The sequence below is a fragment of the Meriones unguiculatus genome, chromosome 17, assembly GCF_030254825.1.
Source record: "Meriones unguiculatus strain TT.TT164.6M chromosome 17, Bangor_MerUng_6.1, whole genome shotgun sequence".
NCBI lineage: Eukaryota > Metazoa > Chordata > Mammalia > Rodentia > Muridae > Meriones > Meriones unguiculatus.
Genome location: NC_083364.1, coordinates 67276483 through 67348571, shown reverse-complemented (window position 1 = coordinate 67348571; position 72089 = coordinate 67276483). Strand labels below are relative to the sequence as shown.

The 72089-nt window shown below is 38.0% G+C and overlaps 1 protein-coding gene across 2 annotated transcripts; it reads right to left on the bottom strand.

Moving 5' to 3' along the window:
• Positions 1 to 12769: 12769 nt before the first annotated feature.
• Vgll3 (vestigial like family member 3) lies at positions 12770 to 61613 on the bottom strand. 2 transcript variants are annotated; one of them, XM_021658048.2, is made up of 4 exons: positions 60988 to 61613; positions 48865 to 49147; positions 39504 to 40031; positions 12770 to 18640 (listed from the first exon to the last, which is right to left on the bottom strand). In XM_021658048.2, the coding sequence occupies exons 1-4, from the start codon at positions 61111 to 61113 to the stop codon at positions 18597 to 18599; spliced, it is 981 nt and encodes a 326-aa protein (XP_021513723.1). In that variant the 5' UTR covers positions 61114 to 61613; the 3' UTR covers positions 12770 to 18596. The 2 variants fall into 2 exon arrangements, with proteins under 2 accessions (XP_021513723.1, XP_060226604.1); XM_060370621.1 differs by having other exon boundaries at positions 48865 to 48982.
• Positions 61614 to 72089: the final 10476 nt, after the last annotated feature.

Here is a 72089-nt window from a genome sequence, read left to right as displayed (position 1 = left end):
TTAATCTTTATAATTATGACCTCAGATGGCCAGGTGCCTTATCTTCTGAGATAAGCTAACCAAAATTTCTGAGTGATATGTTCTTAGTTCTTTGTTAGATTTATATAGTTTCCCATTGGTCTTTCTTGTGAGATATCGAGGTAACAAAATGCATTCTTAGAAATACCATGGATCCTGTACATATTTCTTCCCTCTTTCATTAGCAGCAGTGTATGTTCCCCTTGAATCTGTAATCTCCTCCAGCCCTGCAGACTCTGATACAAGCTCAAAATGAACAGGTGAAAGCTTCTATCCCCAATTGTTAGTGTAAGAATTTTTAGATCTGCTAGGGAACCCACTCTGTTTTGAAGAAATGAAGACCATTAACAAAGCAGTACTCTGTTTTACACAGAGATGAAGCGAAAACTCAAAAATTGGGCTAATGAAAAAAGTCACAAACACATCATGAGCACGTGTTCATAGTAGATATAGAAGAGTTTATAGGAAAAGCATGCATTATTTAACTTATGGGAAAACTTTCTAACTAGAGAAGTAGTAGGTTATATACCCACTCAGAAGCCCATTATTTTCTTGTGTAGGCAGCAGTCTTAATGTGCCCTCACCATAGGGTTACCAGAACCAGAGGCTGGAAGAAAGACTGAGAACATGGCAAGATATCAAATGACCTCTGAGACACCAGAGGTGTCTAGCTTGTGAAACACTAGGAGACACCAGGTTTTCCTAAGAAATGAGAAGCATGTCAAGATATCTCTCCTAGACCCAGGTATGAACTGGACAGAATGGACAGAAGCTATCCAGGTCTGGAAAGTTTACAGAGTTCAGACATGAGTCAAATGACTTTTTTCTGTGTATAAGTGCTCAGCCCAGCTGTGCCAGCTCTCTTAGAACCTTCCAATAGGAAGAAGAAATTAGCTTTGTCGTACGGTTCAAGGATGTAATAGTAACCTGTGTGTTACTTGTTTTTTCTTCTTCTTCTATTTACATAATCAATTAGCACACAATGGGTCATTTGTTTAAAAAAATTAAATCTTTTATGGTTCTGAAGTCTAGGACCTGTAAGAGATCTGCCCAGCAACTGATGCAGATATTCTTATGTGGTAGATGGTATCACCTAACAATTAATAAAGAGCTTCTTTTTATAACCAAATCTATCCTCCTGTACCTTTTCAACCATTAGTATATGAAAAACTTAGTTCTTCAATGAACTCGATTAACTCTTAAAAATACTTGTATTTTTAAATCTCTCTGTCTCTACCTTTTCCCCCTCTCTGCATGTGTGCATGTGTGTGTGTGTGTGTGTGTGTGTGTGTGTGTGTGTGTGTGTTAGTGGGTAGCATATACTTGCCTGTGGATACTCTTGTGGAGGCCAGTGGTTGATTTTGTATTGCTGTCTACTCTACTTTTTGAGACAAGGTTGGTCCCTGAACCTAGGGCACACCTTACAGGCTACATTAGCTTACCATAATCCTTTATGATATGCCTTTCTCCTTGATCGCTCAGCACTGAAATGTATGGCCTTCAAACCATCCCCACATCAAAACTCAGGTCCTCGTGCTTACACTTTGCCCACATTGCCAACTCCCAAGTCAGAATTGAATGGTGTGAGCATAAGATGCTATGCCACCTCTTATGTGGTAGCTCTGGAGGGAGTAAAATGCACAGAGAAAGGCAGTTTTGAGACATGTACCCAAGTTTTGTAAAAGAGAGGTTTCTGAACCAAATAGTCTCCCCTCTCAGCAGCTTTATATACGAGTCACAGCAACTGATCTTTATCTTACACATCTTTAGAGAGTCCACTGACATGCTAGGAACTTGAACCTTGGGTTTATTTCTTACTTCGTATAGACTTAGGAATTAAGCAATGTTATCTATTCTTGTTATATCCAGTTCCCCAGATTCAATCTGCATGAATGTTCCAGAATAGTGGAATGTGCTACAAAATGCCCAGATGAAGACCCTAAGAACTCTAGCAAGACAGAGCATAGGAAAGTTGAAAGCAGTTTAAGGCATACACATACCTTTTAGAACATGTGTCCATCCACAGTTCTCTAATGCATATAAAGATGGAAAATGTTCCGTCATTTTATTCTTTCAAACAATTATAGGGAAGAGTGAATCATTTTCCTAATAAGCATCTGTGTACCTAGTGTCAAAGACTCCCTTGGTTTATTGAACTCAGGGGACATCTGGAACTGTACTTACAATTGAAATAGCTGCAGAAGTTGAAGACAACCCACAATCATTCTATATGGCCACCTTTTGCCTTTATAGGACATTTGTGGAGTATCTATCAATTTCTATCTCTGTATCATTTAATGCCTAGAGAGACAAGCTTCCATGCACAGATTCTGCTAAGCTGAATTTCTGCTTATTTATTATTTATGCAAGAATGGCATATCCAGGAGCTAACTCTTTGCCTTGGCATGAAGATGAATTTGAGGATTCTGCCACAGAGAAATGACCAAAGCTTACCTCCCTGAAACCCACCGGTGCACCTTCAGAGAGGCTTGTCCCAACGGTGCATTCATCAGCCATCTTCCAAAAGTCATAATGAATTATAATAGTGTTTCAAGTCCCCAGAGAGTAATGTAAACAATAAGTCACTGCCTGAACACTCCTATGTGACGGGAGTTTTGGTTTCTTTGCATGTTATGTAAAAATGCTTTGTTTCAATCCCAATTGTGGGATTTCAGTTGAGCTGTAGTTTGTTCATAACCTGTTAATTATCACGTGTGGGGCATCATCTTTTCAGCTGATAATGGCCTTCCAGATGCCACACAGGGAGGGGCATGGTCTAGTACTCTGAGGGTATAAATACGAGTCTGGGAAAGAGACTGTGAGGTGTTTGATGTGGAGGTTGGGGAGTTTAGTGTGGAGTTAGGTGTTGTGGAGCAATTAGGAGAGACTGGAGACCAGAGAAGGTGTGGCAGTTTGGAGCAGACAGGCGGAGAGAAACACGCTTTGGGGAACAGCAGCATGGAGGAGACTGCTAGCTGTGTCTCCTACTGACAGAGCCCTAAAAGAACCTCTTGGCCCTAACTAGCAGGGAGAAGTAAAGCGGTGTGTTTCCCCTCTCCCAGCTAACCTTTTCTCTCTCCTACTTAAGGTTGGGAGGTTGGTGGAAGGAAGGTAGTAACATAAACACCCCCCAAAAAGTCGAGTTTTAAAAAAGAGTGCCAATACACTCCTATTTCTGTTGTGTAAAATTAGAAGCCAAATGGTCATTCCTTCAGGGTATGGTTGGAGGAAGAGTTACAATTAGGACACAGGACAGTGTTGCAGGACCTTTGTTAGCCGTTAGTGTCTACTTCAGTCAAAGAGACATGCTCTTTCTTTGATCAGAGGAACTTGGTAAGAGACCAGGACACAAATCCCCAGGTTAAGTGATGTTAAGACTCAGTATTTAACTATTGAAGATCCACGTGTCTCTAGGTTAAAATACACTGCATGGCGACATTTTTCACTTCATGTTACAGTAACTGAATCATTTTTGTCTACTAACTGATCTCTGTTACTCTGAGCCCCCAGATTAATATCAAAACTACATAAGGTACTTTGAAGGTGGCAGTTCTTACCAGCATCTCCGGACTTCTAGATATCACCATTTCTTTAAAAGGATGTTAGTTTCCACCTAAAGCATTTATCAATGCCCCATGGAGGGAAGTTTTTTCTATGACTATGCCACATTTTTCAGAGGGAAAGAAAGCAGGTTGTATGTAATATTGTTTTCCTAACATTGCCAAATTTCTAAGCCTGTTGTATTTCTTCTAAATGATTAAAGGGAAATGTTAACATTTTAACTCCATTAACCATAGCTCTTAGAACCAATGCTTTGATCAGCTAACCAAGCAAGCTGTTATGTCTATTTCCAACTCATCCACTTGGTAGATTTAACAATACTGTCAACAGAGAAACCCAGCCTAATGTTATATTCCATTTATTAGCCTAAAATACTTAAGAAGCATCTGTGCAGGTGACCTACAGTTTTCGCTGTGTGTGTGTGTGTGTGTTCCTGCAACCTCTGCAGGATATATGCTGTCTTATGCTGTCTTCTCCGAAGATAACTAGTCACCTTCCCAATGATGTTGCTGAAATGTAACAAGATTTAGGCATATATAGGTGAGGAAATGTGGGAAGGAGACATGGAAGAAACAGATAACAGATACTCCAAAAAGGAAGAATGAATCTTACATTGGAAGTTTGGTTCCTTGTAAGAGTTCAGTAGGGCTGGAGTGGCTCTATGCCTAAGAGAATCATTGTTAACTCACTAACCCTCTAACATTAACAAAAGAAATTTAGCAAAAATAACTGAACGTTTTCTTCAAAATTCTCAAAATTGAACCATAAAACTTTAGGCTTGAGCTGACCTTCAGGCATGCCACCCCATGTCTACAGTCCATTTTAAGGACCACAGCACTGTCATAAAGTTCTTTTGTGTTTTATCGGTGATTTGAACTGAGGGTTAAAAGCCTTGATTTGACTTTTTCCATCTTTGAAATTGTTCAGTGCTGTAGCCAAAGCTTCTCTGACCCTTAGCAAACTTAAAATCATTGTCACTGTTGTATCAGTAGAGTAGAGCAGAATACAGAGCTTGCTCAAGCTTTGATAGCCGAGGTAGTTGCACTGCTACTGGATGCCATGGGTTACTAAAATTACCTCTTTCTTCCTGTAAACGGGGATTCCTACTCATAGTGGGACTTGTGAGCAATTCTATGTCACAATCTTTTCTTGGGACTGTCTGCTGGAGCAAAGCCATGTTAGACAAATATCATGTCTACACACTAAAACATTACAAAAAATACTCAGAGTTTCTAAAACAGTGGTATGATTGCAAGAAATAGTGGCCGAAAATTTTAGATAGTAAAGCCAACCAAAGATTAGCGAGCTGAGAACAGTCTTACCACCCTAGGGGCAAAACCAGGAAGGAGTTTCCAGAGATTTAGAGCCTGGATAGCAGACAGAAGATGGGACCGTGGCTGTGCGACAGACAACCAGGACAGAGGCCTTTGGGCTTTGAGACCCAATCCTAACTCCTACCAAGCATGGTAGCCAAAGCAAGAGAGGAGAAAATGTAATACCATTTGTTACCCATTTAAATTAGCCTCTAATTTTCTACCAGTGTTAAGAACGCCATGTTCTGATACTGCCTGCATCATTTCAGGGTTCAAAAAGAATATACCCTGACAAATAACCCCTAAGCTTGAAAAGAACAAGGCATGTGGTTGTGTTTTTACATAGCCAAGTGATTGATCCAAGGGAAGAAACTATTTCTTCCTCTACTCTAGGTTGGAATTCTTTGGCCACACTGGGTCACCTCCCTTCCTCAGCAATGAGAACATCAAGCCGAATGTGTTATGTGTATATGACAAACACATTAGAAGAATGAAAACAGATTAAGGATATAATTGAACAGTTGACAAAGACTTGGGAGGAAATGGACATCTACTCACAAAAAGTGAAATCAAATATGAATAATTGGTGAATGTATTCACAAATAGGAATGTGATGGAGATTCAAATACACAGAACAGCCAGACCAAGCTGATTAAGGATTCCTTTAGGGTACATTGATCCATTAGTTTTTATCCAGGATACCAGATGGTATCCTAATAATCTTTTTGGATTATTGCAATGAATGGATCTTCCTGATGGCCACAAGAATATGAGATTTGAGGAGCTTAAGCAATTAGAAAATGCAGAGAAAGTATAATAAAATTTGCTTAACTTAGGTTACAAGCAGAAACTAGGGATTCCCATGCCAATACAGATTATTAAAGTTAAGCTAGAAAAATCACAAGGCTTTGACATTCTCAAATGAGGGAAAGTTAGTGAGCTGGAGATGGGGCTGGATAACCTGATATGTCTTTAGTGACAAGTCTGTAATGTCTACTGTGCTGTGCATAATTGGTAGTAGGAATGCTGTAAATATTTTTATCCCCCCATTTCTATTTTCCATTCTGAGTAATTCGGAACAGCATGTGGGACACATGGGATGAGAAAAACTTCTAAATTACACACAGGTTTGCATATTGGCTCCTTGCAGGATAAACTGTGTTAAAAATACAAATTCCAGGATGTCAAATCCCTAAGGGAATCATGTCTCTCTTACTTCTCATTTTTTTCCCCTTTCAGATTACATAAATACCAATGGCATTTGTTGCAGAGATTCTTTGGAATTTTTTTTGTTGTTGTTCCACTCTGCACATTGTCTTTATTGAACTTTTGTAGCCTGGACTCCCATTAGCATCTAAAGAAGTTGTCAATTTTTTTTTCCAATTAGACCATTCTTTCCAAACTCTTCTAGCTCCAGGAAAAAATTAATTCTGGTGTCTAAATAGGCTTTGGTTGTATGTTGAAAAAAAAAATAGAACGTGATCACTGGACTCTCAAAGGGAAAGAAGCCTAGACTGTCTAGTTTTACTTTTCCAATTTAATAGATGAGGAAACACAAGGACTTTCAGTAATTTTTTCCAGGAGTGCTTGGGTCATTAGCAGTACAACTAGGTAAAAACTTTTTTTTTTCAGATGATCTAGAGCACATCCTTTATGTGCTACTTCAATATCAAAAGACATTATTACTTGAAGAGTATTATAATTGTTCTTACTCATGGTCATGCATAGTCACAAAGACCTCATAGTGTGTTGTACTTCATCATAGGACTGTTCCACCCAGACGATAACCCATGCCTCTCTCTGTTCAGCTTTGCAAGGTACTTGCACACAAATTTTTTAATTATTTTCATTTGTTATATTAATTACAGCTTATTCACTTTGTATCAGAGCTGTAGCCCCCTCCCAGTCCCACCCTCCCATGCTCATCTCCTCCCATGCCCCTCTCCAAGTCCACTGATAGGGGAGGTCCTCCTCCCCTTCCATCTGACCCTAGCCTATCAGGTTTCATCTTCCTTTGTGGCCTGGTAAAGCTGTTCTCCCCTCAGGGGAAGGTGATCAAAGAGCGAGCCACTGACAAATTCTTTATTCAGTGTCCCTTCACAAATTTTCTCCTTGTCTATGTAAATTCCTCTCAAAATATTTTAGCTTTCTCTTCTGTCTTCCTTCCAAGTCAAGCCTTTAAAATTTTTTATCCAGACTATAATTACTGCAAAAGATATGAAACCCAAGGATGCAAAGCCACTTTAGTAGTATTGGTTGAGAATTGCTTATGTGTTTGTGTGTCTGTCGGGGGGGGGGAGGTAACTCTGACCAAGCTCATCAAGGCTTGTCCTGCTCTGTCACTGTCTCCTTTATTCCTGTAATTCTTCAGGCACTGGTGTGTTTTTGTGTAGGGTCCTGGCAATCTCTGCTGTATCCTTCATATTTTAGTATATGTACCTCCAAACTGAGGTCATGAATTGCTTTTTGATGGAAGGGATATATTTAAGTGCATTAGACAAGGGAATATTCACTATGAGTCTATCAAGGGCAAGACTTTGGAACTCTGTTTCACCAGGAACCTTCTAGATCTCATGATAATGAATATTTGTGTTGTACATTACATATTTAAAAATTTTTAATCTACATTTAGCCTATCTATATTTAAGAAAAGACCATACTTACTTTATCCAATGGCCATTTAAGAATGTTTGCTTTCTGAGTAAGGATTGATCATCTTACCCAGGGTCCTCCTTGTTGTTTAGCTTCTTTAGGTGTACAGATTTTACTATGTTTATCCTATATTATATATCTAATAGCTACTTTAAGTGAGTATATACTGTATGTGTCTTTCTACTTCTGGGATACCTCACTCAGGATAATCTTTTCTAGATCCTACCATTTGACTGCAAATTTCATGATTTCCTTATTTTTAATTGCTGAGTAATATTCCATTGTGTAAATGTACCACAATTTCTGTATCCATTCTTCAGTTGGGGGACATCTGCATTGTTTCCAGGTTCTTGCTGTTACAAATAAAGCTGCTACACACATGGTTGAACAAATGTCCTTGTTGTGTACTTGAGCATCTCTTGGATATATGCCTATGAGTGGTATAGCTGGATCTTGTGCTTTACTCGGACTTTATTATATATTTTGAAATTGTAGAACATTCCATCAACCTTATGGTGTAAGAAGGATGATGATAAAGAGAAGTCAGTTTAGTGGCTAGTTTAAAGTTGAGGAAATCCTTATGCCATTTTCCAACCACATCCATGTACAAGACACTAAACATCTTACTATTGGAACAGCTTCTGAGGATACTTAAAGACAAATGGAAAGCATACAGAATTAGTTTAGTAAACGAAGAGACAACTTGATATGAGGAAGAGGTGAGCATAGAAATTATCTAACTTAAGGAATTATTCAATGATAACTTTGGGTTATACAAGTTTAAGATTTTTCTACAACACAATTTTCTTGCTAAAAATGGGAATATTATTTCCTAGAATATAAAAATCAGAATTGAAATGCACTTTAAAAGATGTTTCTTTATGTATATAGGTATTTTGCCCGTGCATACGTAGGTCCACCATGTGCTTGCCTGGTGCCAGGAGAGGCCAGAAGTGGGTGTTGGATCCCTTGGAAACAGAGTTACAGACAGTTAAGAGCCATTAGACTGTATCAAGCAGCCAACCCCTCCTCTGCAGAGAATCAAAAAGCTTCTAACTGTTGAGCCATCTCTCCCTAATTTTATTATTTTTTAAACGACAAAATCTTATTCATCAGTTAAAAAGCAAGGGACTGATGATTTCAGATTAAAAATAAGATTTCAATGAAAAAGATGCTGCTCATCTTCTAATCCATTGAATAAGATTTGAGGTTGGCATTGTCAGAAAAACAGGCTTAACCCTTCAGACCAGAATGTTGAAGGAATTTGTTCTGCATTCCCAAACTGCAAATAGTGTTCTACAGTTCCGAAGACAATTATAAATCTAAGTGGCTCACAAAAGCTGGATTGCCCTCTCTCCATGTCCCAAAGCACACTCATCATGACCGTGTTTAGACCCTTTTATTAATGTGTTCTAACAGCAAAGACCTTTGGAAGCATCATGGTTCTCTTTAGGTGTTGGCATGATCACACGCGGGCTGAACCCTGGCTTTGTCACTTGCACTTGAGTGTCCTTGGCAATACTTAACCAGAGATTTCTACAGTTATTAATTTCAGTTCAAAAGAGAGAGAAACTAATATGTACGTGGTGATAACAGAATCGCAGGCTTTAAAAAAAATCTTTATTAATTCTCTCATTGTTGGCTTTTAATACCTTCATTTTCCAGATGACCACATTAAGAACTAAGGAAATATACAACGTCTAAGTAACACTGTCTAAATGCCCATTATATTTTGCTAAATAAATGTGTTTATCTGCATAGTGCTATTTGTGAAGATCTGTTAAGTTTTCAGGTGGTACTCATTGCTTACAGATAAAATTTAGGGATTATTTTATAGCTCTTTTCTTTTTCTATTTGCCAGTGATTTTGGTTTCCTCCAAACAATTTAATTTTTTTTTCTCTTAGTGATAAGCTGAAAAAATACAGTGTTAACTGATAACAATGTCTTGCCATTAACTCTATTTTTATCATCTAGGCTGTCCGTCTTCACATTTTCAGCCCTTTTCTCTACAGCCTTTCAACAGAATACTTTAATAACAGGCTCACGTTTTACAGCTTCTCTGAGATCCCTTCTTTCTCTTTGGGTTCTCTAGAGACAGACACAAGTTTACTCTCATAAACAGTTTAGTGTCTGGTGTCAAGGAATGTGATGACACCCTTAAAACGGTTTTCCTGTGATAGAAAGATTGGACCATCACCTCCTCCCAAAGGCCACTCACAACAGGACTCTCTCACCCACCCCTTGCCATGACAAGCCTTAATGGAATCTGGCCTGCAGAGTGTCTGGGTTCTGTGTGAGGCTGGTGTCAAAGCAAGTCCAAGCAAGTTCCCTGAAGTGCTGTCTTTGCAACATCACTAAACGCACAAACATTCCTCCAAGGCACCGCCCACCTTTTCCAGGAGGAATCCATGGAAATGATCCTCTTGGACACTGCATGTAAGTGGGAAAGGGTGTTAGATTTGTGCATTCAGAAGATTCAGGGGGAAGGGCAAAGCCAAGATGGGAAAATGAATACCATTGCCACCAAAATTTTCTTCTCAGGGAGAGAGAGTACGCCCCGCAGCTGTTTAACACGGCTGCACTGCTCGACATATTTTGCATATTTACATACACCAAGTATTTCCAAACAGGCTTGTGTTTGTTTAAAATCCCCCACAGAGATGTCTGGTAAATCTGTCATTGGAGAAAGCTATTTGCTTAGTGAAGTTTACAAAGCTGTTTTCAAAATTGCAAACACACACGTACACATATGCACACATATATGTGTTCATGTACGTGTGTATGAGCAAAAGAGTCAATGTTATTGATGATATGGAAAAAATCTGGATTAACCTACCTATCACCTCAAGCATAGAAATAAAATTGCATACACCCTAAGACCAAATATATATAAAAAAATACATTAGTTGAAGCTAAATGTTTTAATTAAAATTCTATCCAAACAAAATTAAATTAACATCATCCAATAATCTTTAGTCTGAAACTGTCAAAATGAAATTTCCTTAATTGCTATTATCTTTATTCTTTGACTTAAAAGTTCTTTTACTCCAACTTTACTAAAGTCTAATTGACAAAGTGAAAATTGTATATATCCAGTGTATACAGGATAGTTTGGACACACACACACACACACATATTGTATCATAATTACTACAGTCAAATTCATTAACGCATCCATCATTAAAAGTGATTTGGTTTGTGTAAGAAAACCCAGTGCTAGATAGATTTCTCGTGTAACTGCTTTCATTTGGAAACTTAAAACACCACAAAACCACACATAACTCATTCGAAAAGGGCTGGGGAGCTTTCAACAGAAGAGATTGGGTAGTTTAAAGCTATATTTTCCTTTTAGCAAGATCCACAAGAAAAGGATAGAGTATCATGCTTAAGGGGGAACAGATTTTGTATTTTTGGCAAGATATTAAATCCTCTGTTGCTATATTTGGCTCTCTGTAAATAGTGGCTTTTACAACTGCAAGGCAAGAATCAATGCTGGTGTTCTTCATTCAGCCACAGCCAAACTTGGTATGGAAAGTAAAGCACTTGTGTTTAGATGTTGTTTCCAACATCAGGGAAGCTCATTTATTGATCAGCAGAATTCCACAGTATGAATTCCTACATTGCACATTAAATCTATCAAAGCATGCTTGCATTTCTGTAACAGTTTTCCACTGCTTAACTGATAGCAGATGGTGTGATTCAATCTGGACAGAAGCGTTAAGACTTTACCACATCAGTGTGGTTATCCATCGCTATTTAGTCAAATGAGATGCTTGGAGAATTGGCACATCACGGGGCTGGGCATAATCCCCATCCCCAAGCAAAACACTTAAGTGGTTAGGTGTTTATTGTGTTGTCCTGAAAAAAAAAAAAACAAAAAGACTTCAGCGAGGAAGAAACTACAGTCACTCTAGGACTGTTTACCACCCCTTTGAGTTCTGTCTGTGACCTCTTGGATTCTCCAGATCCCCACAAAGGACCCAAACACTTCATGAAACATTTGAAGAAAAGGCAAAAGTTTTCTTGATGCCCAGTTATCTAACAGGAAGACAACATTCCACACAACCACTGAAGCAAAGATCATGCTCTATTACCTCTAGTGAAGTAGTAAGTCCTCTTTGGTTATGAACTGATTTTAAGAAAACCACTGAAAAGCCATAAAAATTTGTGATCCAGTAATATGTTTTCATCTCCTCCCCCAATTTTGCGAACACACAGTACTTCATACAGAAATAGGGGTCTTGCAGATACAGGTTCTGCAATACAAACACTACCTCGAATTCTACAAGAAGAAACAATTTATAACCACAAAGGGGTATTATCAATTCAAGGAGGAGGTGGAAGAGAATGTGAGTGTCATCAGATGAAGAGATCTGGTTTTGAATATGGGGAAAGGGGCCAGCGCCTGAAGGACTGCAGAAACTGGAAGCAGGAAGCACACAGACACTCTCTTGGAGGGTGGGGACAAGATGGAGTCTGTCTTAGCCCACCAAGACAAAAACCTGTGCTAGGAGCCCAGCAGGTGCTGAACTGTAAAATAATCTGTTTGTATTGTTTAAAGTCATTGTATTTGTAGTAATTTTTTACAGCAGCCATAAACCGTTCACATGCTACCCGAGTCTAATTACTTCAGACTGTAATGAAAGCTGTGCCAAATATTTTCACCTGCATTGCTAGAGGATATATTTTTTTAAGACCGCTTTCCAAAACCATGTTTTCATGTTAAAGAACATTTAGTAAGAAAAAAGAAAAAAAAAAGAAAGAAAGAAAAAGTGGGCCTACATAGTGAGCACTTATCACTTCCCTCATAATACAAAATCTTTGAAACCTTTTTTTCAGGACCACTTCCTTTGTCAGTCAACTACAGAAAAGTTTTGTTGCTGTTGTTGTTCATTTGTCTTTTCATATTGCTTCTAAGGTTCTATGCTGATGAATGTAGAAAAATTACAAGGACATAAAGGGTCAAAAAAAATACCTTAGATGCACCATACTGAAAAACTTCTCAAGACTCTGCTGTTATGTCACTAATCCATTTCCCTTGCTCTTCCATTATAAACATGTGGTTTCATAATCCACTCCAAAGTGTAACAAATAAATGCCACGGCTCCGGAAATTAACCTCATCATTTATAAAAAACCTAAGCTGCGATTTTTGAATGATATCTACAAGTTGTTTAAACATAGAGTAAACAGAGGTTTAGTTACTAGAAGTGCAGACCCGATCATTAAAGTCACATTAAATTATTTATTGAACAAATTAAAGAAAATGACATCAGTTTTCTTACAAAGTCTTCCATGATTTTATATCAGTGACACAGTTAGGAGTCCTTCATTTGAAGAACAGCAACAACACCAACAACAAAAAACATAGGATCTAACAATTATAAATCAAAGGCTTTAAGAATTATCTATTATTCATTAGTTAACAATGACAGTATAACCAGATTACTTGGCTTCTTTTTCTGACACTGGAAAATCAAAGGTGGTGTGGTTTCTCTGAGAACTAACAAATCTGGAATCTCACTGTATGTCAACGTTGTAAGATATGAGTTCTGTTATTAGTTTTCAGTTTACCTTACCGAGTGATAAATATAAAGTTTATCATACTGTTTATCTTTTTCTTTACAAAAGCATTTCACCTTACATAGGTGAACACAATGAAAACAAAAGGAGTCCATGTTTCCCTTTAAATATATGCACTTTAAAATGATACAAAGAAGTCACATGAAGATTTTCCTTACATTGTACATCTTGAAAAATACCTATGTGTAATAGTGTTTGTAAATCAGATAGGATGTTCACAAGTATACATATCTTATACATTAAGCCAAGTGCCTAAAACCATTGTCACTGGCTCTAGCCACAGAGCATAAGGAAAAAATTATGTCTACCTCTATTAATATAAAGAGAAAAGTTCACATCTTAGGTAGAAAGAACGAAAACCTCATTAAGAATTTTATATTTGAAAAGAACTAATCTTAGACTAAAATTTAGTAGTCAAAAATCTTCCAAAAAGAAACTAATTTGTGATGGTGTGCCCCTTTCTAGAAGAGCAGATGTCCCTCTTTACTTACACAACACAACAGAATTGCTAACTTACAATTAAACCTATTAGAATTCCCTGCAATATAAAAGGGAGATTTAGAAAATGTCATTGGATCAATATAAGATGGTCCAATGAATATTTGGACCATGAATATTTCTGTGATTAATCACCACGTGACATCACAAAATGTTTCAAGCAAACAAAAGCTCACAATAAAATTTTTAAAGGTAAGACATTTAACTATAATGACTAATTTTACAGTTTAAAAAAAAAATCCCAGAAAGCACAAAGAGAAAAAGAAAAAAAGCACTATGCAATATTCTACAAGTCTAATCTGTGACCTTGTCTCATGCCCATGTGACCAAGGCAGTTAGCATTGTGACGCTATTGAAACTGAGGTTCCCTTGCTGGCTCCAGTCACTCCCCAAACACCAAAGCTACCCTTCCTGGACAGCTTATATATGTGTGTTCAGCTATGTTTTGGTACACAAATATTAGCTTAATTTTTATGAAATAATTTTAATATAAATATTTATGATGTAATGGTGGATTTAAACAATTCCTCAAACTGTAGCATTTTAAAGATATTTGATTTTACCTTGTTTTTCTAGCCTTAATAGTACCTGAAAGAGGTACATTATGCATTTTTCAGGGAAAGGGGAAGGAAGCCCACCAAAACAGCTAAGCCTGTATTTTCTTGCACATTAAAATCACAGGCTGACTTCATTTGGGGTTCCACGCAGCTTCTGTTGTCCTCCCAGAGCTGGGAAGGTGAGCCGTCGCGGGAACCCTGACTGCCATCAATACCCCTTTGTAACTACAACGGTTGAGTGAACTCTTTCCATCTTCAATAACCGACACAGTGTCAACATCTGCTTCCAATAAATTTGTTTCATTTTTTTCCCTCAAGTGGAGTAAACCCGCTGACTGGCCTGAGATTGCAAAGGGGATGCCTCCTCCTCCCTCTCCATGAAAGAGACATTTCTTTTTCACCATATTGTGCAACTTTTCCTCCTAGGCAAGTAAAAACAAGGGGGGGAGGGGTGAAGGAGTAATTCTAAAGGAACGTTCTTAGTCTGGTGCCACAGAAACACAATGTATATCTGACAAAGGCAGAGCTCTGTAGCTTGGTGACACTCCTCCCTAATTTTGAAGACAGCAATGTGTAGGATTGTGGATGAATATGAGTCAGAATCCAGCCACATACACCTAGATATTTAATTAACTGTCCTTCAGAAACACAACTTTAAAAACCCAGAGTTAATTAAGAAGTTAACATTTATCTCTTGTTAATAATCTCTGGTTGCAATGACTCCTTAAAAAAAAAAAAAAAAAAAAAAAAAACAGCCATTGGACAATTCAGCTGCTGAAAAATGAATTTACAACATGAAGGAAAAAGCTATTTAAGAATTCAATTTAATAACCAACCCGATGAACTGATGGTCATTTATGGAGGCTGTTAGTTGTTTGAACATCTATACTATAAATTGGGTACATATGAATATGTTTTCAAACTTTCACGGCCTCTCCCAGTTAGGTAGTATTATCCCATTTTTATCATGAGATAAATGAAGTTCCAATTCACACAACAAACCATGGTCAAGTCAGAATTCAGTCAACAACCAAGTTTACACTAAATCATCCTGTTCTTCTACTCTTTTCTCAGTCAAAACAAATAACATTTGTCCTTCCCTTGTCCACTGATAGTGGCACTCCCACTGCCTAATTCAGCAAATGCTGCTTCACACACAGAGATACTTTTGTAAGAGACAGAATGCAATTTATAAAACTACAGTCTCTGTCACTTGAAATTACAAATACAACGTTCAGTCAGATAGTGAACTTAATGCTACTTACTATCCCATAGTCTGTAAGCTTAGAAAGAAACAAATACTACTTGTACAATAAATGATGAGCTCATATAGATATTTTTAGAACATTTTTAAATGCTATAAATTTAGCAAATGTGTTCTTCAATATTTTTGCAATCCTCTAATTCTCATTTATTTTAGAACAATATTGCTATCTTGGGAAGTTAACATAATGAAAATATAAGAAGTGAAAAACTCAAAATAATAGCTAACTTTCTTAAGATAATTTAACAGTTTGACTTATAAAATTGTTTAGACTTTAAATTTTAGAGGTTGTTTACAAATTAACAAGAAAAGATCAAATATCCTTTGGGGACCCCAATAGCCAACATTATGCTATTTCCTAGTCTAGATAGTTCATCGCAGAAATAGTAGATTACTATAAATAGTGGATTACTAATAAAGTTTTCCGGTGTCAAGTTTACAGGCATTCAAATATACTGAAAAAGAGCTAAGTTATAAAGCATACAAAGGTAGAATGGGTCTAATGAAGTCAAAAAGGCAGATGGTACACCCACCCTTCAGTATAGCAACTTTACTTTGAAGTAAGAATCTAGCTCCAGAGTGTAATAGCACTTTACCTGCAAATAAATTCAGATTACTTAATGTGCTATGCTATAACACTCTTTTTCTAGTTGTCACAGTAATGTCAAAACATTGAGGAATGATGGACAATTAGAGAGACATGTTTCCTTTCCTTTTACTAGATTTTGATCTACTCCTTTGGTGACAATGTGCCATTGATATCTATCCATCCCTGTTCTTAAAGTGAAAGCTCATACTTTTGGTGCATGCAATAGAATTCATCCTTCACTTTCCTTTGTCCTCTAGGCAAATAATTTATTTGCTGTAGTTATGAGGATATTAATTTGCCATAGTTTAGAGTGAAATCACTAAGTTATCTGCCTTCTCTTTCAATCCAATTTGATAGTAAAGAAGGAAAGATGCAAAGAATTAGCCTTCTTATCTTCTTATTAACTGGGAAAGTCCAATGAAATGAGCTCGGTGAGGCAGAAGTGAGACCGTTCTAAAAGACACTGCAGTGAAAGTTAATATATTCCAAGGAAAGATGCCAGAAAAGCCAGCAAGTCTTCCCCCATGGGAGACGTTGAGTGTTTGGTTCTCAAAACTCAGGAGGATTCAAGACAAAATGAGTTTTATAGATTCATTCAACTTTGTGATCCACATGTTTGCAAAGATAGCAAATAAAACAATTTTTATTTGTTATTACAGTCCAAATAAAAATGCACAGAATTTAAATGAGGCCATATCTGGACATTTAAGTTTATATACTGGTAAGTGCAAGCTACCTTAAACTTAGACAATATCAATAAGAATGTGAAGACTGTGTTAAAGAAAATCAAGATGAAGAAATGATGGAGACTATGGATACAAGAGATGGCATGGGTTTATAATTAAAAATGCAGCAAAGAGAGAAATTCATGGATAAGATATAGCCAAGTGAAATGTTTGGAAATGAGTTGTGAGAATTCTGCTTAATTGTTGTATTGTTATTGTGTAAAATATTCCCACCCATAAAGTACACAATTAAAAACAGAATGTAGCAATTTAGTCAACATTCTGCATTGTGTGTTGAGAGAGATGGAAAAATTTGAGAAACATTATCAAATGAAAGCATCTACACTACACTAATGTCTTATGTGGCTGGAAGCAACTGAAAGAAAAAATAAGCTCTTTGATTTGCCAGTCATTGCTACCTCCATAGTCCTAATATTGCCTAATCTTCTCTAAAAGTCAATGCCAATTTCACTTTCTTTTTGTCTTGGGGGCCGTGTGGCATTCACTTCTCAAGCTTTCAATCTTTAAACCAGGTTTTATAACCGAAATAAAAATTTAAACCCATTAACTCTTTTATTTTAAACTTAAACTCATTAACTCTCTAATTTTTTTGAGAAATTCATTGCACTTGTAAGAAAACTAAGATCGTGGAAAATGCACTAATTAAAACCTTACATAAATCTATTAGTTTTCACTTTCTAATGATGAGGGACAGTCAGCTCTTGGTTGTGTCTGCTTCCTTTCCTAATACTACTCATTTGAATTCACTACAGAAAATAAAATCATTCAAGTTATGACTTTTGAAACTGCCATGAATGAATGGTTAGAAACTAAGAAAATTAGTCAATAGTATCCACAGGTATCATGGCTAAATGCAGGGATTTCCCCCCCTTTCTGAAGTTGCACATAAGCTCTATTCCTAATTCTTAATATTGGATGGACTATAAAGAGAACCATTTATTGTTCACGAACCTAAATTTTCTTATTAGTCAACCTCAAAGTCAACAAAGTTAGTCCTTGCTCTGTTTCTTTGGAAGAAAATCAAAGTAATGAAATACCCTTTATTTTGTGACCCTTTAAAAGAAAGTGTACCTTTCAAACTGCTCATATATAACTTCAAACAAAGGGAACTCTCATAGAATTAAATCTTCACTGCGATTCGATATAAACACAATGCTGCCACGTTTGTCTGTGGGAATGCCACTGCTGTAGGAAGAATGAAGTGTGAAATCCTCGGGGTACCCTCGGAAGCACAGACACAGCGCATCGGGGACACTTTAAAGACTAGCGCTTAAACACTTTGGCCAGTGCTTTTCTGAGAGCAAGTTCTTTAAACAGAACTCAACCATGTTACAATGTTAAAAAAAAAATACATCCCTCAAAAATATCCCCTCCGTGCTATACCAAACTTTCTGTAATTTCTACAAAAATAGACGAAGATAGAGCTACAAAACGGTTTTCCTGAAGGAATGAGCATTTTCATTTGTTGACTCATCTTCTCCTGACAAGTTGGCTGGTTTAAAAAGAAAAAAAAAAAAAAAAGGAAGAAGAAGAAACAAACAAAACCTAACCGAGGTCCTTGTAAAAGGCAAATAAAATGACACATTGCACAGCTGGCAAAGGCTCAGATGAGGGAAAACAAATAAAGGCTTTTCTTCCATGACTAGGACCCACTTTGCTTTCTCCAGAAAAGGTTCATAGCTAAAGTCAATGGCCTTATATTTCCTCTTCTCCATCCATTTTCCATGTCCCATTGTTGGACTGGAAATCCCAATGGCATCGTTTCCCAGCGGGCCCATGGATTCAGGCTGCCATATGACATACTAATACCATTCTTCAGTACCAAGCTGATTCTTTGCTCTTGTCCTGATGTTGGAGACCTAAAAATGATAAAGATGGAAAATAATGAAGAACAAGTGTACATAGAGCATTTATCAATGTTCTTGACCTGAAAAATCCTGAGTGCAAAAAACAGAACCCAGACAATCATGAGAAATGACCTAAGGACAACCTATTCTCTAAAAAGGCCCAGTAGCACACTACAGGGAAAGAATTCTGTACTAGAATAATGCTGTTTATACAAGAGAAATCATTGTTATGGGTTTTTTTCCCGGTGAGTAGGGAATGCATTATCAGTTCAATAAAATTAGAAAATTGTGCCTTAACTTTGAGAGGAGATGATAAAGAAAGCAAAAAGAGACATGCTCAACTTGAGGAACATTTAGGCAGTGTTTCAGTTAAAATTTACAGCAACCAGGGCAGTGAGAGCATGGACCAATACACACAGTTGTTTTAAAATGCATTTCATTCAGAGTGGCGTCACTAAAAATCACAGTGAGTGGCTAAATATGATTAAAATGTCGAGCTTAGTACTATTGATAAGCTGGTAGGCCACAGTGACAAGTGCAGACATATATTCTATATTTAATTTGCTTCTTTTAACATCTTTTTCCATAATGAATTTAAAGTGGCTCAGAAAAGTCTAAGGAACATTGCAAGCAAATGAGATTAAATATTAAATTTAAAACAGATACATAAACACACCTAAATTCCAACTGCTAGGTAACATAGGAAGTTTATTTAAAAGGATATATAGAAAATATGAATGTGGCTTGGATCTACTACAGTCATTTAACCTATTTCTGATACAGACAATTAGCAAGGCAGGTACTGTCTTGCTACCACCTGAACTCAACTTCCATTTTGTATGGATTTTCCTTATTTTTTTTTGAGATATAAATGACACACATACACATGTATACACACACAGAATGTATATATAAATATTTTGATGTAGATATATATTGAAATCATTGGTACCATCACTTATCATGTCTATAGCCTCTTTCCATGACATTTATTTTTATATTTGAGTCCTATAATTTGGAAGCATGAACACTCTCAATAAACTTTTCAGATATTCAGAACCAAATACCAAAATGTGAAGTAAGGCCTCTGGAAATTGGGTAGAAAGACATGACAATTGTTATGTTAGTACCTGGATCTCAAACTATTTTCTTGACCCTTTGTTTAAAAGTGTTATCAATCTTGGCTAATACTAAAAATTGGAAAACAAAAACAAACAACAAGAGCAAAACAATGACCCAGGGCAGTTTTACATTTTGATTGTAACTATCACATTTCAGCATTTCTTGTCCATTCAACTATCAAAGATTTTTTTATTAAATGATGATATCATTATAAACAATGTCATTAGATGCAGATATTAGGACAACATTCAAAGAAGACAACATAACATGGCAGAGAATAAATAAAAGGAACACAAAAAGCACATCAGCTTGTAGGAGCCAGAAGGGTCAAGGACTCCCTCCAGAAGAAAACCCACAAAATCAGCAAAGCAGGGCTCACAGGGGGCTCATAGAGACTGAACTGACAATAGGGAGCCTACCTGGGTCTGACCTGGGCCCTCTGCGTATATGTTACAGTATATAGCCTGGTCTTCTTGTGGAAGACCTTACTGAAAGTGGGAAGAAGGGGTCTGTCTCTGACTCTTTTGCCTGCTTTTGGAACCCTTTTGTTCCTATTGGGTTTCCTCTTCAAGGCTTAATATGAGGGTATGTGCCTAGTTATGCTGCAACTTGATAAGTCATGTGTGGTTGATACCCTTGGGAGACTTGCCCTTTTCTGAAGGGAGATGGAGGAGGAGTGGATCATGGAAAGATGGGAAGGGTTGGGTGCTAGGAGGAGAGGAAAACAGGGGAAATTGCAGTCAGGATGTAAAAAATAAATAAATAAATAAGAGAATAACTTCTAAATAAATTCTCTCTCTCTCTCCCTCTCTAAAGCACACCAGGCTACAGAGGAAGCCAGTGCAGCAAGTCCTGATGAGAATTGATAGGCTAAGGTCAGATGGAAGGGGAGGAGGACCTCCCCTATCAGTGGACTTGGAAAGGGATGTGGGAATTGAGGAAGGGGAGTGGGACTGGGAGAGTTTGAGGGAGGGGCTACAGCTGAGATACAAAGTGTAATTAATATAAAAAATAAGTAAAAATAAAAATTAAAACACACCAGAACTCCAAGGCACAGTTTACACAGCACAAAGTATGAGATTATTGACAAAAGCAACAGTTTCTGGGTGTCAAAAGAATGCTATAACTGTTATTTTCTAAGAATGCTGGGATTTCACTTGTCTTGAACTTTTACTCCAATTTTAATGAAGAGGAAGAGAAGGATAAAATGGAGAGGGGAGAAGAAGAAGAAATAAAAGGATCAGGGATGTAAAGCAACACTCAAGTTTGCTTTACTCATTTTCAAGTAACTATGTTGGTAGAATCATTTGCAACTTGACATAGTCTCTGTGGGGTGACTCATAATCTAAGCCACCTTTACTGACAATTTGTTGACTACATAAATATTTTTTTCATTATTAATACTTCTCATCTTTTAGATGACACAGTATTTCCAGAACTGAAGACTACATCAATCTATAGAATGTCAACACTGCAACTCATGAATACTGCTGCAATCATCGAGTGCTTTTTTTTTAGCTTTCAAAATAAAGGCAATCTCAAGTTTGATGTGCAAAGATATATGACTCCCTCAGATCATGTGAATGTTTTGCCATAGCCAAGTATGGAATTACTTAAAGATGGACCCCAAAAGCAGAAATCGTTCTCTCATTATAAATGAATCTCTTCAGTATTTGGTTCCATATCTCCGTCTCATCCCTTAGTTCAAAAAATCCATTCCATCTACCAATCCATCTATAACCTCACAGGTATTAAAAAACTATTGGATCATGACTGTTTAGCTGCTTCTTAGCAGAAAGACATAAATCAAGTCTTTGCCTTAATTTCCAGCCATCGTTTTCTGTAAATTTCAAAATAAATAGAGCTAGTTTGAAATAGAGCAATGACAAATGACTCGACTGTTATGTTGTATCACAAAAGCAGGGCTGTCATTTTTCTAGTAAAGACAATTGCTAATGGTGATTCGGGATGCTGAAGAGCAAGCCACTTAGCTTTTGCCCAACATAATGAAGGAAGATGAGATTGTTAATTATGATCCTTATATGATCCATACATGTGCAATTTTCCAAAATTTCTGTCATAATAGACTATCCTCTGCCACAAACTTCACTCCAAATGTATATGAAGGTAGGTCCTAACACATCCACAACTTCCACTGGCTGACAGAAATCATCAGGTTTGCTTTTATTGTGTTAATAATTTCATTTTGGTTTTATTCTTCAGTCCATAAGATATTTTAGTAGAAAAAAAATAAAAAGCATAAGGACAAGGCTAGCTAATGTTCTTTGGGTTTGGAGTTTTACATTCTCATACAGTGCAGGGAACTTTACATGAAATCACTGACTTAATCTGCTCCATTGTGCTCTAAATAATACGTATTTTACTCAATAAGAATGCAGAATTTAGGGGAGGCAATGAAAGAGGCAGGTTTGTAAAGAGGGGTTCTGATGTCACAGACTATGTCTTAATGACAGCATATATGTACACCTTAAGTGAACTGTTTTGGTTGTAAGTTATATGAGGAGGATACTAGCCACACTTGACTAACCCCCACATAAAACAGTCTCTAACAAAATTAGTTCACAAAAATACTAATCAATTTTCATATTCTTCTTTTACCTGTGTGTGTGTGTGTGTGTGTGTGTATGTGCATCTTACCATCATATCAAGGCTAAAACCATATCAAGGCTAACAAAGTGAGTCTCTTGATAATTTTAACAACTACAAATTAACAAATGTAACAATTACATTAACTTGAAATTTATTTCTAAAATACAATGAAGTCATACTGTAGTCTGTTATGCTTTAGACCATTGCACTAGTGTAACAGGCAACCAATGGACTCACATCAACCAATGGACTCTTCTATGCTTATCTGCAACATAATTGCTCCAGACTCATCCACTTCCCTAGTGTGTACGTCTTAAAAAAAGAGAACATTTGACTCATGGTGTTTGCTTGCTTATTATAAATCGGAAGTAAACCAGGAAACAAAGATAACACATTATTGACTTCAAAGTTTGAAGGTAACATGCTCTCAGGGAAAGAGCCTGAAAGAAACTAAAAGCTCAGAGACACATTTCCTCACTTCAGTTCCAATACCAACACCACCTGATCGCCACAGAAGAGAGAGAAAAAAATATCCGTACCCAAGCAAACAAACTTGGAATAATTAGGAATGTGAGAAAAATCTGGTCACATAAGAGGATCACAGTTTGCTTTCATTTCAGAATGTGTGAGTCTGGCAGTCAGTCTGTTCAGGATGTTCAAACAAATGCTACAAACTGGGCAGCTGATTAACAGCAAAGATTACTCTAGCACCATTGTAGAGGCTCAAATCTAAGATCAGGACATTAAAAGAGTTGGTGTTGGATGAAAGCTCGCTTTCTGATTCATAGAGATTCCTTCTCATGGTCGCCTAAAATAGAAAGGGTTTTGGTGTGTGGGTGTGGGTTTGTGTTTACTCAAGCCCTTTAGGAGAAAATCATTCCCATTTCTAAGGACTCAGCTCCTGTCACTTATCCATCCTCCAAAGGCCACACTAATACCAACACCTTAAGAGGAAAATTTCAACACGAACGTTGAAGAGGGCTCCGACATCCAGATCACCACACTGACAGAATCTTGCAAGGATGTTACTAGGACCGCATTCCCTACCCCAGAGGGAAAGAAAAATCTAAATTTCAAGAGGCAATGGTTGGTATCTGGCAAAGTTATAGATAAAAGACTCAGAAGAGGAGCTACATGTGTGCAAACATGAGAAGCCTAAAGCCTTCCCCCTCCCTAACTTCCTTCAACTCCAAGACATTTTGTGGAAATATCCTGAAGCTTCCCAAAAGTCCCAGGAAAGAAATAGGAGTTGGCTCAGAGGAGATTCTGTTGAATCCACTAGAACATCTGTACTCTGCAGTGGAAAAGATGGCATGGGCAGCTCTGGATGAGCATCTGGGAGGGATCACGAATGAAAAGTAAGCTTGCTTCCAAGTTTAATAAACAATACCGAATGCATAAAGGAAAAGGTGGCAGAGGGGAAGATTTGAAAACGGGCAGATTAGGAATGATATGGCATTACCAAAAAGCAAGTTGCAAGCTACTAATCAGATGTCTGCATAACTTTCTAGGACTAAGAGTTAAATACCATGGAGAGGATGAAGGAATAACTAGAGTAACTTGGGGGAATAGCTAAAGACACCAAGTCCCACCCTAGCTGAGGAGCGACTGCCACCGAGAGCTCCCTGGAAGAGTTAGCTTTTCTTTTTCTTTTTTTTTTTCATTTCTTTTTATTTATTTTTTATTTTTTTTACACTTTATTCACTTTGTATCCCCCCATAAGCCCCTCTGTCCTCCTTTCTTAACAGTGTGTCTGCTGGTAGGTCTAACGCACTCCAGCAGATGGCCATACACCTCAGAGTGTAAAGGTAGCATTAACAAGACTTGACAGGACTTTTTAAAATGAGCACACAGAGTTGGGTGGCTACTAAATGCGATTTGGATCTTAAAGGAGATGGAGGAGGGAAATGAATACGATCAAACTACAACCTTCCCCCACTTGACAGAAAGAAAAATGAGCACAGAAATATTTAAGAGACACACATGTGCATTTCCATGAGGCTCTGAACTTAACACTGCAAATGATAACAGCCTCATCTGTTTGCCTGAGGCTTGGGTAATAAGGTTAAATGCAAGTTAAGGCTTTCTAAGTAAGATCCATGTGGACATAGCACCTTCCTATTAATTTTGAGGAGAGAATGAAGAATGCATTCCCATTTGGGCAACTGAAATGTAATTCAGGTGAATATCAAAACAGATCATGTCTAATCACCATACTTTTTTATAACTTCGAACACAAATCGTTTTAATCTCAAAATCCACAGAATTCTTATTCTACAACCATTATCAATAGTATTTAGAGAGTAAAAGTTCTAAGTAATACACTTTTTCCACCACTGTGCTCAATATATTTAAAGTTTGTTTAAGATCACCAAGTAATCAACCACTGTTTACAGTGCAGATTAGTGCAGGAATAGCATCGTCTTGGGAAATTGCACACAAACCTTTATTCATTTGGAAGACCTCAAGGCCAGCATCCTACAGTGTGATAGCCCTCAACAGATGGACATAATTTGCCAACATATGCATATACACATAAATTAAAAACTCCTTGAAAACATATTATACCTGAAGCTACATACACAGTCAGTTACACTTACATATTAAATTGTCGTGCTAAATGTGCTCAAGATGACTGTAACACTCACTTTTTAAAAGATATTTATTACCATCATTATAGATTTAACCTGTCTAATTGTTTGTATTTGCATTAGTTCACTGTTAATGAATATGGAAACCAGGTGATTATAATTTATTCTCCATTTCATCTTTGGCCAAATTTTAAGATTAAAGCTCACCTTGATTCCTATAAGTTTTTGTGCATTAGATATGAGTATACTTTTTAATGTGTTATACATATTTTTGTCTATTTGATTACTTGACTTCATACTTAATACTTAAGTGATTGAAAATGTTTTAAAGTTGTTAAAAATATGATGCATTTTTCTTAAGCCAAATATGAAGTTAAATTTAGTCTCATGGTTACAAATCTTGCACATTCATAATGAGTGATGCCTCACCACGGAAGTACAGGACTTACTACCAAAAGAGACCTTTCTGCATATAGAGACATTGTTTTGGAGGCATAGTTTAGAATCTACTTAAAAATCTCCACAGAAACAGTACTGTCAGGAACAATGAGGTGAAAACTGCCTGAACTTGCCAAGATGTCTTTACTTTCAAAAGAAGAGTAGACATGTAAAACCCACCAAACCTGAATTTGCTTTTAGACCATAATTTACTATGTTAAGGTAATGAGGGCAACACCTGCACACCTGAGGCAAACACTGGAGGTGACAAGCCATTTACAGCCAGGTGTTTCCCGTTGCTCCTGTTTTCCCAGGCCCAGACAACAAGCCACAGTAGTCAGTTTACTGTCGTAGAGCCTCCCTTGCTCCAACACCACAAACTCTGCTGCGCAGGGGCCCTCTAGCCTTTCTTTGCCTTTGGCATCTGTTCCAGTGTCCAGCTGGACAGAAATCTGGCAGGTACTTACGGCATCACAAATGTGAGGCAATCATTACAAAACTGAACTTATGACAAACAAAAATTATACATCACAGTGATTGGTAGTTTCTTTCTCATGGTAATGGGCATATACTGGGTTCTCAGCTTGAACATCAACGTGATTGATCACCTCTTGGGTGATAAAATCTTGGGATCATGATAACTGCTTAGCAGTCCAGGAAAGTCATTTCAAGAGCGCATATAAAGACATCTTACACACGGGGATAAAAATTAACAAAATAAGGAAGAATGAAATGAAATATTCTTCTGTAAATTCTCTACAAACTACAGGCTTTATCCCAGAACTAAAAGAAAGACCAAAGGGGGAAAGAAGTTTGGATTACTTATTATAACTAAAACCAAACGTTATGATGCTCTCAAGAGATTCTAACTATCCAGACATCTGTTGGATAGCACATGCAGATGGTGCCAAACATGCATCTTTAAAGAGATTTCTAGGTTTGGCCATGACAGCTTTACGATTCAGAAAACAGATAATCCAACCAGAAGAAGAGCATGAGGCCCCCACTGCCCCCCAAAAAAGAGAACTTCATATCTGGGAGTATGAATTATTAAAAGATTCCAAAATTTGAAAATTAGATTAGAACTGCTGAAATACAAGTATATTTTAATAGGAATATGATTTAAGTCCCCAATCTCTCTGTTGAAGCAAAATGTATTAGAAGAGACTCAGCCGTGGAATGCATGTGTTTCCATTCCTGTGGTAACATCAACAGGATTTTCTGCCTTCTTGTGACCTGGACCCAAATGTGCTCTCACATGTTTCAGAAGAGTCTATTCAATCTTGACAAATGTAAATAGGGCTTCAGAGATCCTGAAGGTGTTAGGTGCCACTCAATATAGCACAAGCAAAGCCAGCAGGACACAAGTGTTGGAACATATGCCTGTGTTTTCAAAGAACGAACTTAAATCTCCCATATATCAACTTGTATCCACAAGAAAAAATGGCACTTTTTGCCTCTCATCAGCCCTTTGCAAGACTTTTTTGGCAAGTCATCTTTTCACCAAGGAATTCAGAATATATTGGCAACAGACAACTGTTTGTGAAACCTTATATTGCTGATAAATAGCTGAAAGGGAATAAAGATAGCTGTAAATTCCCCAGGCCACAGAGAATTCTTTTCCATAATCTTCCCAGCCTACTTAAAAGCTGATGCAAAATTGGCTGAGAATGAATTCTGAAACAGCCTTCTTCATTTGAGCTGTTCCTTCAGATGTTTTCCTATGTGAGCTATGAGGAACAGCACAGCAATAGTGAAAAAATTATTTGCTAATACACAAAAACGCTGACCCACGAAGCATACATTTCAATATGTGCATGGCTTTCCACTGAAACGCAAGAAATGAATATGTTTTGTTTTTCTAACCTACACAGCTTCCTTCACCAAAAGCACATCTGAGTTTTTTGCAGTAATCATAACACAATTTGAAAACTTCTCAAACTCCCAGCAGCAGATACTGGAAAAACAACACCTTGGGAAACAGTTGAAGAGTTTCTGAACATACAGAATCGATACAATAATTTCCTGTTTGATTAGCACATGTTGCGTACCAGTCAAAATATCACATTGTCTTCTTAGATAGGTATAATTATTTAAGCAAGCCTGTGTTTTTGTTTGTTTGTTTTGTTTTGTTTTGTTTTTTTGTAATAAGAGAAAAGGTGCCGGGAAGTGGTGGCACCTACCTTTAATCTTAATACTTGGGATGCAGAAGCAGGCATGTATCTGGGTTTTCAAGACTATCCTGGTCCACAGAGTGAGTTCCAGGACAGTCAAAGCTACACATAAGGAAACCCTGTCTCCAGAAACCAAAAAGAAAAAAGATAAAAAGATAATTGTGCTTGTAGTTTTGAGAGATATGTCAGAAGCAGTAGATGCCATACAATTCATACAGCAATCCTTAAGTTGAATTAAGTTTTGAAATTCAGTTACAAGATTAATTTTAAGATGGAAAATGCAGCAGGGTGTGGTGGCTTACGCCTATAATCCCAGCACTCAGGGAAGCAGAGGCAGGAGGATCTCTGTGAGTTTGAGGCCAGCCTGGTCTACAAAGTGAGTCCAGGACAGCCAAGGCTAATTTTCATTTTCTGCCTAAGCAATACAAAAAAAAAAAAAAAAAAAAAAAAAAAAAAACAAAACAAAAAAACAAACAAACAAAAAAAAAAACACCCACTGATTTCTAAACACTGCTCTCTTAAGGTCATTGGCTAATGAACATCACAGCTAATTTTCTAGAATAGAAACAGAGGAAGTTAGATATTCACAATGTGATATATTCCAAGCTTGAATGCTTGCATCAATTTCTCATGATGCTTGGTGCATTCTGTATGAATTATTCATTTTGAAGTCTTCCATCTTCATTACAAGGCATGGTAGAGTTCATTTTATAATCACAGTCTCCATCTGGAAACACAATCATGTTCCTGTAGTCACTGACTTCCATAACTGGGTCAGGTCAGAAAAATGGGGAAATGAGAAGTTTTAGGTATGCCTTGCATAACCCAATACAGTGATGTGGAAAGAGGAGTCTCAGAATCAATTTTATAGACTGTTTTGTCAAAACTCTACTCTAGACACATAGCCAACATCTCTTTTGAAGTTTTAAAAATTTCTTCTGTGTTGACTACCATTTTTATGGGCCCCTAAGTGGTGAAGGAGGAGGGCAACTAATCAAGTCAATCTTTTTTCTTTCTTCTTGCTTACCTATTATTCTTATGGGTAGAAGTAAAAGAATCTGGTTTCAATTCTTAGTACCACCAACATACATGTGTGAGTGAACTGTGTATAGATACATGTAATATATATATACCTATTTATATATGTAGGTATACGTGTTTTTCCTTTTCTCTTACATCCGTTTATACATGTTTATATAGAGTATAAAAACTATTTTTCTTTTAAAGTTATATTTTCTCCTATCACTAAATTCTCAATAGTGACTTAACTGTAGCTTCCAAGTGAAACATAATTTAGTAATATTTGTATGTACACATATATATATTTGTATGTACACATATAAGTCACAGTCATCTTTTGGTTTTGAAAGATCTATGTATCATTTCCTGCACATTTTTTATTCAGCAATACCACCTCAAACATAATTACTCATAGTTTCCTTTTGATGTTTTGATAAACATTATGAACATTACCAATGGTTTGGTAAATCTTATCAAAAGTACATTTTTAATTTTTTGTGCTTTTAATCTTATTTATGCATGGTAGACTCAGCAGATAAGGATGCTTAGACAAAGCTAGAGTACCTTTAATGCTTACATTCTTCCTGGGATAGCTTTTGAAAAGACTACGACTTTTTTACTATTTTGCCAACAATATAGCTGAGGAACAAGACTTTCCCTTGATCAGCTTGTCTTTTACAAGACTTCAAGCTTATAAATACATGCTTACTCATATTACATGCACATAGCTTTTCTCTAATGATAATTCTCTCAGAATATTCCTAAACATATGTGATGCAACAGGAAGAAAGTCTGAAGTAAGTTCCGCAAATAAAGCATGTGACTTTGTGAAATCCTTCTGTGGAGAGAGGTCCAAAGAAGAGTATGACTAGAGTGTCTACTTCCCTGTGTACGATATGGAAGATTGGGGAAGGTTTTCATAAGGGCTTGCAGAATGGTGGCTTGGGTTTGTGACGCCAACAGCAGAGTTGTAGAGAGCTTTGTGTTCTCTCAGATTCACCCTCCTCTCTTCCTTCCCGCACACTACACGACTTGTTTGTATTTAGCAGCTATCACAGAGGGTTTCCATCGCTTTTTTGGTCATGATACTGTGACACCGGACTTGTATCTTACACAACTAACACCACTCAAGAGGGTATAAATATTCTTAACATATCTTTGATGATTTTATTTTTTCTTCAGTGAAAAGGAAAGTTATGACATATGCCAAAAGGGGGAAAACAGCTTTGCAGAAGGTGTGAAGCAATCAGTTGTTGATGGTTAATCTCTTTTCTGTTACCAAATAATAATAAATTTCATAATAACAAAGTGTCCAGATATAGCATTGTCACTAGTTTGTATTTGTAAGATTTCTGCCTAGTGTGATTAAAGAATGTACTTGCATTTTTGTGACATTTTATCCATCTCAATTAAAATAACACCATCAATGTAAATATCCAATACTCTATAAATATTAGTTAGTAGTATTAAAGCTATTGACAAGGACCAAATATATCTGTGCACAGGAGTATTCTCTGAGACTGACACTCCACCAAGGACCATCCATGGATATAACCTAGAACCTCTGCTTGGACGTAGCCCATGGCAGCTCAGTATCCAAGTGGGATCCCTAGTAAGGGAAACAGGGACTCTCTCTGACTTGAACTCAGTGGCTGGCTTTTTAACATCCCACCACCACCCCCGAGAGAGGAGCAACCTCGCTAGGCCACAGAGAAGGACATTGCGGCCAGTCCTGATGAGACCTGATAAGCTAAGGTCAGATGGAAGGGGATGAGATGTCTCCTATCAGTGGATTTAGAGAGGGGCAGGGAGATGAGGGAGGAAGGGTGGGACTGGAAGGGAATGAAGGAGGCGGCCACAGCTGGGATACAAAGCAAACAACGTGTAAACAATATAAAAAAGAAAAAAGGAAAATTAAAAAATATATACTTCTAGGGTTGGCATTTATATCAAGATTTGGTTTATCATTCTCTATTCTGAGATCAAATATTTAGAAATAGCTTCTATATTTCCAACACAACTGAAGACAATTTCATATTTTCCTACTAATAATTTTTAAAAGTTTCCATAACTGGCAATAAGAGTGTCGATGAATTCCTAGTCATCCAGAATCCAGATGGTTAATATATGTTTCCTGGGAAGAGGTATAATGGAGTATATGTTTTAAATAAAACATCTACAGCATTTGTCTCTTAGGTGCTTTCTATGCTGTAGTGTGAAAATATCACAGCACCTCTGTATTTTAAGTGAGTTATAGGGCCTGTTACTCTTGTGGTTCTTTGATAATTCCTCTCCAAATTTGCAAGGAGTAAATCCCTCCTTTACTCTAAAGCATTGAATTATATCACTGCAGTATCAAAAATATTCAAGGGTCTTGGATGAGTAATGCTTGGTTTTCTTTAATCCTTTCTTTTTATAAATATTAACTTTCAAAAAAGTTATTAGATATAAATTACAGTTAATTTACAACTGTCTTATAGGTAATACTATTTTAAAGTGGTTAGGAGAGATTCGTAAGTCATTTGGGAAACATTTATCCAATCTTTGTAGCCCAGGTCTGCTAGCAGATGACTGCCAACGGCCAACCAGCAAGCATAGGTTTCAGGATGCAATCTACAGAGGCAAAACTTACAGAATGGATGGGAAAAAAAGGGGGAGGGCAACCTGACACCCCCATTTCTTCAATAGACGGAACTTTTCTCACTTGTTCTTTTAAATTATTTTCATCCTAGTTTTCTATTCGTTCTCTTTTATAAAAACAAAGGTATGCTTCGCCAATTCATTTCATTGCAGAGCCGCACCGTGGTAGTGACTGCCACAATCTTCATCACAGGCTCATTTTAAGGGAAAACTACACACTAAGCAGCAATTCAGAACAGGGCTGGCAGACTGGGAGGGGCTAGGTGGACCTAGGCTTTATACACACTCAACACCCACACTGTTACTGAGTTCTCCCATTACTCCAGCAGAGTACAGCTTAAAGCAACATTAATTACAACCTAAATTACATTGAAAGACTTTCTGTTATTTGTAAATAAGCCACTTTCATAGGATGTTCGGATTGCAAAATTCATCTTAAATCAGAATTTTGCTAATTTCAGAAAATTTTATATGTCTAATTCTACTTATAAGTGAGTACATATATCATGTGTTGTCTTTCTGGGTTACCTCACTCAGGATGAACTTTTCTAGTTCTCACCATTTGTCAGCAAGTTTCGTGGTTTTCTTGTTTCTAATTGCTGAGGTGTATTCCATTGTGTAAATGTACCACAATTTCTGTATCCATTCCTCAGTTGAGGGACATCTGTGTTGTTTCCAGGTTCTGGCTATTATGAATAAAGCTACTACGAACATGGTAGAGTAAATGTCGTTTTGTATACTTGAGCATATTTTGGATATATGCCTACCAGTGGTATAGCTGGATCTTGAGGAAGCACTATTCCTAATTGTCTGAGAAAACGCCAGATTGATTTCCAAAGTGATTGTACAAGTTTACATTCCCACCAGCAATGAAGGAAGGTTCCCCTTTCTCCACATAAATATTAGATATATAATATAGGATAAACATACTAAAATCTGTACACCTAAAGAAGCTAAGCAAGGAGGAGGACCCTAGGTAATGCTCAACCCTCACTCAGAAAGGCAAATGGAAGAGACATAGGAAGAGGGAGAAAACAGGGAACTGGACAGAAGCCTACCACAGAGGGCCTCTGAAAGACTCTCCCCAGCAGTGTATCAAAGCAGATGATTCATAGCCAAACTTTGGGCAGAGTGCAGGGGATCTTATGAAAGAAGAGGGAGATAGAAAGACCTAGAAAGTACAGGATCTCCACAAGAAGAACAACAGAACCAAAAAATCTGGGCACAAGGGTCTTTCCTGAGACTGATACTCCAACCAAGGACCATACATAGAGATAACCTAGAACCCCTGCACAGATGTAGCCCATGGCAGCTCAGCGTGCAAGTGGGTTCCTGAGTAATGGGAACAGGGACTGTCTTTAACATAAACTCAGTGGCTGGCTCTTTGAACACCTCCCCCTGAGTGGGGAGCAGCTTTACCAGGCCACAGAGGAGGACAATGCAGCCAGTCTGATGAGACCTGATAAGCTAGGATCAGATGGAAGGGGAGGAGGACCTCCCCTATCAGTGGACTTGGAGAAGGGCATGGAAGGAGATGAGAGAGGGAGGGTGGGACTGAGAGGGGACTGGGGGGAGGCTACAGCTGGGGTAGAAAGTGAATAAACTGTAAATAATTTAAAAATAAATAAATTGAAACAAACAAAAACAATTTCAAAAAATTTTCAGAAAACTAATGTGACTCTGCTTTTACATTTCATCAGCTTTAGTTCCTCTAAAGAGAAATAAACAAATAAAGGTGTTCATCTACTCTTTCCCAGGGGTACTCAGTTTTCACTATTTATTTGAAAAATATATGTTCTCAGAGAAATTATTTTCAGTTTTTTTTATACTAATTTGTTTTCTAGACAGGGCTTGTTTTATAGCCCTGCGTGACCTGAAACTCACTATGTAGATAAAGCTAATTTCAAACTCCCAGAGATCCGCCAGCTTTGTCTCCCGAGTGCTGGAATTAAAGACAGGCACTTGTCAGATTTATTTTTTATGTGCATCCATGTATGATTTCATGTGGGTTTGTACATGTGAGTGCGGTGCCCATGGAAAACAAAAGAGAGCAGCAGAGAATGCATGGCACATGCAGAGGTCCACGGACTTTGGCTAGTTAACTGTCTCAGTCCTTCCATCACGTTGGTCATGCGGATCAAACTCACATCATCAGACTTGGGCAAGCGTCCTTTATCCAAATGACCCATCACATTGGCTTCAAGAAAGATTCCTTTAGAAACAATACAGTTTATGCCTCAATATCATAATGGAGTCATAGAAATATAGTATTCTGTGTCTATGGAAACTTCACGGCCTTCATTTCACAAGTAATCTGTCTTCACTGCTCTAATATCTAGAATAATTTTGTTTCTCTACCTGGCAACAATGTAATATCTTAATTTGCAGTCTTGATTTGAAATCTGAAGATATCTTGGTTAGCGAGAGATGAACCAGATTTTAGCTATCATCATAGTTTGGGGAAGTCTCGTGTAAAGATTCTTTCACTGAATCCAAATATTTAGTAGTAACATATAAATGTGTGTCTGTCTTCAGATGTATTTTTAAAAGCCAGAATAACGTCAGCCTATGACGTAGTGCAGGAAGGTGTTTTGCTTTCCTTTGAATTTTAATTTTAGGTCACCTGCACATATGCATTTGCACTTGTGTGCATACATGCGTGCACACACACACACACTTATATAAGGCATTCTGACATTCATCATAGTAAAAAGCAAAATCATAACAAACTTGTAGCAGAAATAACATGAGGGCTTGTAAGAGAAATAAATCTGTGGATCTACAGATGAAGACAAGCTGAAGCCAGGGACAGCTTGTGTTTATAGAGAAGCTACATCACAAAGCAAAACTCCTTTTACTTCTGGTAAATTCAAATGTAGCGAACAATGTGAAAACTACAAATGAAGTTAGCTTTGTATTTCAGTAAAGATGCCTCACTGGCAGAGCTTCACTAGAAAATTAAAAATAATAATAAAAAAATAAAAAGACTGGGGATTGCAAGATTGTACATCTTACATTAGAAAATTATGAACAAAAACTTTAAATTAGAATGTCAGCATTCCACTGAAATGTGAGAATCTTCATGATCAGTGAAAGGTAAGCAGACTAGAAATACTTTTGTGATCTTGTGTGTGTTTGATAATACAATGCACACGTTTGCAATCACTTTGGTCATCACATGCATGTGTGGACTACAAATGCAAACAGCTACAAGCCCCCCACATTTTATTCCTCCTTGCACCTAGAAACCCAGTTCAGTACTCTGTGTTTGCTTGAAGTTCCTCTTCCCATCGTCTCTAGAGCCTTTCATCCTCCACATTATCGTCAGCCTACCTACTCTTTTTAGCCTATACTCCTTGACAGTTATTAGTGAAACTTGAAAGTGTGACATTTTGTATGAGGAAAAAGTTAAGCTAAGTGAATTTTTCAAAGCATATTCTGAGAAAATTATGCTTTGAACACAGAGTAGTCCTAAAAAAAGCACAATGTGGAAATCTCCCTCTGCATAAAATTAAACAAGTGCATTTAAGGAAGAGTAGGATAAAAAGCTTTCAAAACGCTGAAGTTAATGGTGCTCTCTCAGAAAGTTAGAGAACACTCTATGTCAAAAGTTCATTTGACTATAGATTCTGTTTTCAGTCAAGCCCACATTTTGGGAGCATTCTTCCCATAGGCCTTACAGAACCCATTTTTTAAACTGCCAATAAGAAGGGAAAAGGCTAAGTAAGATTCGTGATAACAGCCTTTTGGGTAAAGATGAGGATTTTTCTAAGGAGGGCAGACACAGGTGACTTCTGATCATATCAGCATGTATGTATGTAAAACCTGTTCAACGGAGAGAAGAGGAGGGCGAGAGTAAGCCAAGCGTGACAGCAGCACAAACTTTAAGGACACAAGAATATGCACAACTCTAGCATTAAAAACTTTAAATTATGAACACAAATGACTAGCCTCAAGGCAGTAATCTTCACAAAATACAGGAATTCTTTTCATTCTCATGAAAGAATTTTGCCTACCAACCCCAGAACCCTATTATGATATGCTATAGTTAATTTAAAACCTGAAGCATACTTTGAAACAACTGTTATAGTAAATCAATTTTTAAGTTCCATATACACAAAAGCACATAAAAATTTCAAGTGAGGCTCTTTTAATATCACAAGATATATCCTCAGGAAATTCAAACTTATATTCACACAAACATTTGTGCATGATCGCTTAGAGTAATATGTGTTATATTAAATTTAATTTATTTAATCATAGTAATTTATCATTTAATCATATTAAATCAAATATTGGAACATATCAAATATCCACTAACTAATGAATGGACAAATAAAAAGTGATATATCCATTCAATGAAATAAGATCCACTCCTAAAAAAAAAAATGGAATTCAGTGCACATAGAACATGGACGATGCTTGAAACCATGATGTTAAGTGAGAGGGAGCACATGCAGGATTCTATTTTTCCTCAGTGGAGGAAAAGGATAACTGTGTAGAGGCATCAAGTAAATGAATAGCTACCAAGAATGGAAAGTAGGGGCAAGTAGGGAGGAAGCTAACAAGTAACAGCTAACAGCTTCTTGCTGAGGTGATAGAATGCTCTAGAATTAAGCATTGAGAATTATTACACAAGATGGTGAATAACGAAAAATGACTGAATCATAATTATTAAAATGGAGCATGCACTATTCTGAATTATAACTAAGCAGTAACTTTTAAATTAAAAAGCAAGTTTGCTTCTACATCAATAGAAATTTTAGAGTACCTTCCCTGTGCTAGCACCTCTGTAATTTAATTGCTTTACTGAATGGGCTTGTTTCATTTTTTACAGATGAGGAAGATGAAGCACTTTGCTCAATGTCCATCTTGTTTTGTTTTACAGACCAAGCTGAGTTAGAAAACTGGGAAGTGTGACTATCCACTAACTTACAGAAGTAATATGCTTGAACAAGTTGGAGCTACCAGAGTTTCCAGAAAGTTCTGAGAGAATGGATCCTCATTTAGTCCCGCCCACGATTGTTTTACTGCCATGAAAGGAGGGCTAAGTAGTGGTGAAAAGGGTAGAAGAAGCAGAACAGTATAAAATGCTCCCATCTGTTCCTAAACAGAAAAATGTGTATCAGCTCTCCAATTATACCATATAGAATGCTTTAAAACTCTTTCGCTATATACCAGGTTCAATCCTCCTTAGAGCCCCTTAATTTCTTTAAATTCTGCAAAATAAAATTGCAGCCATAATTATCATTTTATTTGCAATAAGTGGAATATTTGTGTTCTCTCTGGATAAACATACTAAAATCCAAACCCCCAAAGTAACAGTATTAGGAGATGAATACATTACATTAAGAGAAAAGCTCCCTTTTGAATGGGATTGGTGCCATTATAAAAGTAATTAATTTGGACCTACCAACCTGTGAGATTATATGCAAAAGATGACCAGTTATGAACAAGAAAGCAAGTTTTACTGTGACGTGAAAACAACCAGCACCTTGACCTTGGTCTCAGCCATCTCAGAATTGTGAGGACCAGTTCCCTACTGTTCAGAAGCCGCCCTGTCTTTGGTCTTTGTGACAGCAACCACATGACCTTTCCTTTACAGATTAAGCTACTCGGTCCCTTACCAAGATATTCTCAAAATAGTTGAATTTGTTTACTTGCCCTCTAATGAAACATGAAAATCACCTATATTTTGTCAGCTCAGATACCTGGATTTGGGCAAATGTTCTGAGCCTCACCTGACTAATCCCAGTCTTAGCTTGGCTGCTCAGTAGCCTCTCTACATTGATCTATGTATGTAAAGCCACTGTAGAGGAGCTGTCTGCACAGTCAGGTCACTGTGGCATATATCTCAAAAAGGGACAAGCCTTTTCCATAATCTAGCTACACAACTCGTTCCTTGTTTTAAGATTTTATATAGAAACATCCTCTATCACAATAAATTCGAACAGTAGAAAGGTAGTTACTACCCTCTTATTGGTCCCTTATAGTGAATGTTGTACCACTCAATGCCTTTAACTTAGTGAATGAAACATATATTTTCTTTTTTCTTTTTTTTTTTTTTTTTTTTTTTGCCTTGACTCTCTCAGAAACTGTTCTCTTTGGGAATTAGCTTCAACTGAACAAAGACACCTTATCCAGTGTCATGTCCCTTTTCCCAGAGGCAAGCCACAACAAAGAACTAGTAAATTCTGAAATATAGAAGTCAACCCCTTGGCTCAAGTATTTTTCTCACACCAAAGATATGATCCCCCAGCACATTCGCCCACAAGCTGGCTCAAAGGATGTTTCCTGTAAAAAAAGTGATTCTCATCATTCCCTTCCACTTGGAACTGAAATGTGGTGTTTGATATTACGTCTGAATTTTGTAGAAAATAAACCACAAGTGATTCAGTGTCTTTCAGTCTCTCCTCACGGCCCATACACGAAGTCCTGGCTCCTTTTTTTTTTTTTTAACAGTCTTTTGCAGGGTAAACACATCATTTTGTGCCTTAAGTCATTCTTTTCAGAGGCAGCTACAGCAAACATCAATTTGCTTTATAGTCATGGCATTCTGAAACGTGGTAGAGGTGACTCTGGAAAGAGTCTCTGAAGCCCAGACTTCCCCTGGTGTTTGTTGGATGTAAATTTCATTCAAGATAATAGAGCCCACTGTGGAAATCAGTCTCGTCAGAGACATCCAATGATTATGCCAATAATTTATCTTAATCTGTGTGTTTTTCTAGTTGAGTGAAGCATAGACTAGGGATGAATCATAATTACTATCTAATTACTCAGCTTACACTGACCATGAGTAGCCTTTTGTACAGCCAATAAGGAAATTTCTCTTCCACAGTACTAGTCATTGTACTGTTATCATTTACCACCTTGCTTGCTAACAGCTCTGTTAATGCTACTGCACGGTGAATCACAGAGCGGCTCGCTCAGCATTTTCTTGGAGCAAGTACTAGGATCTGTTGGGGAAATATGGAATACTAAATAGGGTCTTGAGAAAGCTATCATTTATTCAGAAACCTATTATATACGCATATAAATATTTTGTATAATACAAAAATATACTAATTATGTTGACATACATGTATAAGGGAAGAGTAAATTGCTAATTGCATACAGTAAATGCTTAATAAATGTTAAATCATGGCCTAGTAAGCCAACGGATATCCTCCCAAGATAGTTCAGTGAACAAAAATCCTCTCTTGTCTGCTTCCAAAGGTAAGAGCAAGTTTCATCTTTATGAGATTATTTCAATTTGGAGTTGTGAAAAAAAAAATGTGTGGATCAGACTCACTCCCATCTTTGCAAGTGCAAAAACATGCGAAAGTTAACAGAGAGCAACAAGGAATCATGCCTATTTCCTCCTTGCTGACCGAACAGAACATGCAGAAGGAGAGATCATCCCCTGCCTGGTACTCTGACTGCACAGGCCACAGATGTGAAACACAGCAGCTACCGTGCCGAGACTCCAACAGTAAAACCTTCAGCTTCAGCTTCTGCTACCACATGAGCATAAACAAGGGACAGCCTGTGATGCTTGGCATACTCTTCACCAACACCGAAAACCCAGGCCCCATGGCAGCCTCAACTGGAGACTAAAACTGGCAGAAAACAGTGACAACTGGTACACTAACACCATGATCATCAGCACAAGCAAACTCCAAAGACAAAATTCCTGGAAAGAAGTATTTTCATTCCTACGTCTAAGTATGTTGAATGTAAGTTTTACAGTACTCATTGAAGTCCGGTGTTACTTAAACCGGAGAACGTAGGAAGAGGAAAGGGGAAGAAAACAAACACAAGGCAAAGAAGGAAAAAGAGAAAAGAATAGAAAAAAGTCTACTCCTTTAAAATATGGTCCCTATTTATTTTTCAAAAGTCTGGACTGTAGACTGCATTCCAAATAACAATCTGTTTTACAATGCATAACTGAAGCATACCACTACTTTTGAAATGGGCAGAACACATGGTATAGAGTGCGGTCATGGGAGATTTACAAAAGAGCTGAGTTATTTATAAACACAAGGTATGAGAGATTTAGTTCAAAGGAACAGATTCCCCACATTGGAGATGGAAGAAAAGTGCTGAGCCCTTTCTCAGGCTGGGCTAAGCTTTCATGAGCTAGTCACTCTACTTTCCACAGGAATGTGGGAATTGTTGCAAAATGGCTCTGTTCTGCAAGCACGTTAGCTTCAAGAGAAAACTACTGCAAAATGCATCTTCCAAAAACGATGCCTCATCTTTTTCTTCTTTTTCTAGAAAGGAGGAAATCCGTCTGCTCACCTGTGTCAAAGCCCACACTCGGCACGATGTCCACGGTCCCATGAAAGGCTCCGGCCCATGCTGAGGTAGCAGTGGTGACTGTAGTCGGATCTGTCTTTGTGATGTCACACTGTGGAGCAGGAATCCTGGCGGCACGTACTGACGGCATTAGCAGGGGCCCGTATGCAGGATCCAAGGCAGAGCCAGCAGCTGGATGGTGGTGGTGGTGGTGGTGGCGGTGGTGCATGTGGGCGTGAGGGTGGTGATGCCGCATGTACATGTCATGCATGTGGCTGTAGGACGGGCTCACCTGAGATGCCAGAGGATAGTGCCAAGACTCAGACACAGTAGGGGGTGGGGCAGGGCCAGTCTGATGTAGACCGTGTCCTGGCCAAGAGTTGGGGTCTGCTGTTGTAAAGGTGCCATGGGGTGCAGTGACTTGGAAGTCAGGATGAACTCCCCCCAAACAGGGTGCAGGCGGGGGCTGGTAAGAGCTGGTCCAAAAGGAAGTTGGGAAATTACTCCGCTGGCTTGAGAGAGCTGAGCTGTCTGAGAAGACAGAAAACACATTATTTACATAAGATACAGTTCTAGGGTTGACTTGCCTTTGCTTGCCCAGTAATGTTTTACAAGCAAGTGGGTTATCATGCACTTTCTCTCCTCCAAAGAGAAATGAGCTGGTATTGGGTTAGCCTCTGCAGTTCCATGTCAGGGGAATGGGACAAGATTTGAAGGTCTGAGTGACCCCTGTATTTGCTTCCTGGACTTCTGCTGCCCCAGTCCAAGCTGAGGTTTTTCATTTCAATTTAATGACTGTAAAGCTTCATTTCCTGTTGGGAGCCTTGTGGCTCTTCATTCTAGACAGATGCCATTGCTATATATTTCTCTGGTTAAAAAAAAAAAAAAAACATTTGTGCCATTCATGAGGTGTGTGTATACATTTAAATACTAACTTCTTTTAAATGCCAACCTAATTTTAATCTAAACATAGCATTTCAATGCCAAAAGTAAGACGTCGTAATAAGATCATATGTAATTGTCCTCACCAAATCACCGATCATTAAAAAGAATACATTTTTTACATTTTAACTTCTTACTTTTGTGGAAACCCAGGAGTCTTGTGGTCCTGGAAATAACAATGGTTAACATTTATTGAGAGCGACCAAATGTCCAACAATAGTCCAAAGGCTGCTCATGAGCTCATGTGATTCTCATTCTAGTTCCATGAGAAAATGGAGACAGGGCAAAGTCTAAGATGTTGGCAAGCACAGGCCTACACTTCAAAACCAGATAACCCTCCTCAATGGTCAAACGATGGTTGACTTCATAATGTCTATAAAAGGGAGCAATTATGGCTGAAGACTGTGCTTCAATGGTCAAAGGACAGTAGACTTCATAATGGCCACAGAGGGAACAATTATGATTGTAACCTCATCACTGTAACCTGGATTTGGAGCTTCGCTAGAAATGGTAACCAGCAAAGGTTCAGGTTGAGCTATACTTTTCAGGACATTTTAGGAAACTCTGGAAAACTATACTGCACACTGGGGAACAAGGAAGGAAGAAAGAGGATCCACCTCTCCTTCAAGAGTTTCCTCAATTCAGTGTCTCTATCATCTCAGTGTTTATGGGTGTTCTTTCATGGGTCAGACACAGAGAAGTCAAAGGTATACAGACAGCTGTCTCTGGGAATCACAGGAGGAATTCAAGGAAGGAAGAAGAGATACAAATGTTTTTAATAGCAAACCCACAAAATGAGCTTGAAGAGTGATAAACTGTTGAATTAGAATTGGCTGAGTAGGAGTTAGGCCAATGAAGAGGGAAAATGAAGTTCTAGGCTGATGAAATAGCAGGAAAAATATGAACATATGTACACAATTTACACAGATGCTCCCAAATACAACAATAACACCAACAGCATCAGTAGCATTTAAAAGATGAAATTCAATAGGCAACATTTGGTTACACAGGGGGTATGAGGCAGGCGAGGTGGGGGGGGAGGAAGAGACTGACAGACAGACTATGGTGCTATGGTGAGCACAGTCTTACTGGCCAGGGAATTGAAATGAACTTTATCATAAGAGACATTCCAGGACTCATGGAAAGGTTTTAATTTAGGAAATGACAAGGTCAGATGACTATTTAGATGTCTCTGTCCACCTCATAGTTGGCTTCTTATAATATTGTGTATCTAGAGAAGCTCTGTCCTGTGACTCTTCACTTTCATCACAGATTTGTCTTTTCTCATGTTGTAACCATAAGGAACTTCTTGATCTTTCCTGCACTAAAAGGTATAAAGTATGTATAAATTAAATTTTATCCACTTGTAATTATCCTGCTTAACACTTTCATTCTGTCAAATATTTTATTGATTATTTCTGTTAAAGTTGGACATGAGGTTGCAAGTAACATTACTTATGCATATGAACTGTTGATATTTTATGTCAGGTTCAACATAAAAGCATCTGTATTTTTCCATTGAACAAAAAAAATATATCTTTAAGCGGTGCTCTGTGATAGAAATAGTTAATCTAACATGCTTATCATTTCATACACTTCTAAGACATGAAAATATTTTTCTTGCTTCAATATAAATAACTTGAATAAACTTCCACATGTATCATGTGTTAACCAAATCAATCCAACTCTGTCATACTCTGGTATCTTCTCTATGTTACCTAATGATTTTGATATTTTCAAGGCATAAACATCCCTTTTCTCCCTTTCAGATCTGCACCAGTGTTTCCATTATTCAACTTCTCACCCTGTGACCAGAAGCGGAAGTTTCATCCTCATCTCCCTCTCACCATTACAATGGATTTCAAAACCCTTGCTCCTTCAGATGGAAAGGACAGAAATTGTTGCTGAAGCCTTCGGCCATTAACAGGATGAATGACTGTCTTGTGACAATCACCACTGGCTTAAAGATAGCATTTAAGAATCAGCCTTAAGGGCATTGTAGGATAGCTTGCCAGCCACCAATCTCCAACTTTGCTCACGCACCTTCTGTCTTTGGTACGAAATTCTTCATTATGTTCAAAATGTCTATCTCCTGGTACAACCAGAACCGGAATATGAAAACTGACAATCCCTGTTCCATAACGATGTGCCAGGGACTCAAGTTCCTCTTATTGAACCTCCTGAGGAAAATGGCCAAAGTGCAGAAGTAATACCCCACTCATCTGGATATCTTCCTCTTGGTTTTTATCAAGACGGAGCTATTCTTATTTTATAGTTACATGAACATTGTAGATACGCACCACAAGTTCACATAATGAACACATTCCTTACCAAAATGTTATTATCCTATTTACAGAGTACTATATTGTGATGAGTGAATATACTATCATTAAAAGAAGAATTCTATTTTTGAATGACTCCATAAAAATTGAACCACTCTTTAAAATTCCCCAGGGAAAAATAAAATTAAAAGCAACTTAATATTTTCCCAGTCTGTATAGGGCCTCCTGAGATTAACATAAAATTCGTAGGAATCTACGTAACCCTTTTCAACAAATACTGCTGAATTTTATAAGTAAGTAAAACAATATTGAATGGAAAATATGTACATGGAGAAATCAATGCATCAGGATCACTATTTGGTATCTTGCTTGTTTAAAGAAAAAAAAAAGTGACACAAAGAAACAGATGCTACCCGGTGCTTCCTGCTAGAGAACCAGAATGCTTATTTCATATGTATGTAAATTCTTTTCATTATGTGACTCTTTGCCTACAAGTACTTAATCACAGCCACATTTGGTGGATAAGAAAGCAGACAAAAAGCTTGCAGGAGCCATGCCCATGCAACGTTACCTTTAAGGCTAGTGGAAATGATTCAGAACTGCATAATATTAAGACCCAGTTGGGATTCTGGAGTCATCATTATTCACACACACACACACACACACACACACATACATACACAAACAAAACAAATAAAAAACCTAAATATGAGTTTGTTAAGTTCACTTTTAGGAACGTATACACATTTATTTATAAAAATGAAAGAGAAGACAAAATTGATATATTGTCTAATAGTCTCTCCAAAGCATGCCAAGTAATGTCACCATCTGACTTTCAGGGGAAAAAAGTTTGCACGGAGAAACAGAGGAGCTGAACAGGGATCACGGAGGCCAAGCGATCTTTTTAGATCTAAAACTCATTTTAGAATTTCATAATACTAGGGTACTTTTTATAGCAACCCTACATTACAACAACAACAACAACAAAAAATAAGTGAGAAAAAAAAACTGAAACCATTTAGGAAAGATTCAAATTTTATTTTTAAAATAATAAAAACAATATTAAATGGAAAATAAGACAAAGAAATGCTATCATAAGTCACCCTTGCTAATCTCCTGCTGACACATTCTTAGAGCAAATGCAGATAAAAAACATCAGTGTCCAACATAACGTTTTCTTTGAAAATGTACAAAAAAGGAAAGTATTCAGAGCATCGGGGGTGCATGCCTGTGATTTCATTCATGAAGAGGACGAGGCAAGAGGAGTCTACAAGTTCACTGAAAACCCACAGTAAGAGTGCCTACCGGGTGAACCGAGCTAGGAGTAAGTCCATGTCTCAGAAGGAAGGAGGAGGAGGAGGAGGAAGGTCATGGAGAAGACAAAGGCGAGAACACTAAGCTCAATTCTTAATCTAAAGGGCTACTTTTAAGGCCTGTTCCCTGCTTCTTCTGCTTCCTATAAAAACCAACTGTCAGGCCAGAAAAGGAATGAAGTGTATTCCAATCTCCGTCAGTCAACAATTATGCCTTGCCATGGTATCCAGAGTTGGTCCCCCGTTACAGCCTCATGAAGGCAGCTGGAGCGCATCCCTGGGGGCACTATCATGAAGTGAGTCAGGCCTCACTTTCCTCTCACTTGCTCTTCTAACTTCCTGGAAGCAGCAGCCCCAGGGCCTCCAGGCCCTCCATGAGTGTCTGCTCACAACAGTCATTCCCAACCAACTACCTCAGGATATAGCCCTTCTCTCCTTTCTCACTGACTCTGTTTAATCTAAGCTACTCATTTTGAAAGGACTTTTCCATATGTCTGAGTTCTCCAAGTAGACCCAAGCTGCACTAACTGGCAGATTAATTTATTTTGAAAGTGCAAGAAAAGTAAATAAATGGTAGAAATTGCCATAGAACATGGGTTTTAAATTTAATTCAGGAACCTACTCTGTTAAGAATTTATGTGAGTACTGCACGTCTTGATACACTTATATACACAGTCTTACACACACAGAGTCACACACACACATACACAGTCACACACATTCACACTCATACACACGGTCTTACACACACCTTCATACACAGGCTCACACACATACACACAAAGCCATACATAGACACACAATCAGACAGACAAAGTCACACACAGTCACACAGTCTCTCTCTCTCACACACACAGTCTCTCTCACACACACAGTCACATACAATCACAAAGTCAAACACCACATAGTCTGTCTCTCTCTCACACAAATACAATCACACATAAGAATCACACACACATATATATATACATATACACACATGTGTGAGCGCATGCACACACACACATACACTCACACACACTTTCTGTAAAAACCAAAGCATGTTATGTAACTGAAAATGATGTTTCAGTCTAGATGTTACATGGGAATAAGAAGATAATCAAGTTTATTTTGTTTTCTTAACATGATGGGGTATGATATAACTCACAAGATATTATACAAAAATGTCCTGCTCTTGCCTGTTTTTCTAATGGCTGCCCACCTCAAAAGACATTTTCTAGCCATATCAAGAAAACATGGATTCAGCTATGGCTATTAGTTTCTTAACAGATACACCCTCTTTGTCTAAAAATTTACTATGGAAATATATTGTTCAAACATAGTTCAGCTGTAAATTAGTATGTTGCATATAAGTAGACTCTGATAACTCCATGCTACAAGCTAGAGTGTTTAATGCAGGTGAGGTGGCCACAAGTTTCTTTCAAAATTATCCCCAACGATGTCATTAACATTATCAACAGCCCTGAGTCCCTACTGTATCTAAGACATTGCTTTGTGCTAGAAATATGAGCTTCCAGAAAACAAAATTTCTAGATAAACACTCAACATTGCTTTTCTGTCTGCCGAGTAAGTAGAAATATTTAAGGAAAATGGAAGGCATCTGCCTCAGTGACTTATGTCCATCTGAGCTCTGCATGAAATCGTTCCTACGTGCTTCCACACGTTACGCATAGTGACCCTAGGATATGAGTAGTGGTGAACATAAGTTATCGTTGGGAAAGTTGGCCTCAAAAGAGATTTAAGCTGTTGCTCCAACACCACACTGCAAACAGCAAGGAATAAGGTGAGAGCCAGACTCCATGATAAGCGGGAAATGAACACAGAACTGTCTAATTCTGCCAATTAATATTGAATTATAAGCAATTCTTTTCACTGGATATGTGAATCTCATTCATTAAACCTTCTTTTTTAGGAATATTTCTATATATTTAATTACATTGTGGCTCTCCCAAGAATCCTACTCCAGTCTTCTTGTTGATTTGGAAGAAATTTGTTACTAGAAGCAACAACGGCACCATTCAGTTCACAAATGGAAAGTAAATGACACATTTGACGTTCTCCACCTTTGTATAATTAACTCTAACAACAATGAATTCATCTCGTGCCTTAATTTTAAATAAGAAAACGCCAACCAAGATACACACCCATAAGCCCTGTACTGTAACAGGAGAATTGCTGGGGCTTGCTGGCTGCCAGTACAGCTCCATATTTAAACAATAGCTCCATGATAAGGGAACAAGACTTCTGATAGATCAGGACACCCAAAGTCTATATCTGACCACTAAATACAGGTGCACAGGCTTATGCACCAGCAGACCCATATGTATATTTGCCACAGAAACATACAGCATACAGATGGAGAAAGGAAGGCAGAAAGAAACAGAGGGGAGGAGGGAAGGAAGGAAAGAGACTTCATACAATTGATTAACCAAAAAACACTCCTTTGAAGACTGTTTTTCATAATATTTGATGCATGGAATGATCTTCCTTCATATAATTCTATTTATCTTTAAGTATTCATATAGAAAACTGCTTCCTTGAGTATTGAGAGAATTGATATAAGATATCTACATACAATACTTGTAATACATAAGCATATCTCCTTCTCATTGAACATATCCTTCCTTCTGAGGAGATCATGTTCTCACAAATACAGGACAAATGTCCTTATTTCCATCCAGTCTATGTTCAGATATTACTATCTTTGTGAAGGCTTTCATTATCACTTTCAGTAAAGTAACACCTTGCATGTCACTCATTATATTATTATTTTTTTCTTAGTTTCTACTCTTAAAACAGTAACTCTATGAAATAGAGACCAGAACCTTAAAAATTACATAGCACATAGTAGAAGCTTAGTAAATATTTGTGGGAAAGTCAACTAATAAGTCTGCAAATAGATGGGAAGGCCAAATTTAAAATGATACCAAGAGAATTCTAGCAATAACTATTAACCACCATTCTCCTTTTGGTATAAAGATCAGATAGCTAATCAAAGCTTTCCTCTGCTTGTTCTAATTTCTACATAGGAGGGTTGAGTGGTTTTAGAGTCCTTACACATATACTAAAAGTCTTCTGGCTTTGGCACCATAAATGGTGGTCTGCTCCAGGTAATTTGTGGTCCTACTTTCTTTTCCAGACTAGATCATCACAGGATTACATGTGCCAAAGAAGGAATCACTGTATTTATTGCTCTTCTGAAACTAATTGTGTTGATGTGACTAATTATTGATACATCAAACTGTTTACCTAAAATCTAATTGACAGAAATTGTCTTATTTTCTTCAAATTATTCACATTCTTTTTCATGAGCTGTCAAATAAGATATTAGCTCTCTCTGTAAGCATCTTGAATTCTTAAGGGCTCTCTGTCCCTGCACAAAGTTCACAGTACAGTCTCACCAATTAAGCAGTAGTCATGTGGGTGTCTTCTAGCAAGCCTCTACTATTTGAGTTTTTATTACCCCTTTACAATGCCTCCTTAGTTTTGAATAGATTTGATGGGGGGGGGGGGGGAATAAGACAAAAGAAAGGAGGAAAAGGAAGAGGAAGAAAGAAGTAGAAGAATGAAGGGGTAAAGGAAGGAAGTAGAAAAAGAAAAGGATGCAGAAGGGAAGAAACGACCAAATGAAACAAGGGGAGAAAGAACAGTGTATCTACAGATAAGGGCCAGTGGTTCAGGTACGATTCTCTCACATAACAGCACAGCCTTGCCTATGACAATGACATGAGCCATTCGACACGGCTCACGACGCCCTCCTGCAGGTAGACAGCCTTTGCTTGTCACAGGTACCACTCAGGACAGTTGTCACTGGTGATTCCCTCTATCTTCTCGTAAGCTTTCCGGCTGGAGAGACTCCGCACAAGCCAGATCACTGATTCCCAAACCTGAGCCTGATTCTTATTCCCTGGCAGGGCTAAATAATCACAAATGAGCCCACACCAGTTTCTCACCCTGGAGGGCTGCGAGGAAGGGCCAAAATGTTGCTTTCTAAAAGGCTCTCAGGTGAGGTCGACAATTTAAAACAATTTTACTAGACGCTTCTTGGAGCCACATGAGTTTGGAACAAAACCACTGCATACAACACATTTCTCTAAAAATGTTCTTAGAGTGGTGCACTGTTTTTTCTCTACGGCTTTGTCCATCACCATGTCTAATGTCACACCCACCACTGACTTTTTAAAGCTAGAACACAGATGCAAGCAAGTCCCTGGTCTCACCACAAAGAAGGAAATAAGGAAGAGTTCATTCAATCCCCAGATTTTTGTTTGCTGAGGTACAAACAGTGGCTTAAGTCATGGAGACACAACCTGTGAGAGGATTGGACCGTGTAAAGGGGTCACAGAAAGTCAGTAGAGAGAAAGACACTGAGAGATCACAGCCAGGTTTCAAAGTCTGTGATCCTGGGTCAGAATCTTAATTCAGCTACATCACTACGCAACACCTCATGTAGTGAGTAAGAACACGTTTTTAGAATAAGTTTTTAGAAGCTTATTTGGACACGCCTGTTATTTAGAGATCCACACTGGGCCACGGGGGCCTTAGGAATGAAGTTTCAAGCTCCGTCTGGCCACTCTAAACTGGGGCCACTTGTATCACTGCTTTTTCCATGAGGAATTTAAGGGGTGTGACTGCATCCTTTCCAGCCCTGCATTCCACATGTGACAAAACTGATCCAGCTGTTTGTCTGAAAGAAATTCCTTGCTGTCCTTAAAAATTAAAAGGCAAGTGGATATCCGTTCTCCAGGGGCAAGCCTCCAGCTGGAGCCTGGTAGAGGCCGTTGCGAAACAGTGTGCTCCGAAGGGCATCTGCTCTCGAATTCTTACCTCGCCATAGGGGCGTTAGCCCCGTCTTGCTTTTTGAAATGGCAGATTCAGGATGCAAGGTGCTGGCTTGGCCCAAAGCTCTTGAGAAGTGTTCATCCACTACTGACCCAATGTCTCCCTGGAAATAAGTGAAAAGGACACAGCGAGAGTTAAGGTACTCCATCTCGGCAGGCTGGTCTTTCTCCTCCTCCTCCTCCTCATCCTCCTCCTCATCCTCCTCCTCTTGTTTGCTGGGAAGCGTGACTTCCAGAGAGTCCTGCATCTTGCTGTATACCGCTAACTTCTTCTGGGATAGAATAAACAAAACATAGTATCAAAGACAGTTTGTGGAAAAGCATTAACTAGTTAACTTTTCACTTTAAAAAAAAAAGAATCTAAATATTAACATATCTTTGCAAATTAATTGTTCATCTGTTTAATTCCATCTATTCCATCCCCAACCCAGTTGTGTCCCTTGAACAATATAAATAAATAAATAAGTCTGTTATTCTAAATTTGGCAAAGAAAGGGGACTATTATCAAACTATAATTTCAGTGTCAGTCTTCTTTTTTTCTTTTTCTTTTGTTTTAAATACGCCTATACTAAATAACTTTTTAAAAACAGTGACAGATTCCTCCTTGGTTTTTTAAAGCTCAGTTTTTATTTACCTTTAAAGATTTAATATACAGTAACATTCTACTTTAGGACACGGAGGAGCCGTGAGACCTAACTGTCCAGGGCAGGATGGAGAAGAAAAAGCTTTTCATAAATGAAATAAACTAAAATAAAAACAGGAATGCACCATCTTATAAAAGGATTTGGCAGATGTGCTGAACTCATTTCTCAAACATCAAACTGAAATGACAGAGTAAGTCTGTGTGAAGATCCATTTTGCATGGAGCGTGTTTTTCATCTGTTCCACTCACCACTACTATCACAGAGGGGGAGAAAGGGTTTATTGTGGCTTATGGAAAATACAACAAAATACTAGCAAGGATTAACTCTTCAAATAAAAAACTAGCAGAGTTTGATATGCTAAAATATTTCAATATATGGCCATATCTACAGTAATCATTAATCTATATTATCCAATAAACTTTCTTAAAACCTCATATATATATATATATATATATATATATATATATATGACCTGAGTTGATTTTTTTACATTCCTATAACATGATTACTACTGCCTTATGTATCTAAAAGACAAAGAAACAAAGATATAGAAAAGCTAGGTAGGCTGCCAATAGTCACAAAATGTATGACTGATGAGGACACAAATGTAAGGAAAAGTAAGCAGGTGTAAACATACATGTACAGCCATGTTGGGAGACAAAGGAGACATATGTAATATGATTTTTTAGAAGTCACTAAGGAATCATGATCAGCACTGTCTTACTGAATGGAAACTCGGTAACTAATTGTTAGTTTTGTTTCATCGGCTTTTCCACCCTTCCAAGCACTTTCACTGAACATGTATGACTTAAAAATCACTAACAACTTCCATACGAATTATTCATAAGAAGACACTCCTGTAACCACATAAACATTCCATATAAATAGCATAACAACAAAATTCAATTTCTTTTTTTTTTTTAAATTCAATTTCTCATATTTTCTTTATTTTTTTTTTCGGGAGAAATTATGCATGCTGGAAAAATAACTATGAATAGCAAAAACATGTAATTCCGCTATCCTCAGTAGTTTTGCACAAGTTAGCAACATATAACTCACACTTTTTTTCCTTATGTAATTACTAGTTTTAAAACCAGTAACCTCCAATCATAATTGCATCTTTAATTAATGCGTCCTTTTCTTCTAGCGCTATACCATTCTTATTCCAGGTGTTGCTGAAGTGGCCATATGATGAGGCGCTGATTATTATGTGGAAGATATTATTTATAAATATATGTGGCATTTTCAATTTAAAATTTGTGTCAATATGGTTAGTATTTTTCTTATGAATAGATAATTTATTCCATATGAATGACTGTTTCTTATTGATGAGCAGGTAGTTACAATACTGTCTGGTACATTTCTTATGATATGCTTTTGTTCAAATTTGACTTCTAAAGTAAAACACTACATTAAGATAGGTTATATAAAAAGGAGAAATTGAGTTAAATGGCTTTGAGTTTTTTTTATTTCATTTAAAAAAATTAAACATACTATAATTTACTGGTCAAACCACAGTGCTATTTTTTGAGTGCTTACATATTAACTAAAAACCTGCATGGACACAGCTACACATAACTCTGTCTTGATGATTCTGGCTTATTTGAAATACCACTTTTAGACTAGAAGGAAATTAAGACTGATCCACTGAGTAGTTTCTCTGTTCAGGCTATTCATTGTCACACATAAAACAAATGAGCTTGTGCTTTGCACGTAACTCTATATTTTTTATTTTTAACATTAATTACCTAAATAAAGGAAAGGCTTTGTTTCATTGCCAACTAATAGCAATTACATCTTAAATAAATTAAAATAAATACATGCAAGGTAATTTTAACATGAATAAGTTTGTACTAAGTGAAAGCGATCACAAACTATCTCAAGATTAATTGCTGGCAGTTGGATTTAAGCTATAGAATTTCATTCTAAGGTTGCACAGTTTTGTAAATGCTATATAATTCATGGGACTTCTTCTACCAAGTATGGAACAGCTGACTACAAATAAATTAATATTCAAAATCACATACTTATGAGGTAAAAAGCAAGCTAAGTCTCATATCAAAATAGCTATCAATAGTCTAATTTGTAAAAAAAATCATTCTCTTGTTGATGGGTTCATTAACTGAGGCTCTGTATTTTTAAATTTCATACATAAACAACATACCTCTCCTTGTACAACTATGCATGACAAAATATTCCCTTTTGACATTGTGAATATCAGAAGTTCAGTCTAAAATGAGCCTATGCTCTACCAACAGCAAGACACACAAATGTTTGTGATTCTACTTGTACTTCCCCACATTTGCTCTAATTTTTATAAGCTATAGTGAAACTATTTGGATATTTACATTTCCAACACATATTTAAACTAAAATGTCACTTAAGTAAGAATTTTAAAGTATCCAAATGGTCTGATAATTACCAAAACTTCCAAGTTTGAATTTGTGTAAGGATTTTAACTTAAGTGACAGCAGAAAGGACATAGGACATATCACTTAAGCATCTGGTGGCTTATATGCTGACATCATACCACCTCACTTTCCAGACTGGAGTGAGCACCAACCACTTTCCTTTGGACTATTATACACATGCACATTGGCTACATTCAATATTCAGTTGGCTTTTAATTCTTTCAGGCTCTTCCCCTAGTACTGCATGGTTTTGTTGGGGAAAATATAAATAAATCTTAAAGTTGAAATTACATCTCAAAGTATCAGAACACAGATTTGCAGAATCAAGATCAAAACAGCACCCATTTCATACATATTTCAAAATGCAATCATTTTCTGTAATATATTCAAGTAGCTAATTAGTATCTGTATTCTTCTTACAAGAATGGGAAGAATTGTTTAAGGAAATAAACAACCAAAACAAAACAGTTACTGAAAGAGTTCTTTCAAACTACAAGCTGGGGTGACAGAGGTGGCACAGTGACTTGCCAAGCAAGCAGGAAGAGCTGGGTTTGGATTCCCAGTACCAGCGTACTGGGCTCAACCACTAGCCTATAACCCCAGCACCGCGGAAGCAGTAACAGATGATCCAGGGGGCAACCTGGCTGGGAGAGCCCAGCTGAATACCAGTAACATGAACTGCGGGTTCAAGTAATAGATGCTGCCTTACTATTTAAGGTAGGAAAAAAATAGAGGAAGGTACTCACACTCAACCTTGTCCCTCCATACACACTTATGCATACAAGCAGGCAGGCCCTTATACACAGGTGTAACAACAGGCACGTGAACACAAACACATGCACACCTGTATAACACACACACACACACACACACACAATAAGTTGCTAATACGCATGTATGTTTCCCTGCCACTGCACAGTAGAAGCCATTTCCCCCAGGCAATAGGATTCCAGTATGGTGAAACAATGAAGGGGTTAACAGGCAGAGTTAAGGCCAACTCACATAGGTGAAATGTAGAAGAGTGAAGGAAAGTTGGCTTAAGCAAGGCAAGCCCTGGTGATCACCTCAGAGACCGCCATCAGGCACAGCAGAAACAAACTTCAACAGGAATGTGCAGGGGAAAGGATTTTGTATGACAGGAGAAAGACTTCCAGGTCAGGAGCCAAATACCAGTAACTCCCCAAGGCTTAAGCTGCAGAATGCCAAGTGTTTATTGTGTGTGTGTGGAAAGTTTCTTCCTAAGGAAACAAAACTGTTTGAATGAATCACTGAAATCACTGGATATTTAGAGAAAGATTTAAAAAAAAAATTCTACTATCTCATTTTAATGAAGTGACTATGTTGTGTTAACTAGAAAGAAAGAAAGAAAAAAAGAAAGGAAGAAAACTTACAATGTGTAGAAAGAATCGCTAGTTTATTTCAAAAGCATTAAGTCCATAAAACCAACCCACTGATCTTTTATCATTTTTTGTTCAAATTTACTTGTCAAACAGAAATTTTAAAATATCTCAGAGATTTGTGAGCGTATCAGGAAAGACGTCATTTGATTGGCTTAAAGAAAAGTATGCCACAGAACTTTTCTAACTTTATTAAAATTTCAGCCAACGTTTATTCCTTACGTATGTGTTTGTGTGTATCTGTGTGCATATGTGGGTGTGTATTTTCTTGACTGTATGCCACATACATACATAGCTTGTATGTGGAGGTCAGAAGACCTCCCAAAGGAATTGGTAAAAATAAATAAATAAATAAGTAATAAGAAGATTAAAAAAAAAAAAAAAACAAGGACGGAAGTTAGGTTATGATGCAGAGAAGTAAGTACCATCTCATGGACCCATCTATCTTTTGTTTCACTTAATTTTTACCTTATGTGCAAATATTTCCCAGGATGACTACTCTCAACTTACAAGGCCAAAAACTTCTTTGTATATCTGGGATCACCTGACTAGTCAGTCATGGGATTAGGACCAATAGCTGTCTATAAAGTATGTGCTGAGAAAACACGCCAGTGTGCGTGAATTTCTATGAGATACTTATTTTGACTTAAGCAACAAAGTGAAGCCAACAACATGGCATCACATGCTAATTAGAATAGTCTACAGCTTTTTACCACATCAAGAAAGTAGAATTAGAAATATCAGCGAGCTGGAAATGTTACAAGAGCACTTGCCTAGCATGCATGAGGCTCTGGGTTTGAGCCCTAGTACCAGAAAGAAAAAAATGATTTTAGCTTTTATAAAGCTTTTATTTTAGCTTTTAATGGTTTTACGGTTTTAATGAAAACCGTATCTTAGATATAGCAAGCAAGTAAAAGAAAATGACCTTAAAATGTATATAATCTTAGATGACAATTAACTTTTACATCTAGACAGACTAGACTGTCTTTTTGGCTAGATACGTACAACTCATTTCCAGTTTTTCTAGAAGTCCTATTTTGGAGACGTGAGCAGAGTCAGCCCATAAGGAACAGTCAGTTGCAGTTCAGGATGCTGTGTTTGTTATATTTGCTTATTTTCTTTCTCAATTATTTTCTTAATAGCAGTGAAGAGCAATACAAAAACATCATTACTCAACCTGACAGAGTTAGAGCACGTGGCCCCCAAATCTAGTCATTATAAAAAAAAAAATCTAACCTACCCCCTTTCAAGAATGAAAATATTCTACTTTTCACAGTGTTCAAAAAAATGTGCCACAGGCTTACAAGCAATTTCAAAATTTGCATTCCCAAAATGTTTTAAACTATGATCACATTGTTAGAGAATGTGTTCTTTCCCAAAGCAACTAAATGAAACAAGTTTCTGATGTATAAATTTCGTGTATATTTATATAATTATTTGTATAATCTAGACTTAGGATACAATCTCCATTACAATTATTTATCATTCATTCATTCATTCATTCATTCATGTGTCAGGCACTATGCAAATACGCAGACTGAAAGGCTCAGCTGGGACCAGAGCTGAATCTGCTCACAGTGTTGGAAATAAACCCCTTGCTAGGGAAGCAATCAATAGAAACTGCCATAAACTATGGTTTATCTCTGTGGTAAACTGTATTACTTTGGCATGTCCAAAATTCAAAAGTAAGACAAGCAAGGCAATTCTAGTCTAATTCTGAATTATTTTTGGCTTTTGTGAAGGCTTATTTAAAACAATAGGAACCAAAATGACCAAGATGACTTGACCAAAATTAAGCCCATGAGTCTCAGCAAGTAACTGAACCTGGTAGCCCTTGGCTTCCCCTTCTGAGATGGGGAGTTCTGACTTGGTTATCCTACAGGTCTCGTGACAAATACATATTTATGTAATTAGAATGTCTATTCTAATTGGCAACATGTTGGAACTTTAGACACATTCACACTTGATTTTTTTTTTTTCCTTTATTGGCCACCTCTTCCAACTTTACAGGATACTAGCCAAAACACAAAATCTACAGACCGTGGAAGCCTGTTTTATTTCCAGCTGTGGGTCATGTAGCTCAGCTCCCAGGAACTAACTATGGTGCTTCTTTTATCTATCTCCATATAAACAGAAGAGGATGAATACATCTCTGCAGGCCTCCCCCACCCTTCAAGGAAAAGTGATTTGGTGTAATGAAATGATATAGATGGAAAAAGAAAAGACACCTGTTGAGTTTGGGTCATCTTCTCTTTTTGCTAATCTTGGGAGAAGAGCAAAAATGTTTGCATTTCCCCAGTTCAGACTACCCTAGTAAATTACTGGCATAAATCTGGAATCTACTGAACTATCTACAAATATGGCATTTATGAGTTGTGCTAACAACAGCTGTGTGGGTCTAGTGGTTCAAGGCACTTTCTGGGTCTGCCTGAATGAGTCGTCAAAGCACAAAACCAGCTGCTTTAAAGAAGTGTGTTTTGAAAAGTGAGAGCAGATAGAGCCTTGCCCAAATGGCTGCTTTCACAGTCTCTGCCAGAGCCAAATCTGCTCTACTACAGAGTACTAGGTTTTCACATGAAGATATTTGGGAAGTTCTTCAGGAGACAATACCTTATTTTGTTTGTTTGTTTGGTTGGTTGGTTTTAATCTATTGCTGGTTGTATACATTCTGAAATTTATACATGAAGAAGCTCACTGAAAATAGAGCCTGGAGAGATAAACTCCAGCACAGGAATGTGTTTTATAAAGACAGTCCTCTACCTGACAATTTTACTTCAGGACCTGCCCTAGGCATCATGTGCATTATTGCTTTTGTCTTTTGGTCAATTATCTTTGTCCAGATGGTCCAATGGGGTTAGTTTAGGGTTTCAGCTGTGCTAGTGGGAAGAGATGTTAAGCAAAACGGCAGGGCTTCCATCTCCCTTGATGTGAGTCCTCTCAGCATCATGCCAAGCTTTGGAGGGAATCTTCCAAATGCTAGGGAAAGAGGTGCTTTTTGAGTATTGGTCAAATACATTTTTTGTTAAATTTCTGGCAGTACCATCTCCTGCTGGTTAATTTCTTGGTGAATACATGTTCATTCTGTGAAACTAGATAGATTTTAAGATCCTCTTTGGCATCATTGTAATCTCCATTTTTAATCACTGCTCTGTCAATAGTTTGGTTACTTTAAAGCTTTACTATTTCAGTCTTGGACTTCTTTTTCCTGGGAAGTCACTAGGAACATGAAACTGTGGGCAACCTAAGCTTATTTTAAGTCTTTGCTGTCAAGTTAATTTGTGTGTTATGGAACTATGGACCTTCAAAGAAGTCCTGTATAAGTCCATACAAATATACTTAAGTCTTTGTTTACAGTTACAAGAAAATTAACTCCTCTGCCTTAAATAATTTGACTGTGTAATGAAACTATTTAGGTTAAAACTGAGGTTTTTACCTCTGAGTAAATCTAATCTTATGTTTGAATACCAGTGAAATCTGAGACACATAAAAGTGATTTCTTAATGTCACTTTAAATAAATAAATTTGCTAAGTAGGTATTCAACTTCTTTAAGAAAGGATGTAACATGGAGAGCAAAAGTCATTAGTCTAATACAACTGCTTGCAAAAAGGTTTTGGAATTCTAAACTTAAAAAAAAGAAAAAGTACACTTCCAAGGACTTGGAAAGAATACCAAGCTTCAAGGCCAAAGAATCTACTGCATATTAATCATCCTTATTGAAAAAGTTGATTGGGGTGCTAAAGACAAAAACTAACCTGTGTAATAAGGAGAGGAAAAAAGCCTGGGAAACTGCATGGCTTGGTGGAATGATGCTAAGCCAGGAAAGGAGATCTGCTGGTCTTGATTCTGTTACCAATCAGCATGGAAACTTTAGTCAGGAATTTCAACACCACAGACCTGGGTTTTCCCATGTTAGAAACAGAACCTCAGAGTCATTTTAAAACTTAGCCAAGGTAGCAGGGGACAGACAATGAGTTTGAAACTCTCCTTACAAGCAATACTGTAATTTTGCCTGCCAAAGAATCTTTTTTTTTTTTCCTGCTCAGCTGCTATTCTTGAAGAAGACAGTCAACAGTCAAGACAGGAAGCTAAAAGTGGCCATTAAAATCTATATAGTCATGGAAATTCAGCTACTGCTCTCTGGGTCATCTCATCTAAAACTAAATGCACCTGAAAGCTTGACTTTAACTGATTTCCTAATTTTTAACTTTTTAACTTTCTGAATATGGGAGAGGATTTAGACAACAGAATGTCTGCATTTAGGATGAGAAGTCCACTGGGTATGAAGGGAATCTATGATTTCATAGCGTTGCCCTCAATTTTTCCTGACACGTATTTCGAAACTCTGCTGTTTCCTACTGTCACTGGTGGAATACGAGCGCATTCCTTTCTGTTCACGTTCTGCACTGTCATCAGCCTCAGAACATGTGCTGAGACTGAGTCAAGAGGAGGAGGGCTGCCTGGAGGCTACGGAGAGGTGCTGGGCCTGGAGACCTGGCAGTTAAGATCTCTCAGGCTGTTAAGAATCTGCCTCTGGAAAGCTCACTGTTAAGATCGGAGCCCGGTATACAATTTCTAGGAAATTACCTCCAAGGATTATAAGTTTACCTTCAGACACTGGCCGGTTAGTTTGAGTGGTTGAACTGAGGTAATACACTACACTGCCGTATTTACATGCAGCCTACATGGGCTTTTAAAAGCTTCTATGGTTTTTTCAAACAGTCATCTTCTACTAATCTACGCACGCAATATGTCCAATGAAAGCCCACGCATAAAACTTTCAGATTTAGCAGAAAAGTTGATAGAACATACGGCTGGGAAATAAATTTCTTTCATTTCTAAAAAAAATAAATAAATAAATAAATAGAGCACCCATGTTTAATGAGCATTTTGATAAACTAACTCATAAAAACTTCAGAGCTGGGGGGTGTAGTTTAGGGGTACACTGTTTACAGTTTACCTAGCACAGGTGAGACCCTGCCCTGGATCCCATCTCCTTCCAAAGCTAAAATAAAAACAAACATACAAATGCTCTACTTTTTGAGGAGAGAAAACAACTAAGGGATGCATTACTACAACTGATTGCAAAATTATCTCAAAAATCTCAATGTCCTCACATCTAGCACTTATTTCGTGAATGAGCACAAAGCACTATGACTTTTTGATTGCTCTGTCATTTTTATGTTTCTTTTCTCTCTCTCTCTCTCTCTCTCTCTCTCTCTCTTTCTCTCCCCAACAAACCAAGTTGTTTTTCTGTAGCTGTTGACGCTGTTGCTGTTTAATGCAGTAAGATTGCAGCCTCATTCCTGTCTCCCAAGGAAAATCCTATTAGGGGTCACATCCCATGTACGGAGAAAACAACCTTCATGGATAATAATGATAAAACATTATGGAATGCAAAAACAACCAAAATATGTATTCTCAGATGACTGCATTAGGGCCAAGTCAATATTCGTCCCACTTCGCCCACGCAGTGCATAGTCTAAAAATGCTGTCAGGCTGATAAGAATTCCCTGACTTACTCTTTTTCCAATAAGAAATATAGGGCATCAAAATAAACTCTTGATTAAAAGAACAGTAGTGACACTGAAAAGTCTCTTTAGTTGTACGGCCAATAACCGTCAAATAGTTTATAGGCTACAGAAAATTTCAAATATCAAATAAACCAATTTAGTCTGAGAAATATGTCAGTTTCCATGCACACCTCTCAACTAAATTCTTACAGTAGACTCAGGCCAATATCTTCTTAAAGGATGTCTATAGAAGCTCAAAATATAGCAGAAGCTGGGCATTGTATAACTTTGCAACATGAGCAGTTTAGGCTGTTTTGTGTTTTGTTTTTGATTCATTTGTTAGCTTGTTAGTTTTAGCAACAGAATGGAATGTGGGGTTGAAATGTAAGTCTATCGCAAAATGAGATAAAACACTCAGAGTCAATCCTCACTGAAAACTAGTTTTCATGATTAATGATTTTTTAATTTGTCTAACACAGCCTTTTGGTTTTTCTGGCTGAAAGAGTATCACAGTGCTGGCCTCTACTACAGACTCTTATTTTAATGGAATTAATTTTATGGTTCCCATAAAAGAAAACCATATTCACAACTTCTAATATTCCTTAGTTTTTCAGAAGAAAAAGGTATCTTTCGGAATATTAAAAAAAAAACAAAACTCAATCTCTTGCTCATCCGCATTCCAACTGGTAATTGCAGGCCTCCCAAGCATCAGAGCAAAAGCTGTTTCATGCAAAACTTGGTGTTACCAATATACAAGATCTCTTCGCCTCATTTGAACCTACAATACTATTATTTTGTGTATATGTCAAAGAAAAAATGACCAGCCAAACTGTTTTCATTTGTCACCCTTGACCACAAAATATAAAAATGCTTGCCCATTTCTCCCATCAAACGTCAGTTTGCCTTGACATGGTAAAGCTGTCTAATGTTAACGTAAAGAAAATAAATGCTTGCAAGAAAGTAGACTCTTCTCTCTTGTGCCATGTTGGTGTTCGTTAAAATGGGGCTGTTTAGTGGTAAAGCCTGTACTTGAACCCTCTCAGAGTTAGCTAAATCTGACAGCCACTAAATCTTAAACAGAGAATATTAGTCTCTTTCCCAAAGAGAAGCCCTGCACTTCTAGAAAAGGGACAGGGGCGAAGGAAAAATAGAAATTCAAAAGATTGCTACAAGGGTCAAACTCTGAAGGCCAGAATAAAACACACAGTTCCTAAGAAATGAAAAACAAGTCGATAAATCCTGTAAATCATTATTTCCTAACTCTATCTTGCTGTATTTCTGAGTTTCAATGAAATTAGCCTACTCTAATCCGTCCCTTGCCATAGGCACATGTGTTTTTAACGTAGTGCTAACTAAATTTTGGAGCACTTGCTATGGTGGTCACAGTGTAATACCCAAGGATTCCCTAGCGTCAAGTTTTCCAGTGTTTACTCTTAACATCTCCTAGTTGCCAGGTCCTTTTTACCGACATTTTCAATGTCTTGGCTGGGTGGAGCCCAGGCATGTAGATACTCAAGGCTACCTCTGGGCTGAGAAATACAGATCCGCTGATGGACACTGGCAAGCTCTCTGTTTTGTTGGAAACAGAAAATGAATGAAGAGAGTCTTGGGCATCCCTATCTAAATCACGGCCCCGGGAGAAAGGCAAAGGGGACGTTCTAGAAACACCGAATGCGTCTTCCCTCAGACCAGAGTTCTACCCTAAACGTCCCAGTTCAGGTAATCTCTCCTACCCCAGTTGCACACTTCCTCCACTTCATCCACAAAACTCTAGAATAATCTACTCGCCCAAGGAGACAAAGTATTTGGGTTAAAAGTTTACTCACACAGTCCTAAGACAGATGCCTTTGGAGAGCTTCAGAGAACTGAGTCCTAAGGACCGGAGCAGCTAGGAGCAACAGCCTCCGAGTCCAGGTGACACAGCTCAGAGAAGCCCTGGGGCAGGTAAAGCCTTTCCAGGGATCCCAGCCCTGCCTGCCATCCTCAGTTCTGCCCTTCCGGGAGCGTCTTTTTCTTTCTGTGGCTCCCTGGAGATCCCAGAGCATCCTGCGCGCCCCAGGTCCCGGCGGGACACTGCGAAAACCCCACACCGATACCGGGTGCCCCTCGTCCCCGCCCCCGGAAGGCTGCCCGGCCGGTGACTCACCTGCTGGCCAGGTTGGGGCGCCGGGTGATAGCAGGCTGTAGGGCAGGTTGCAGCTGCCACGGGATTGGGCAGATACTGGGGCGCTCCATAAGGCTGGGGGTGATACATCACCTCCGCACAACTCATGGCAGCGGGGCCAGCGGCGGCCCCGGAGTCGCCGCCGCCGCTCTCTGCGCTGGCGCGATGGGCGCCACCGCCACCGTCGCAGCAGCTGCCGTCCGCGTCGCTGCTCCAGCTGCTACTGCGGCGAAGGCGGGTCCTCGGCGGCCTCGGGCTCCGCGCCGGGAGCGAGCTCGGGAGGGGTTGGCAATCAGCGGCGGCCCATGCGCGGGCACCTTCATCTTCAGCCCCTCCGGGTGCCCCCTCTGTTCGCGCTTATATAGCGACGGGACGACGTTGCAGCCCGCCCCGCGGCAGGAGCATGACAGCGCTGGGCTCAGGCTCGGGTGGCAGCACCCGCAGCTGCAGCATTCACCGCAGCGCCATCCTCAGCCGTGCCCGGGCCCCGATCAAGCTGCCCCGGGAGCCGAGCGATGCTTTGCATACACACAATGCACGCCCGGGACTCGTCCTATCACCAGCGCGGGCGGCTGGGCGAGGACCCGGAGGCGGGGGCAGGGGAGCCGGAATGTGGTGGGGTGGGGACTACCCTCCCCAGCTCGCAGGAGCAGTTTATCTGAAAAGTTCCACCAACTCAGGTCCGCAGCGGGCGGGTCGCCCAGCAGGGGGACCCTGGGGAGGGCGGCTGCGGATTGGAGCGAAGTTTGCAGCCCTCTCCGCCTCCCGGCGAGCGATGCTGGTGGGAGGAGATTGGTATGCGAGAGGATCCGCGCCCTCAAAACTCCGCCGGTCTCCACCCAGTCTCGGTCACCTGGCCGCCTGGCCGGGATTGCCTAAGTCTTTCTCAGGGAGCATCAACTCCGAAGATGCTAGAATCAGATCAAAGGAAGGCCAGATGTAAAGAGAGTTATAAAACAGGTTAGGGGGAAATTACGGGATTAGTTCAAACATTAAAAATAAACCAAAGTGAAAGTTAACTCTGCCTTGAGTACCTACAGGCCAGCAATACTAGTTGCCTTGCAGAATATTCACTTACAAGGCATATCTTTGTGGCTTGTCGTCATGGTGGGACAAATCTTTTCTGGCCTTTACCGAATGGCTTGAACACAGCAAGAGAAAATAGATGGCTACTCATTTGGCTATGACTCAAAAGTGTTGTTTGTGCTTACAACCTTCTACATAACGAAATAAAACTCAGTTTTAAGAATAAGATTATACTCCAGTACAATCATCAAATCTAACTCAACCTTTTCCTTTCTGACATACAAAAATAATTTAGAACAAAGACCAAAAGGCCTAGTCCTTTTAATAGAAAATAACATTTGGTTGTCAACTGTTACCATAGAGTAAATCACACACACACACACACACACACACACACACACACACCAAACTCATACTTTGAAGCCATTATACTCTCCCACCTCCATCACCTCTGCTTTGGGTGACAATTCTTTAATGAGGTGATATATGTAAATATATATACATACATATATATGTAAGGTGTATATGGCCATACCTTACACACACTCACAGAAACTATGATTGTGTTGGGTACTTTTGCCATGCCGTAATGTGATTTCTTCATCCATTCATTATTTTATCAACCAAATCTTAAATACAATTGTTAAGAGTTTATGTAGTTCAGACTTTAAACTGTGCTCTTTCTGATGGGAAACTATTCCTGTCAAGGAGGTGGAGAAGAACTTGCTTTATATGCTTATAACTCCTTTATCCCAAGTTGATATACCCTGGTTAAATACTTTTCCTGTGATCCACACTCATGGGCTCGGCTTCCTTCTGGGCAGTTCCAAGTGGTTCAAAGTCATAACACCATGCAACTACCCCCATTCCAATCTGAGCTTCCTCTTTTGGTGGCTATCACAGATAATGAAACTCTGGCCTCCCGGCTGAACTAGGAATAACTGAGAATCTCCCAATATTACCTCTTCTCACAGTGTCTGCATCTGCTGTTAACCTTTAGTACATCCTAAAATTAACACTTCCTTTAATGCTCTGGTTTTCCTGCTTATATCTGTTACTGTCACCTTTAGTTGGTCCAGCCACTCTCAGTCAGGCTCTTGGATGAGACTCATCACTGGTTCCAACCCCCAGTATCAAACATCTTCTTATCTCTTCCTCAGGATTCAAACTGACCTAAGCCACAGTGAATTCAATAGAGCCTTGATGCTTTGTCTCACTTTTTAAAAGTAGTTTCTCACATGGGTTAGTCCCAGTTCTACAACTCTCAAACTCTGCCTTCTGCTTATATTACTCTCTCCTGCATTCACAGCTCTCTGAATGAATGAAAACTCTTATTTTAAGAAAACATGGCTCTACAACTCAGCATTTGGGTTGGTTGTGATTTTCTATAATGACCTCCATGTGTTGCAAAAAGTACTTTCCTTGACAAGGAATGAAAACTACACTTATCTGTCCACATAAGGATGAATGTTTGCACAATGTTAGGGATTATGCTTATTTAGTAAAGCAAAAGTTGTAGATTCTTCTTCAATAACAATACATCCACAAAACACTCCCACAACTAGGTCAGGGGACATTTCAGAAGATGGAGCAGAAAGGCTGTAAAGAGTGTGTCTATCAGAAAGGTTGCACCCATAAAGTCTCACTAACATGATAGTTTAAACAGGAGCAAAACAGGGGTGACAGCAATGGATGTGCCAAAGTGATTAAGGAAAACTCCATGAAGCTTCAACCTCACACAAAGAATCAAGGACACCAGGGGAAGTAGGAAGCAGGAGAGGTAATCCTCTCCAGGCAAGGGCACACAGATTGTCCAGTGCCAAATGGTCAGCCCTGAAAACATACATACAAGTAAAATTATATGGATGGAGTCAGTTTGATTTAGAAATATATATATATGTATATACATATATTCACGAAATAGCAATTACTGAAAGAAGAAGCCATGAATTTGAAAGAAAATTGGGAATGGCATATGTGAGGTGTTGGAGGAATGAAAGGGAAGGGGAGGGATGTAATTATATCATAACGTCAAAAAATAGTGAAAAGGAAATTAAGAAAGAGCTTGGTATTTCCTACTATCATCTCTTTTCAGCACCAGCAATCCCCCCATTTTCCTCACTTGCTAACTCCTTCTAGTTTGTAAAGGATTTGTATCTTCAAATAATCAATGATGACAAGTTTTAATATCTCCCCATCACAACCATGGCTGTTTCAGTGCAGGAACATGTGACTTTTATGACTTCCCAAAAATGTAATGGTCAGCTTACTAAGAATTTTTTTTTTTAGAGAGGGTTTGATTATCTCCAGTTGGTCTCTTTCTACAGCTCTGGGAATTGAACCCAGGGCCTACCACATGCCATGCAAGCACTCTACCGATTGATCTATAACCCCAGTGCATAAGGCATTTAAAACAGAAAAAAAAAAGTCCTCTTAGAATAATTTAAAAATTTACAAACTAGTGAAAGATTAGAGGGTGCACGGGATCAGTAAAGATTACAATGTGGAAGCAAGGCATCAACCTGATAAAGTTTTACGTAAAATGAAAACTTCCTTTTACTGTGAGAAATCTTAAGACCTAGTGGATCAAGTGACTGAAATACAGCAAGAAGCTAACATTCAAGGACATCTTACCCCCAAGATCAGATATCCAACCCAAAAATCTCAGCAGCTCCAATGTTTACGTCAATACTATGATGTGTCTTAGTTAATTAGTGTTTGAAAAGTGCCCTATCTTTTCCACAGGGCAATTGCAGAATTGACTGACTCCTTTGCCCTAAAATTAAGACTACAAGGTGTTCAGTGTGTGTGTTTACTAAGAATATAGTCCAAACTGCTGAGTCTGTATCCTGTGGTCGTTTGAGTAAGAATGGACCCCATATGGTCATATGTTTGAATGCTTAGTCACCAGGGAATGAAACTTTTTGAAAGGATTAGAAGGATTAAGTAGGTGTCTTGCTGTGGGAAGTATGTCCTTGGGATTGGGCTTTGAGGTTTTTGCTAAAATTTTGACTGCCTGGCCCACTTTCTCCCTTGGCCTGTGGATCAGGGTGTAACTCTCAGCTACTGCTCTAGCACTGGGCCTGTCTGCAGGCCATCCTGCTGCCCACCATGATGATAATGGACTAAACTTCTGAAACTGGAAGTAATCTCTCAGTTAAATGCTTTATTTTATGAGAGTTGCCTTGGTCATGGTGTCTCTTCACAGCAAGAGAACACTGACTAAGACAGTGTACTATAAATATTCATTACAGGAAAAGATACTTTTTGATACTAAAAAAAGGCCAAGGGCTGGATGTGTTTGCCAATTATTCTTAAAAGGAAATGACATTTTGTGATATTTTATTTCTATTCTGTAGTGATAGCAATGAAAGTTAGCATAAGAGTAAATTCTGTCCAGAATTGGAATCTAGACAAAGAATGGACCAAGAAGTGAGAAAGAAAAGTAATAACCCAAACTTTAGCATTTGCTGGCTTGTTAATAAGAATTAGAGAGATTCCTGATGAGGACTGTTAAGAGGGAGGGGTCTACTGCTGGGATACAAAGTGAATGAACTGTAATTAATATTAAAAAATAAAAATTTAACTAATAAAGAGTCATCAGTTATCAATCAACAGTTTATTTTATAGATAAATAAGCATATGGTCTAATGGAGGTCTTTTAGGGGATTACGGAACAGGACTGACACAAGAAGAGACTTAGAGGTCTAAGTGCTTGGTTCAACTGCTTCCTACCATCTTACCTTGGTCTTCAGGGTTGCCAATATCATGTCTAACTAGAGAATCTTATCTAACATAGCAAAAGGGAATCAAGATTGTAAGAAAATTGGCCTGGTAACTTTAAACGTGTATGACCAATATAACTAACAGGGGCCTCAAAGGGAAGCAGGAGATAGAAGTTAATGTCATATATATATATATATATATATATATATATATATATATATATAGTATATCACACATTATATATAATATATAATGTCATATATATATAAAGTAAGAAAAAATTCTACATGCAGTCACTGATTCTGAAGATAAAATGAACTCAAGAACCAACGATTATAAGAGTCTTGAAAGAGCTGAAAAGGCCAAGAAACGGACTTTCCTAAAAGCTCCAGAAGGAATGAGATCTTGCTGACACTAATGATAAGCAGAAGTTCTATACTTCTAACTTCTGAAATAGGAGCATGCATTGCTCGAGGTGATTGTGTTTGTAGTAATTGGTTATAGCAGCAATGTGAAAATAATACAATAATTTCATGGGAAAGGAGTCACTGGAAGGGATGGCCACGGGTAGGCACACTAAGAAAAGGATTAGCAAGGGGAACTCTAAAGCTTAGGAGCAAGAGAGGTACTACCATTTCCTAGTCTAAGAGTGGTGAAATTGCCACATTAGCAGAGAGATTAAAAATCACATGTAGAGCAATGAGACCTTTTATCCCATTGTCCTTCCTACCGCGTGCCTCAAGTGACCTCTTCACTGTGTAGCAACTAACACACTTCTCCATTCATTTCTGTCCATTTGCAAAGATTACCTCTGTCTTCTTTAGCTTTCTCCTATCCTTCAAATTCAGTTTTTTTTTACTTTGTGCCTTTCCACTTATTTTTCTGCACCATCTCACTAGGAAATGTGTGGTGTTAGCTGCAATGGACACATTGCAAACACAAAGTTCATTGTTTGAACCCTGTCGAAGTTGATGCTTCATAAATACTGATATCAAGGAGTAATCCTTCCTTAAGTTCGTCTCCCCCTGATGTACTTTCATGACATCTTCCTGTTTTACTCTACTTTCTTACATGTTGCCTAGACTTTCTCAATTTCTCATTAATTGCTCATGTATTTAAACTTTAAACACTGAGTTTTTTAGTGTTTTGTCTTTTCTCATATTACTCTATATTCTTAAGAGATTTCAGTCATCCTAAAACCACTCTTCCACTCAAATAACTTGCAAAATGCCTCAAGTCTAGAATATTCTTCATAGCTGATGACTTGAAAGGATGCATTTTTCATGGTCTCACAAATTAATAACTGAAGCAACTGTAGTTATACATATTCTAAATTATTATTTTAATTTCTTTTGCAAATTACTGTTTTATTTTGGATGCTTGTTGTGTATTTATTTTAAATCAACACTGAAATCTTCCTCACTTTCTGAAAACAAACAGAATATATATATATATTTACTGTATCCCCACAAGTACAGCATATCATGCAACACCTAATATTGAAAAGAATGACTTGGTCAGACGAAGTATCTATTCATGTTTAAGAACCATATGTTAACTAAATATGAAAATTACAAAATCACACTGGATTTGGGAGAATAAAGCATAGTGTAACATGGCCAAAGGGGAATCTAGACCAAGAAATGATAGATTCAGGTCCTTCATTTCACTCTCTTTGATAGTTTTCAATCCATAGATTTTAATGCTATTAAACATAACATTTCTTATCATTTCCACTACACTCATATCTTAAGTGGTTGCATCAAACTACCAGAATCTCAGTGAGGGTTAGTACACATGTTAGTAAAACTCATAGAGTAGGATCCAACCCAGTCTGAACATCAAAACATGATTCCCTGTCACAAATCTATTCTAGAAATTTTGGGGATACACAAAAGTCTAGACTAAGACTTATCCTAGGACAGCAAAAAAATTTTTTGCTTTGTTTTTTTGTTTTTTGGGGATTTTTGTTGTTTTTGTTTTTGTTTTTTGGGTTTTTGTTTGTTTGTTTGTTTGTTTTGGTTTTGGTGTTGGTTTTTGAAGACACAGGTTTCTTTGTTTAGCCTTTGCCATCCTGGACTCACTTTGTGGACCACATTGGCCTCAAACTTATAGCTATACATCTGCCTCTGCTTCTGCCTCTTGGAATGCACAGATTAAAGGCTACTAAAACCTTTTTAATTTGGATGACAATTTAATCAGCATGGGTTGAAAGATTCATCATTGCAGCATCCTGTTTCCACCAAAATATTTTTCTTTTTTATTATTATCATTTACTACAATTTATTCAGTTTGTATCCAAGCTGTGGCCCCATCCCTTATCTCCTCCCAATTCCATCCTACCTCCCTCTTCTCTCCCTATGCCCCTCCCCTTGTCCACTGATAAGGGAGGTCCTCCTCCCCTTCTATTTGACCCTAGCCTATCAGGTCTCATCAGGACTGGTTGCATGGTCTTCCTCTGTGGCCTGGCAAGGCTGCCTCTGTGATTTTCAAGGCTCTAAAAGAGTTCTGAGTTGAAACTCCATAAGCCATCCACACAAAGCAGTAATCTGAAGGACATTCAAGGGTGTAGAATAAAGAATCAGCACAGCCCACACCTGATATGCCCTGCATTATGCCTCTCCCTCCCAGTCAGATTTAACATTTCAACCTGGAATAGCTTTGATCACTTATGCTAGTGTTTCCGAGACAGCATTTCTTTAAAACTTTGAATTTGTATTCTTGCATCGAGCTGTAATGTTTTGCCTGATGACTTTAACACACTTCTTTTTCCTATTGACTGCTCTTGAGATGTTCTAACAGTGTAGCACAGGTAACAGTTCTACCTGAAGCCCTATACTAAAGCTGAATTTCATCTTTATTACTTAATGAAGATGCTTTAAATCGATCTTGTTTAGTTTGATAATTGAGAAATTCAACTTTAAATATTTCTGGTTGGCCCAGCAGAGGCACACAGCAATTAGTAATACTTCACACTGTCACTGACTCATTGGGTGCTCAACCAAGGCTTACTCCCTTCCTTCCTCTGTACCTCCATTTATGACTGAAGCATCTTCATAAAACACAAATTATCGCCTCTGTTAAATGGAAATATATATATATGTGTAGAAATATATTTACTTATATTTTTCTATTATTGTATCTTCTATTATTAAATATTGTTATTCAATCTTCCATTTAATAACAGAAGATTCCATGTTGGAGAATATTACCTGAAATAAAAGAATATCAAGATACTACTAAGCCTGTGTATAAAAAGGCAAGGAAAGAGTAAGAGGATAGTTATGCGGATTAACCTGGTTTAATAATTCCACAATTAAACGACATTTGAAATTTCAGCTCCATCTAATGGATGTTTGAATGTCTTCCTTTTTCCAAATGCTTTCAAAAACTTACATGTGAATCATGATTAGTACAAATGGGTAATTTTTAACTCTGTAATAAATCTTTAGTTCCACATCTACCTTTTAGTTTGTTGCTTGTTCCTTTGGTAGTAATGACAAATTCATCTAATTCACTGACAACCTTGACGTCCACCTCTGACAAGCAGAATGCAGCCACTGGGCTGGGTATATGGTTCTGCCGCTAGAATGGAATAAGCCTAAGTAGGCCAGGGAATATTAAACCCTTGATCTTGTCATCATTAGCACTGTGTTCTCACCCAGTAGGTTAACTAGCCATAGACAAAGACCAACTAAATCACAAAGACAAATAAATCACAGCAGTTAGAGGATCTGGTTTGAATTTATTTCTCATTTTTAATACATTAGTTTTATAATTTGATTTAAATATTTTAGAATAAATGAAGTCAAGGGCCCATGCTGCTGTCATCCAGAAGAGAGAACGAAGAGAGAAAAGCTACCCACAAAGATTCCCATCAGGCCGGTGGGCAAGGTGACACCAGGAGCGGGGCTCTAATTGCACAAAAAGAAACTGTCAGCAGAGAACAGAGAGAAAAATCATAATTATTAAAAACAATACATTAAGCAACAGTAATTCACAACCTTCAGACCTACTAGGGTAATGGAGAAGGAGTGGAGCTATGGGGGAGGGAAGATAGGGTAGAGAAGTGAAGTTGAAGAAATGGGGGGAGGGGAAACTGCAGTTGGGTTTTATTAGAAACAAACAAGCAAGATATTAGGCGTATTTTCTAAATGTTTTAAAGAAAAAACAAATTACGTTTGATAAGCACAAAAAGAGACTTTATATTCAGTCAAAACTTCTCAAAACTACTTTAACCTGATAACTTAGGTAGAAAAAAAAATGAATTTTCTAGCTATTTTCAGACTTTTTCCTTTTGTTTTGTGTTTGTTTTATAAAATGAAGTGTGCACGCAGCATCTTCAAATCCTAGAACTTGAGTGAATCTCCTCAGCTACCACTTCATTCTCACTGTAAAAATAGGACATAGGAGAGAAGGTTTTAATACTACTGCCTCCCTCCCTGCCTTTAAGTACCTGGTGGATATTTAACACTTTGTCTATTTCCAATGGCCCAGTTAAAGCTGTATCTTTTGTAGCAGTGAATCTTAACACTGGAAACAGACATCCTCTATATAATCACAGGCTGTGTTACCAACACCTTATATTTAGACGCTTAATTGTATGCAATTAGCGTTATTGCTCTTTATGTTCTGATAATTCAATTATGATAATTACCTCCCTTATGAAGAGATAAATTCCAGGAGGGAAAAGGCAGAGTTAGATACTTGGTTAGTGACTCACCCAGCACCAAACTTAGGTAAAGAGTGTAAACCTGCCAAGTGTAATTTGAATTTAACTATGATGTCTAATCTGGAAGGCGGTGGAATTGCTAGTCTGTAAATGGTTGTTTAATGCTTTTGCTTCGGTCTCTTTCAGCCAAATAAGAACATGGATGCCAAGCACCTTTTTATGTCAACTTTACATGATATTATATGCAGGCTACTTCAGTCCTTGGTGGGGAAATTTTATGGGACATTAGAAACATATTTTTTTTTCTCTAGAATGTTAACATTAGGATGTTTGGGGGAATGATTCTGAATATTTTTATCCCCCAAGGCAATTATGGCAGTAACCTCTTTAATACCTTGCCATTCACAACACAACTTAAAGGCATAACAGTTGCTACACTTATAGAACATACACAAGGCTAATAGCAGTTTATCATTCAGAGGTAATCATCTTGTTGATTGCAAACTCAAGTTCAAGCTGGTGGCACAATAAAGGGCAAATTCCCTGAGATTATCCGACCATCATATTATCTTGAGCAAGACAAAGAAATAATATGAGAGAATTAATGATGCTTAAAAGGAATCATAATTAACCTTTAAAGTGCCTACAATGTTCTAGGCCATCCTCACATTCTTTGCACAGTTGAACACATTTCCTCTTCACAGCATATCATTAGATGAAAGCAATAATTATCATCATTATACAGATTAGAAAATAGAGGCACTATCTATAATTTTTCACCATTATCCACTCGGGAAATGATTTGTTCACCATTTTTCACTCGGGGAATCTGTTTCCACAGCACAGATCTCTTAGAGTGTGCATATTTCTTCTGAGGAAGGAAGTAAAGAAAACTGATGCATGAGTTAGGATGATCCAGCACATTGTGCCTGTTGTACAAAAGAACCTGCAAGTTCTTGTCTACAGCTTTGTTATTCCTTCTCATACAAAGCCATATCGAAAGACTGCAATGATGCTTCAAACTCTGTATGAGAATGGGCTTTACCAGAGGGACAGGCAGTAAGTATGCCGCAATATCACATCTCAAAGTCCCAAAGAGACACTGACTGTGCATCTTACTTAAGGATAAAACCAAACGTCTATGGCTTCAATGTCTGCCTAGTTCATTTACTTATAGTATCTAAATATACATCTTATTTTTGTTTGTTTGTTTATTTTATTTATTTATTTATTTATTTGAGGCAGGATTTCTCAGAGGAGCCTTTGCTATCCTGGACTTGCTTTGTACAGTCTGGTCAGACTGGCCTCAAACTCACAGCGATCTGCCTGTCTCTACCTCCCTAAGTGGTGGGACTAAAGGCTTGTGCCACCATGCGGGGCTCATCTTATTCTTTCTTAAAAATAAATAACTGAAAGATAAGCATGTTGGCTGCCAAATCAATGGGATTTATTTTTATACATTCTTTTTTTTATTATTATAATGTTTTTAGTAATTACACTTTATTCACTTTGTATCCCCCCTTTTTATGCATTCTAAAGACTGAACTGTTTGTATTTTTCTCCTAGAAGCACACCATGTTCTGTTTGGATAACACCCACTGTATTTTTAAAAACCTAAGAGCAATTTCAGGTATTTGATAATCAGGTCATAAAAAAATCA

Excerpts from the sequence above, each read along its gene's own strand:
- Vgll3 (XM_021658048.2), bottom strand. The coding sequence starts at position 61,113 with ATGAGTTGTGCGGAGGTGATGTATCACCCCCAGCCTTATGGAGCGCCC. Across the intron at positions 49,148-60,987 it reads CGCCCCAACCTGGCCAGCAG|AAGTTAGCGGTATACAGCAA; the intron begins GTGAGTCACCGG and ends CTATCCCAGAAG. Across the intron at positions 40,032-48,864 it reads GCTAACGCCCCTATGGCGAG|ACAGCTCAGCTCTCTCAAGC; the intron begins GTAAGAATTCGA and ends CTGTCTTCTCAG.